Raw genomic sequence first — 72,089 nt, forward strand, 5'->3', positions numbered from 1 at the left:
TGGAGTATCAAACCAACTCTGAATTGCAATCTAAAGTTATAGGGATTTGTATCAGATACCTTGGTTAATTTGATCCCTCAATTGCACCAAAATATAGTGATTAGCACTGCTTAATCACTAATTAGTAAATTAACCCTCTATTTCTCCTGCGTCCCGACAGTTTGCGCTTCTTTCTTGATGGGCTGGATCGTGGAGATGCTGGCTATGTTGGGCTAGAAGGGTTTGGCCTAATGTTGAGTGTGCAAGAAGCTAGAGCTCCTCCATCAGTTGGGGGTACAGAGGTGAGTTGAAAAATAACTAAAAATTTGATTATTTTCTAATTATCTACTAATCCTAATTAACTAGATAATGGGCTCATAAACTTGATGGATTCTAGGCATGGCTCTGATACCATGTTAAAATTACAGCAATGTGATGAGCTATGGTGGATCACATACTTGAATCAACATCATTAACAAAGTGATTAGTAAATAATTAAGACATGATTAGTGAGTAATTAAGACGTGATTAGTGAGTAATTAACAAATAGCTTAATGTAGGCATGGATAATAAAAAACCAACAAATTCTCATTAGGCCAATGCCTCAATTTATAGAGTTTACATCCAAGCATCTAATCCCACTGATTTCTCCTTGATTCACTCCACCTCTTTTGCTTGATTCTCTCCACCTCTCCCAGAATATCTCCACACTTCCTAAATCTTCTCATGCTACCCTTTATTCTCTCCCAGTAGATTCTTCTCATCTTTTCACAGGTTCTCTCACATTTACAGATTCTCTTTAACAGCCTCTTTGCCAAGGGCTTGTTCCCGCACACACCCTATTCACTTGTATATTTCAACACCTACCTCCTCCCCCCTCCTCCCTACTCCCACCTTAGCTCATCCCAACCCAACCCAACCCACCTCCTCCCCCCTCCTCCCACTGCAACCAACTTGATCTCCCACCATACACTCTCCCTTTGCTCTCTCTCTCTCTCTCTCTCTCTCTCTCTCTCTCTCTCTCTCTCTCCATGCCCTCCCTCCCTCTTCCCCTCTCTCTCTTTCTCCCTCTCTCCACCTGTCTTATGCTCATTTCTCGCTTTCTCACAACCTCCTTCCCTCTTCTCCCCATTTACAACCCACTGCAACCAACTCCTTCTCCCTCTCCCTCTCTTTTTCTGTCCCTCTATCTCCCTCACCCTCTCCCTCAACACTCTCTCTCCCTCTACACACACAAACTCTCTCTCTCCCTCTCCCTCTACACACACAAACTCTCTCTCTCCCTCTCCCTCTCCCTCTACACTCTCTCTCCCCCTCCTTCTACACTCTCTCTACCTATCTAGCCTTACACTATAGTAGCTTAAGTAGTTGCACACTAATTCTAGAGATAAAAACACTCATGGATAATGATAAGTAGTGTACACTTAGATAGCTCTCCATGGTACTCTGTGGAAGGCCCAAGCTTGAGTATAAAAAAATATTTGAGCCAACAATATATGCAGAGAGAGAGAGAGAGAGAGAGAGAGAGAGTATAATTAGGTGTGGAAGTGGGAGCAACTAATTTGCATTAAGAGTATCCATTACTGCATGATTGACCAATTAGGTGGAAGTGGGATCAACTAATGTGCATTAAGAGTATCCATTCCCGCATGTAAGATTAACATGCATCTTTCTAAGTCCATGGTCAACACCCAAATATGATGCTTCTTCTCTTCACTAAGCCGCTCAATAGTCCAAACATTATGCTCTAGTATATTGGTGCACTCTTGTGATGATCAATTTACATTTATTCATTCAATTTTTGAACAAAAACAACGTGTAACTCTACCAAAACCCAACCTTTTGAGTTAATCAATTTTTATCTATCTACTAGAGTTTACTGTTCTAGCATCTCAGCTTATCTTTTCTCTAGTTGCTGGTTGGATAATTTAAAAGCCATATTTTCATCCTCTAAGTCCTATATTTGCTTGTTGGACATTTCACAGCCATGTATTCATCCTTTAAGGCTTAGATTTGCTAAAAGTAAATAACTACTTCTTGGCACATAATAAGATACTGTGTGGCATGGATAGCCTTGAGCTTGGAGATGATCTTTTTCTCATTTTCTAGTAAGAAAAACTTTTCCTTTATCTATACTATGGTAACCCCTCAACACAAGGGTGCTACCAACACCACCCAAAACACCATTCAAAGTAGGGGTTATGTCACCACCTATGGATTTGCACCACAACCATCTCCTTCAAATCCTCTAGCTTGGCCTACCATCTAGACCCAATGGGGGAGCGGAAGATTATTGCTTGAAATGAGTTTGCAGAGAGTGTGTTGGACAATGCTACTTAGAAAGGGGGGAGGTTGGTGAATAAAGGCACAAGTTTGGGATCATCGTTGTCCTTACCCAAACAAGTCATGTATGTAGATCTTGGAGAGCATGTTCTAGCAAGGGCAATGAAACACGCAGTGCATGTAGAACTTGGAAGACGTGTTCCGATGGTGGCAAGGGCAATGGAACGCACAGTGCATGTAGAACTTGGAATCCATGTTTTGATGGGAAAAGGCAATGGTAAGCACATTAGCGTTATAGGATAAGGTAAGTGCTTCACGCTATCGCAGAATGTACAGCCAGGAGATTGGCTTAACCCAGAGGTGGTCCACAAGGTTGAGCCTAAAATACAGGCAAGCACAAGTATTCTACAAATTCTTGGAGCTTCCTACTACGAACTCTTGGACTTGGAGATGCATGTGGCATTCTTGCTAGTTCGTAGAAGTGGTCCTTGATGATGGTTAGTTTTTTGTTCCTTTTGTACATTTTGGGAATAAGGTGGTTAATCATTTTATTCTACAGGGATAGAACTTTGCCTATATCTCCTTCTTCAAATACATGATCTATTCACTCAGGGTCAGCTTATGTCTATCATGACCAGCCTTAATATCCTTTGTGGATAGTCTACATCTAAAAATCCATCTTGTCAAGAATTTGCTTGGATACTTCAACCTTAATCATTGGATACTTCAACCTTAATCATTGGATACTTCAACCTTAATCATTGGATACTTCAACCTTGATCATTGAATTTGCTTGGATACTTCAACCTTGATCATTGAATTTGCTTGGATACTTCAACCTTGATCATTGGATCATACCAATTTAAGGGCGCGATACAATTGTATCCATACAGTGCCTTGAATGGAGACATTCCAATGCTCTGATGGTAAGATGCATTCTAGGAGAACTCTACCAAGTGTAAATAGTTCATCCATGTTGGTTCTTGGCTATATTAGGCTATCAAAATTTCTTCAATAACTTAATTCACCCGCTCAATTTGTCCATCTGTGTCTATATGATAGGTACTGCTAAGATCTATGGATGTCCCATGTATATCGAGGAAAGCTATCCAAAAACGAGAGCTGAATCTTGCATCACGGTCACTAATGATCCTCCTAGGTAATCCATTGAAGAAGGCTGTCTAGTAAACGAGAGGTGAATTTTGCATCATGGTCACTAACGACCCTCCTAGTAGGTAATCCATGTAACTCGGATATTTCCTTAAGGAGGATCCTTGCAATGTCCCAGGCCATATGAGCCTTCTTGATTGGAATCAAGTGACTGGGGTTAGCTTATCCACAATTACTAGTATGAAATTGTACCCTGCATTAGGTAACCTATAATGACATCCATACTGATCCATTTCCATTTCATTTGAGGAATGTCTAAAGGTTGTAATTTCCTAGGTAATTTAACTCTCTCGACCCTAATCTTCTAACACACTGTGCATGACATGGTGAAATACATCCTTCGTTAATCCTGGCCAAAAGAAACTTTTCTTGATGCCTATTAGCCTTTATCACTCCAAGATGTCCTGCTACTATAATAATGTCATATGCTTCAACCAAAATCTTCTTCTTCAGCTTATTGTTCGATGGTATACACAAGCAACCATTGTAATAAAAGTACCCATCTTTAAGTATGCAACCTTGCACTATATTTATTTCTTGAGGAGACTTTCACTCTTACAAGAGAAGCGAGACAATTGGTGTCAAGGACGATTTTAACTAGGGGTACCTCTACGTGGCAACAAAGCATCCAGAATTCTCACGAGTCCCAATCGAGCCATTCTATTGAATTTTGGCCGCTCAACAAGTTTGTCAGGCCACTCCAGAAGTTGTGAAATAGCCAACACCTCACTTGCCATAGAATTCAACTGCAACCACTGATTTGAAGGCTTCCATTTAGTGTGTGCCAGCACCTCCTTCCATGAGATCATCAAATGAGAAAGGAGATGTCAAGCCACCGCTCGAACCTATTGAGAACCATTCACTACATCCCACCATGTACCATCAATCCTGGTATTACCATGCACAAGTGCGACCTCCTCTATGAGGGCCTTAGCTATTACCACCCATGGCTCTTGAGATACACACATATCTTGCAATCAAGGCCATCTCCTAGCGACCATATGTAATCTGACATCTAATAGGACTATCCCTCCACTCCTCTTCTCCACAGAATGGCTATGCATCTCCAATACCAAAGAGCAATGATCTGACAAAATATGTTTATATTCCATTTGCATGGACAATATCTATGGCAGAAACAAATCATGCTGGCAAATATACATTCAGTCCAGAGACGAGCTCTTGTACCCACGTACTATTGAGAGGCATATGTAAATCCGCCATGACCACATATCTTGTTTCAAAACTTGATTGACAAACACATTCCAGCTAAGCCTCTCCAACCCATTCATAATAGAGTGAGGTATAGAAGCATGCTCGGGCAATTCGCATACATTAAAATCGCCCACCAACATAAAGCTAGGCTTAGCGTTGCACAAACACAATAAATCATCCCATAACTGACAACGCTGTGCAACACCATTAGGTGCATACAGCCCTACAAGCCATAATGTTTCATCCATAAACTCCACTTCCACAATCTATCCTTTCACATACATCCACATCCATACTTATAACATACACATCCACATCTATCCTTTCACATACATCCACATCCATCCTTTCACATACATACATCCACATCCATCCTTTCACATACATACATCCACATCCATTCTTTCACATACATCCACTTCCATTCTTCACATACATCCACATCCATTCTTTCACATACATCCACATCCATCCCATATTATTCATTTACATCTTGATTCACATGACATCTCATCACATCTATTCACATCACATCCATGCCCTTTCTATGCATAAAATCAGAATTGATGAGAATAACACTTTTGGAATAAAAATAAATTTCTTTATGCATCTTTCTATGCATAAAATCAGAATTGATGAGAATAACACTTTTGGAATAAAAATAAATTCTTTATGCATCTTTCTATGCATAAAATCAGAATTGATGAGAATAACACTTTTGGAATAAAAATAAATTTCTTTATGCATCTTTCATCACATCCATGCTCTTTCTATGCGCATAAAATCAGAATTGATGAGAATAACACTTTTGGAATAAAAATAAATTTCTTTATGCATCTTTCTATGCATAAAATCAGAATTGATGAGAATAACACTTTTGGAATAAAAATAAATTCTTTATGCATCTTTCTATGCATAAAATCAGAATTGATGAGAATAACACTTTTGGAATAAAAATAAATTTCTTTATGCATCTTTCTATGCATAAAATCAGAATTGATGAGAATAACACTTTTGGAATAAAAATAAATTCTTTATGCATCTTTCTATGCATAAAATCAAAATTGATGAGAATAACACTTTTGGAATAAAAATAAATTCCTTTATGCATCTTTCTATGCATAAAATCAGAATCGATGAGAATAACTCTTTTGAAATAAAAATAAATTTCTTTACGCATCTTTCTATGCATAAAATCAAAATTGATGAGAATAACACTTTTGGAATAAAAATAAATTTGTTTATGCATCTTTCTATGCATAAAATCAGAATTGATGAGAATAACTCTTTTGAAATAAAAATAAATTCCTTTATGCATCTTTCTATGCATGAAATCAAAATCAATGAGAATAACTCTTTTGAAATAAAAATAAATTTCTCAAAATCAATGAGAATAACTCTTTTGAAATAAAAATAAATTTCTTTATGCATCTTTCTTTCTATGCATAAAATCAAAATTCTTTATGCATCTTTCTATGCATAAAATCAAAATTGATGAGAATAACACTTTTGGAATAAAAATAAATTTCTTTATGCATCTTTCTATGCATAAAATCAGAATCAATGAGAATAACTCTTTTGAAATAAAAATAAATTCTTTTATGCATCTTTCTATGCATAAAATCAAAATCGATAAGAATAACACTTTTGGAATAAAAATAAATTTCTTTATGCATCTTTCTATACATAAAATCAAAATTGATGAGAATAACACTTTGGAAATAAAAATAAATTTCTTTATGCATCTTTCTATGCATAAAATCAAAATTTGATGAAAGTAACTCTTTTTTAATCAAATATTCCCAATATGCATCTTTCTATGCATAGAAATTAATTCTAATGAAAGTAACACTTTTATAAAAATATTTCTAATATGCATTTTTCTATGCATAGAATAAAAATAACACTTTTAGAATACACAAGCAGTGGGGATTACTCTTTTTGAATAATAAAAAGATAAAACTTATTTCACTAAATTTAAGAAAATTTTGCCATAACCTCCTTTGTATGGGTGGCTGACCATTTTTTAAAATTTAAATTTACTAGAATTTATCCAAGATTTAAATCATTCTAATCTACTCAATTTTCACTTTATTATTAAGAGTAAACAATATGAAAAGTTTAATTCCATCAATTTGATTACACATCTAGGATAAAGAAAGGCTGAATGAAGAGAAGGGAGAAAGCCTTTCCAACAAGGCATAACATCCATTTTCATTTTGAAGAAAGCAAAAATCAGAAAACCATAAAATAGAATAAGAAAAAGTAGAATTTCTAACTTACTAGGACTTTTGTGAGCTTTCCTTTGGCTTGATGGTTTGAGGGATCTACTCTTGTTTGCAACAACAGTGGCCACCAATTCTTTTTAAGAGGAAATGGTCAAAAACAAATGAATTATCAATGAATTCACTGTTTTTGGCTCTGGGGAGGAGCAGAGTAACAGTGCATAAAACACTATTAAACATTTACAAAGGAGGAGGCTTCATCTATAGGAAAAAGTGAGCATCTAACCAAGCAAACTGATTCTAGAATTTTCCAGATCAGTTTGGTTGAATTTTGACCATTTTTAGGTCAGTTTAGCTTACTTTTTGGATCTAGTTGAAGCAAGAGAGAGGAGAGATGAAAATATCTCATTATTTGTGAGTTTAAAACTCAACCACACATGTGAAATAGGTGCCTCCTTCATGAGGGGAATTCCCTACACTGAGGTGTCAAAAATGCATCATTTCTTCTAAATATCTCTTCTTTTTTAACTAATAACCTTGTCCTTAGTACTCTTCATCTTATGTGAGTATTTACTCATTTTTGGGGGGATTTTCTTTATTTCTTCAATTTATCTCTCCTCCCTACATTTGGATTAATCTAATTGGCCCCTCAAAACCTTAATCTAAAATTTTCAAAAAATTTGGACCCTTAGGATAAGGCCTTTTGAACATATTATAATTTATTTCTAATGCACCTTCTGAATTTTTGTTTCAAGGAAATTTATTTTAATAAGAAGAGATATTTTTCCATCCAAAAATATCTAAAAGTTAAATAACCTCTCTCTAGAATATTTTCTCTCTCTAAGCCAAAATAGGTAGAAACAAGATCTGTCTTTTATTTCAGAGAGGGGAATAATTATAAGATCAAAAGGGGAGGTTCTTACACCTACACACCTCAAAAGTCGGAGGGAGGAATCTTACAATCAAGACCTCGGCGACCTCGGCCGACCTTGCTACTACGTGAGACGTCCTCCATTGACTCTCTGTCAGCTGTTACAACTTTATCATATTAGGTCTCCACGACCTCATTCACAAGACGGTCAAAATGCTTCCCTAGCATTCTTGACATAAAACAGTCATTTAAAAACAGGTCATAAACACAGTTTCTATAAATGAACTCTCGTCTTTCCATATTGTTCCACATCAATTCTCATTTATTTCATATGTATTCCCATTCTCATCACATCATTTTCCATTTCATCACATCTTTTCTCATTTATCCGCATCAGATCTCATCCACTTGCATCTACCCATATTCATATCTCATCACATCATATTCGTTCACATCACACATCACATCTATCTCCATTTACATCACACATCACATCTATCTCCATTTACATCACATCACATTCATTCATATCCAGTATCCCACAACATGCAAACCCTATTTTTATTCTTGGACAACATTTTGGCTCCACCAACACCTCCCCAATAGTAAGCATGGCCAACAGTAATAATTACCACATAGTTGATTCAAAATCTATTTAGCATGTGTGACTCGAAAGTAAAAAAACACCTCATGGTTCTCTTCCTGAGGTACATCAAGAAGCAAAGTATCCTAAAGCATCTGACTAGCCTCCTTCCCTCCATATTCACCTCTGATCAATCTATGCCTTTTAGCCTAATCTTCAGTCTCTGGCTTTGGCCCTCCACCCTGAAACTTCTTTGTATCTTCTATTGAGACATGTGCCTCTACAAAATCCATATCCATGGTTCCCTGACTCATTTCCCTTGCTCAACACCAAAAATTAATGCTTCTACCAAAAGAAGGAGAAGAGTTACGTTTTAGACCTGCAAAACAAAGAGGAGAAGATCCACTGCCTAGATGGAAAATCTGTCTGCATAAATGGCTCCAAAAGGGGGGTAAAACCTCAGCACATCTACTGGAACCGCTTCAGGCTCTCCCATAGAGAAATTAGGGCAAACACAAACAATGTGCAAGCTAAAAATCTACGTGCAACGCGATCGTGAATTCTCTACTACCCGGATGGAAAATTTGTCTGCACGAATGGCTCTGAAAGGGAGGTAAAACTTCCCATAGAGAAATTAGGGCAAACACAAACACTGTGCAGGTTGAAACTCTAGGCGCAGCCACACAATCGCGAATTCTCCACTGCCCAAATGGAAAATCAACCCCCCCTCTCTCTCCCAACGTTCCTAAATATCTCCAATAGGAACTCCCATAGAATAAATTAAAATAATAAAATATATATAGCTTACTAATGTCATTTGAACTAGAGGGTTGGCGATGAATAAAGCATAAGAAGGGCAGTTGCGGTTGACCAGTGACCTTTGACAACTCTATTGAAGGCAACAATAAACTTTTGGGGTAGTTCTTGGTCTTTGTGGTTCTTGGCTATAGTTTGTTGGTAATGGTTTGCATTGTATGTTCTCCTAGCTTCTCACATTGATCTCTACCACAGGAGTGGGGTCATGGAACCACATGCCATGCCAGTTTTTGTAAGGTTTGGGAACCATTTAAAATAAGCATCTTGAAGTAGTTTGATTGAGCACCCAAAAGCAAGGTTGCAGATCCTTTTAGGAGGTTCAAATAGGGAAGTCCAAGACTAAATTGATGAGAGAAAAAAAGGGTGTAACCTTCTCTTTCTAGGGCTAGAAGAACAGGGTTTCAACCCCCCTCAATGTTCCTAGATTTATATCATTGGGATGGATTCTTCATAAGAGACCCACAAGGTGGGAATCTTACAAAAGAAGTTGAAAAGAATAATGGCACCCTAAAATCTTCATGTAAGTGAAAAGAGTCTTTGAATAATGTTGAGATGGATATTGAGTTATGGGTCTAGTGAGATTCTAAGGGGTAGGGACCCTACCCCCATGGAATCTCTCTGTACCCCACATTTTTTGTGTAAAACTTGATAGTTGAATTTATGATACTCTCCCTTGTGATCTGATGAGTGTGTGATTGTCCTCCACTTTGGTCAGTGACTTGTGGTGAGAGCTTATTCGTTAAGTTTTATCAATAAAATCTCTGATTTATTGAGGAGAGTGAGAGAAGATAGTTAACAATTAAAGTGGGCAAGAGGTGGAAAAACTTCGTTAAGAATTCAAGTAAAAAGGAAAGTTTGTAAATTTCACACTCCTAGCATCTTTTACTTATCCTTATCCGAACTTCACCACATAAGTGTTAAAAAAGTGTGATTGCCTACTTTTTTAAGGCTAGGGCAGCTCAACTCATGTGTGGAGTAGGACCTTAGCTTGATAGGCAAGACGTGCTTTGTGTTCTCAAAGCGAGAGGGAAATTTTCTTGGAAAAAGTAAGGGGGAATTCTCATTAATAGAAAGAAAACAAGGAAAAGCTTTATTTTATCAAAAAGGGGGAGAGTAAGAGGGCTTCATGTGTGTGGGAGAAGCCAAGAATAGAGGGATTGCTTTCTTTTTCTTAAATTTTGGCAATTTTGGCAAACTTGATATCTTTTCATGTATTTAGAATCAACATTTGGTTAAAACACATAAGTTTTAGCCCACAAAGTTTCTACAACAGTGTGTGAGACAAGCGTACACCGATCCCACATTTTTTGGGAGATATGGTAACTTTAAAACAATTACTTGACTATTTCTGAATATGCATACTGCCTATTCTAGAGGTGCCATATGAGGCCCTAGAACTTCTTTTTGGAGTGTTCTGTAGAGACATGCTTTGTAGAAAACTTGGTTCATTTCTTGTGTGTGGTAAGATATTAACTGAATGAGTTAGACCTTGTGAACGGCTACTAGTGGCTTCCATTGTGACTCTTTAATACTCTTGTGGCACCATAGAGAGGGCTCTATTATGGTTTTTTATATGGCTTGTGTCCATGTTAAACTTATAGAATGTTCATATTTAGGAAGGATGAACAAGAGTGATCTTGGTTAGGTTATATAAGATCCACTCATCGACCCATAACAATATGTTTTTGGGTTCACCTCGATGCTATTGGACATTAGTATCACCATGGATCACTTAGATGGTATTGTAATTGCTTCTTGAGGTTCACCATGGATCGCTTAGATGGTATTGTAATCGCTTTTTGAGGTTTATCATGGTTTAGTTGGATAGTATTTTATAGATTTTTATGTGGATATGCTTTGATCACGAGTATGTGGATATGCTTTGATCACGAGTATGTTTACATGATTAGATGCATATAGATATGATAAGAGCTATTGGTTGTACCTAGGTTGATTCTTATGTCTCTATGTAGCATGAATTTAAGACTATGGGGATGGTGGTAGGCCTTAATGACTGAGCCCACAACCCAGAGTCTTGTACGTGTTAGCCTGACCTTCCCGCTTGGTAGGAGGATCTGATAACTTTCATGGATTGAGCTCTCCATGGCTATGGAGGTGAGTGAAGGTGAAGCTAAGCTATGGTGGAGGTGATATCTAAGTGCACACATCGTGATTAGTGTGTGTGGTTATCTCTCAACACAATTAGCCTCAAGATTTATTAATTTGGAGAATGTTGTGAAGAGTGAGTGATCACAAGCTCTAAGAGTACGTAAGACTCAAATGGAGAACTTGGATGATTTGCATTGCTTTGCAATGAACCTCTTATACATGGCTTCTTGGGCTTGGAATTTCTCTTGCATATGGGATAAATGAGCTAGGTGACATGGCACTCTAGCATCACACTTTCAACATGATCCCTTCTAGGTTCGAGCCTATGGAGAGTGGCAAAGAAGCCACTATGGCTATGAGAAGGTTGTGTCCATGGTGTACGGGCTTGCACTTGACGAAGTCAGATTCCTCTAGTTTGTAGGCTGAAGTGGGATTGGATGGGTGGTCCCAATTAGTTGGGATCTTTGATAGTTTGTTTTCTTTGCTTGATAGGATTGGGAACTTCTTGTCTAGTGTTGAAGTATTTCATAATGTATTTTGTGGTTGTGAATGGCCTAATTTTTGGTTTTTGTATGTTTTTGTTGCACGAGTACCTCTATTTGTATGGCACAAAGTAGTCTGGCATTCGAACAATAGTCCATAGGGGTGGTATGGCTCTCTAGCTAGCCCTGATAGCCACAAAGGGGAACTTACCTTGGATTCTATTGTATATGAGTTGTTTAGTATCAAATTTATGCCCATACCAAGTGCTTCGAAAAGGATGGATGAATTTTTTTGACATTTAACTTTTATGTCCGCTATTATATTCACACAAGAGATAAAGCTAGATTTTTGGATTTGTAAGATAATGTTCAAACATCAATCACTCAATCACTGCATACCCAGCCTCATTATTTGTTTACACATATTCCAACACAACCTTTTCCTTGAATAAAACTTGACCATGCAGATCATACAGGATTAGTCCACCACTAGCTTTCCCTATTTGTCTTCTATATGCACCATAAAAAAATAGTAAATACCATTCTTCAAAGGTTTAAAAGGCTACACCTCTTTAAGTGGCTCCTTGATATTTAGCTTCTTCTCGTATAATCTATGGGTCAACATGTCTACAAGTGTGGCTTTATTACTATCCTCTACTTTGAAAGTATAATCAAACTCTTGCAACTCCGATATCAATTTATCAATTCTATGAGACCTAGTCATATGTTGAACAACTACTCGAAAAAGCTTCTCCATCGTGATCACAATAAAAGATCTACTAAGCAAGTATGCATGAAACTTTCTTACCATAAACATCAAAGCTAAAACAAGTTGCTCCATCTCAAAATAACCCCTTTCTCCAACCATCACATAACTCTGCTGGCAAAATAAACAGGTTGCAAGAGTGAAGTCATTGAATACTTATGTAATAGAATGGTGCCAATGGAATCTTTCCCAACACTTGGATTCACATAAAATTGCCAATGGCATTCCCAACACTTGGATTCACATAAAATTGTTGGTCCCACAGCTAGGTGGCATTAAAGTAGGTAGAGTGCAGAGTGCTCAAAAATTTCTTCACTTTGCCAAAATATCCATCATACTCCTCATTCCAGACAAGAATTGTTTGATTGGATAATAACTCTAAAGGATGCAAAATTTGAGAAAGAAAATGAATAAACTTAGCCATATACCTGACTTTTTGGATAAATGACATGAGCTCCTTGAGACTAGAGAGGGCATGCAACTCTAAGAGCACCTTGATCCTAGTAGGGTCTATTGAAATTCCTTCTGTTGAAACTAGATGTCCAAATAATGATCCCTTACGTGGAAGTAATTACAAGGAGATGATCTTGACCAAAAATCCTAAGAAGAATCTACTTCTTCTTCTCCATCATTAACTAGGCAACAAACACATATGTTGATATCGTTGGGATATAGGTTATCACATCCCACATCAAGAACATGTGAACCTTGCGATCTACACACCCACAAAGATTATAGTAGTGAAGTTGAGCTCCTCTCCTACAAGTTGCATCTAGCTCTATCCTTTTTTCCTCCTTTGTGATGCACATGGTGCCTTTTATAGACTTCTTATATGTAGAAAGCTCGAATTCCACACCGCTCCTTTACTTCTTTTCTTTCTCACTTTGGTTGTTAAAAAAGAGTTGTAGCATGTATTTTTATCTTGCTTTAAAGTGGTGTTTAGCTTGTCCAAGAATAGTTCTCTTTTTTTGCAAAGAAGACTAAAAAAGGCTTCTCTTTTGAGAGGAAAGGATGGATTTTAGAGAGAGGTGAAGGATAGAAACACTCTTTCTTCATGCAACTGGGGGGCATATAAGCGCCCAGATTTAGGCACAGGAGGCTAGATTCAGGTGCCTTCAGATAAGAGCTAGACAACCGACGAGCGTGCGTCGAAGTTGCACAAGAAGGGTCCAACAAAATGGGGGCACCCAAGTGTGAAGCCCATAATAACATGGCGTATCCCCACACAAGGAGGTGCCCAAGTGCTGGGCGGCTGAAGCCCTAACAACAACCACAAGCTCTCATGCCCCCCTTCTGTTATGGGTCACCCCAACCCCCTTGAAACAGCAAGATATTACATGGTGAACAACAACTGTCGTGAGGATCTTTCCAATGGACAAGCTCGTAACCCTTGAGGTCTCCAAGCTATACAACTCCTTGAGAAGCAGTTCCACCGCGTTAAACTACATGTACTCATCCCTTCTCTCACCTCACTTCACTCAGAGTTTTTAAAGAGATATTCACTTATATACATGGCCATAAGTGTTCACACTCACTTAAACTATGGCTGGCCATGCACTTTAGGCTCATAAGAGTCCTAACGCTATTACAATGACTAATCTCATAATATATCCATGAATTACATCACTTGGAACTTCATCCTAACTTACTACCACACGCTCTTAAAGCGGAAATCGCCTAAGTATTCCGTCGGACTATTACGGACGCCCGTCCAAGTTGTAGATTTGGACACCATTGCTTCATATCTTGGATGTATGACCTCTTGGTGTATCTACCTTGACTCCTTGATGTAAGAAAATGGCAGTAGCTCTTGTTAACCCTAAGAATGGGTTAACATTCCCTTGATGCCAATCGCATCCTCGTGATCACATTGAAAACCTTTGTGTGGGGAGAATTGATTGGGTGACGTTCAATGGTCAGTGTTCCACCGGAAGGAATAAGAAAGAGTAGTTAGTTTAGATATTAGTGGAAATTCCTAATAGGGTGGGGGGTGGGGTTTTTGCGAGTGATTGCATTTTTTATATTTTTATAAGAATTTTTTTTCTGTGAATATATTTTTTGCTCACTTTGTTTTTGGCAATCATAAACATGGTTACATGTTATTAGTGTTACTTGGGAAACTAAGAGATGTTAATGATGGGAAAGAAGAGAAGGAAGGCTCCGGAGGACGTAGACAAAATCATCAGAACGAGATTGTGACTCTCAATTCCTCATTTGATTAATTGAAGTGACATTCATCATTGAAGAATTTGGCTGTCGATGATATCCCTTTGTGTAGCAGGATGTCAAATGTTGTTGAATAGGACCAGTTCATGCATGTGTTGAATAGGACCAGTTCATGCATGTGTCTTCCATGTGCTTTTTAATGCTTTTATGTATATTTAAGTGCTCTATGAAGCAGGATACATGATGTACATTAAATGAGTCAAATGGACTCTTATTGAGCTGCTGTTTGTTAAAGTAGCCAGTTGTTAGCGAGGCATGAAAGAATTACGTCACCTTGTGAGGCTAATATAGACATCTTTACTAAAAGGATTGGAGATCAATGTTTTCTGAAGATGCTACCTTCTTTTGGAGAGGTTTGCAATTTGAAGGAAAATTCTAGGTGATGGGTTGTACCATTGACTTTCGCTCACCATGCCCCCCCCCATCTAGAGATGTACCTGGAAAGTTGTCGATGATAAGGGTTTGGTGCAAATGTCCTCCAATGCATAAGTATGGATATGTACTTATGGAGTTGCTGCTATAGTAACTTAGCCAAAAGAATAGTAAGCTGTAGGCTTAACAAAAAGGTATTGGCTTCTATTGTGACGATCGTTGGGTGTTTTTTGTGATATTCTACCATTTGTAGGTAGGTCATTTGTGTGACTCTCTTGTGTTTTTGTTCTTTTTTTTTGTTACCACCTTGTGAGCAACAGGTACTTGTGGCTACTCTCCAATTTTCTTCTATTGTCTTCTCTTATCTACAACCATATAACTAAAAAGATAAGAGTACATACTATAAGGGAAAGTACTCTCCTATAATAACATATAATGGTTGGTCCATAGTGTGAACTCGACTATATGAGCTGGCACTATAACTATGCCATAGCTCTAGTACTCCAAAGTGGTTGTCATCATACAACCTATCATCCACTGGCAGCGTATCAACCACCATAATCTCACCAACCATGTTAGAGAGTTGACTAGAGCAAGGGGAAGGATGGTCCCAAGGTAGTATGAACCCAAAGGAATACTTCTTTTCTAGACTCCAAAATTGGGTAACCAACTACTGTGTGATAATTGATGTTTTAGGTGCCAGGAAATCAAGGACCCTCCGATCTGGAACAACCTACGGGGCATAGCTCGAGTTTAGAAAACCACTACTAAAGCTGTTACAATTGGTGATGATGAGGTGGAAGTTGAAAGAGGCCACATTCGTGCCACTGTTGAGCTCCAAGGGCCGAATCTGCAATTTTTGGTTATCTAAGCTCCAACGAACTACCACGGTAAAGATTTCAAGTTATTGGTTGGTTCAGGAAGCACTCATTATTTTCTATCATGCTTGGTTACATGTGGAATCTAGTCTTAGATCAGAGGCAAGGTAAATCGATGCAAGTAGAATTGGCCAGTGGGAAGCTCCTTTTCACTGGCAATAAAACCGATAAAATCTAATTCTTCCTTGATGGTGTGTCAATTTAAGGCTCTACACTTAGATGAGATAGAATTGATACGAAGAGTCCAACCAACCACCAAGTGAGCTTATAAAATTTCTAACCCTGAAGCTATTGAGCTCAAGGAGAAATTAAGGCAACTTTTGGCTCATTGAACCCAGTGTTTCACCTTGGGGACCACCTCTCCTATTCCAAAATAAAAAGGATGAAACTTTTTGTTTATGTATTGATTTATAGGCTTCTCATAAATGCATGGACTTTAACCTTATTAAAAAGCTTCATGTGATTCTTTTACTAACCCATATGGTTTCTCACACATAGTAGCATGACTCCTTACATGGGTTTTACTCTTTTTTAAGGTGCATAAAGTACCTATGCTAATTTTCCACATGCTTAATAGCCCTAAGGTTTAGACCATACAAACCTTTTTAATTCTAAACCTGATTTATTTCCAAACCTATGCTTATTTGCCACTTGCTTAATAGACCTAAGGTTTAAACCATAGGTTCAAACCATACGAACCTTTTTAATATAACGGTACAAATACCTTCATTTTTTAGAGTTTATTGATCATCATTTTCTCAATTGTTTTTTCAAACCTTCCACACGGACATGGTCCTACCAAGAGCCCAACCAACCACTAAGCGAGCTTATAAAATGTTTATCCCTGAAGCTATCGAGCTCAAGAAGAAATTAAGGCAACTTTTGGACCAAGGATTCATTGGACCTAGTGTTTCACCTTTGGAGAGCACCTATCCCATTCCAAAAGAAAAAGGATGAAACTTTTTATTTATGTATTGATTATCAAGGATTGACTATTAAAAATAAGTATCCCATACCCCAAATCAATGAGCTTATTGACCGCTTGCATGGTGCCTAGATATTTACGTAGATAGACTTAAAGTTGGGCCTAGATATTTACGAAGATAGACTTAAAGTCGGGCTATTACAGATCAAGATCAAGGAGTAAGAAATCCCCAAGACGGTTTCAACACTTGATATGGTCATTATGAATGCACTATGATGTCCTTTGGGTTAATGCCTAGCTGCATTCAACAGATTGATGCAATAGATTTTTTGGGTTGACTAATGCCTGAGCTACATTCAACTGGCTAATGCAAGAAATCCCCAAGATGGTTTCAACACTTGACATGGTCATTATGAATGCACTATGATGTCATCTTCTCATGCTACCCTTTATTCTCTCCCAGTAGATTCTTCTCACCTTTTCACAGGTTCTCTCATATTTACAGATTCTCTTTTACAACCTCTTGCCCAAGGGCTTGTTCCCGCACACACCCTATTCACTTGTATATTTCAACACCTACCTCCTCCCCCCTCCTCCCACTGCAACCAACTTGATCTCCCACCATACACTTTCCCTTTGCTCTCTCTCTCTCTCTCTCCATGCCCTCCCTTCCCTCTCGCTCTTTCCCTTTGCTCTCTCTCTCTCTCTCTCTCCATGCCCTCCCTTCCCTCTCACTCTTTCCCTCTTTATCTCTATCCCTCTCTTTCTCTCTCATTTGCCACCATACGCTCTCCCTCTGCTATTTCTCTCTCTCTCTCTCTCTCTCTCTCTCTCTCTCTCTCTCTCTCTCTCCATGTCCTCCCTCCCTCTTCCCCTCTCTCTCTTTCTCCCTCTCTCCACCTGTCTTATGCTCATTTCTCACTTTCTCACAACCTCCTTCCCTCTTCTCCCCATTTACAACCCACTGCAACAACCAACTCCTTCTCCCTCTCCGTCTCCCTCTCTTTTTCTGTCCCTCTCTCTCCCTCACCCTCTCCCTCAACACTCTCTCTCCCTCTACACACACAAACTCTCTCTCTCCCTCTCCCTCTCCCTCTACTACCTCTCCCTCTACACACACAAACTCTCTCTCTCCCTCTCTCTCTCCCTCTCCCTCTCTCTTTCCCTCTCCCTCTACTCTCTCTCCCCCTCCTTCTACACTCTCTCTACCTCTTTCAATCCACACCCTCATGCATGCTCTCTCCACCTCTATCTATCCTTCTCCCTCTCTCTTTCTCCACCTGTCTTATGCTCATTTCTTTGTTGTCCTACTCTAATGTCTCTTCTCCTCTACAATGCCTCTCTTGCCTACTCTCATGTCTCTCTCTCTCTCTCTCTCTCTCTCTCTCTCTCTCTCTCTCTCCATACACACACTCTCTCTACCTCCTTCTACATGCACTCTCATGCATGCCCCCTCCACCTATGTCTATCCTTCTCCCTGTCTCTCCCTCATTGACACCTTTGCTATCTATTCCTCATTGACACCTTTGCTATCTATCCCTCTCCCTCTCTCTGTCCATGCCCTCCCTCCCTTTGTCCCTTTAACTCAATTCCCCCCCTTCGCATTCTCCCCTGCAATCTCTCTCTCTCTCTCTCTCTCTCTCTCTCTCTCTCTCTCTCTCTCTCTCTCTCTCTCTCTCTCTCTCTCTCTCTCTCTCTCTCTCTCTCTCTCTCTCTCTCTGTGCAGTTGGGCATTAGTGAATCCAAAGGGCATTAGTCAATTAGTCCAGTTGAATGCAATTGGGCATTAGTCAATCAATCGGTTGAATGCAGCTGGGCATTAGTCAATCCAAAGGGCATTAGTCAATCGGTCGGTTAAATGCAGCTGGAATCCAAAGGGCATTAGTCAATCAGTCGGTTGACTAATGCAGCTGGGCATTAGTCAATCAGTCGGTTGACTAATGCAGCTAGGCATTAGTCAATCCAAAGGGCATTAGTCAATCAGTCGGTTGAATGCAGCTGGGCATTACTCAATCCAAAGGGCTGAATGCAGCTGGGCATTAGTCAATCCAAAGGGCATTAGTCAATCCAAAGGGCATTAGTCAATCCAAAGGGCTGAATGCAGCTGGGCATTAGTCAATCCAAAGGGCATTAGTCAATCCAAAGGGCTGAATGCAGCTGGGCATTAGTCAATCCAAAGGGTATTAGTCAATCCAAAGGGTATTAGTCAATCTAAAGGGCATTAGTCAATCCAAAGGGCTGTGAATGCAGCTGGGCATTAGTCAATCCAAAGGGCTGAATGCAGCTGGGCATTAGTCAATCCAAAGGGCATTAGTCAATCAGTTGGTTGAATGCAGCTGGGAGTCAATCAGTCGGTTGAATGCAGCTGGGCATTAGTCAATCCAAAGGGCATTAGTCAATCAGTCGGTTGAATGCAGCTGGGCATTAGTCAATCCAAAGGGCATTAGTCAATCAGTCGGTTGAATGCAGCTGGGCATTAGTCAATCCGTCGATTGAATGCAGCTGGGCATTAGTCAATCAGTCGATTGAATGCAGCTGGGCATTAGTCAATCAGTCGATTGAATGCAGCTGGGCATTAGTCAATCCGTCGATTGAATGCAGCTGGGCATTAGTCAATGCGTCGATTGAATGCAGCTGGGCATTAGTCAATCAGTCGGCTGAATTCAATCAGTCGATTGAATGCAGCTGGGCATTAGTCAATCAGTCGGTTGAATGCAGCTGGGCATTAGTCAATCCAAAGGGCATTAGTCAATCAGTCGGTTGAATGCAGCTGGGCATTAGTCAATCCAAAGAGCATTAGTCAATCCAAAAAATTTCTTGCATCAATGCAGCTGGGCATTAGTCAATCCAAAGGGCATCATAGTGAATTAGTAATGACCATATCAAGTGTTGAAACCATCTTGGGGATGTCTTACTACTTGATCTTGATCTGGTAATAGCTCAACTTTAAGTCTATCTTCGTAAATATCTAGGCACCATGCAAGCAGTCAAGAAGCTTATCGATTCGGGGTATGGGTACTTATTTTTAATAGTCAATTAGTTAAATCCTTGATAATCAATACATAAAACAAAAAGTTTCATCCTTTTTCTTTTGGAATAGGAAAGGTGCTCCCGAAAAGGTGAAACATTGGGTTGAATGAATCCTTGGTCCAAAAGTTGCCTTAATTGCTCCTTGAGCTCAATAGCTTTAAGGATAGATATTTTATAAGCTCGCTTGGTGGTTGGTTGGGTGCTTGGTATCAATTCTATCTCGTGATCCATGTCAGGGACTAGTGGCATCTCCATAAGCCTGTCAGAAAAGATGTTAGCTTATTCTCTCAACCATTTACGCTCCTTAGCATCGGAATCCTTCCTTGTCAGAGTAATTTTGATTAAGTAGATGGCTTGTTTCGTCTCGAGTCCTTTTAATATTTTACTCACCTTTACTGATTAAATCTACAAGTGGCTCATTTTCCATTTCTTTGACTTAATTTTTATTGAGATCTAAAAAGGATAAGGTTCCATTATGGCAGTGAATGTCAGCTTGTTGGTTTTGGACTAGCCAATCTATACACCAAGTATCCCATCATAAATTCCTAAGGGTAGAACCTTAAATTGACAATCGAAAGTCTGATATTCAACAAGCAATCCTTAAATCGGTGACCAGCTTGATGGACCTAAAACCTCAATTATTACATATATATAGTAGTTGGTTACCCAAGTTTGGAGTCTCGAAAGGAAGTTTTCCTTTGGGTTTATATTGTCTTGGGGCCATCCTTCTACCTTCTTTAGTCCGCATTCTATCCCTCTCTTGCTCTTGATATTGAATCTTGTTTCTCTTTTGGTTGGGGTAATTTGTCTTGTCAACATCACCCACTTTATTCTACTTTCCAAATTTGGCTGGCCTTCTATCCTTTATCTTTTTTTCTTTAGGAAAAACTTTAGAGAATCTTCTGCCCCATCACCATTATCTTAGATACGGAAGCCGATTTGGCATTCCTTACCAAGTGATCCCATAGTCACTTGAGGTTTTGAATGAACCAATTCAAAAGGGCTTCTTTCACAAGTCTGGCAAAAGATTGGTGATATTCTTTTAATGTTCTGTCTTCTTGCTCCAACTCCCAAAATTCATTCATCTTTGTCCCTTTGAATCTTTGAATCTCGATAAACAAAACCTCTCTTGAAGATCTTCCTTCATATCCCATGATAGGTCACTGTGGTCTAGGTGGTTGGCATGTCAATAACTCTTCCAGATTGTCCTTGCATTGTCACCACTCTTCCTCGAGCTTGTTATACCAATGAGAAAATTATCATGAGGAGTACTTCACAACATCCCACTTAATGTAATGTCATATGTTTGAAATATACAAGGGTATTCAAATCACCTAGTAATTTTTCTATATAGTTAGTCATGGTGACTTCAAGAGGGTGTTATGCTAAAGGAGGGGGCTAGCTTGCCATGAATATGTGTATCTTAAGCTTTTTCATTTTGCTTTTCTCCTTCTTGCTTCCGTCTTTGCTTTCTTTCTTTTTGCCCTTGCTTTCCCCATCTCTGTCTTCTACATCCTTTAACTTCATAGTGCTAAAAGAGATATGTAGCATTCTTTAAAACTTGTTTGCTATGTCCTTTGATTTCATAGTGCTAAAGAGATATGTAGCATTCTTCATGTCCTTAACATCATATTCTTCATGTCCTCAATATCATATACTTCATTTGTTAAGCACCATGGTTATTGTAGAACTCATATTGTGAGAAGCTTGAGCTTATAGTTGTGTTTATGCTCTTACATACAAAAGGACGATGATCTTTGGGCTTGCCTTGTGCACCTCCTTGTTTTATCAATGGCAAATAGGTCCTTTATGTTAAGCTCCACCCTATTCAAGATGTTATGAGTAATAATTCTTGTAATCTATCAAGTTCGAAGGTTTATGCGACGGTCAAGAAACTTCTCTACAAAATTGAGCATTCAACACCAAGCCTAGAAATGTAGCATGATTGTGATTGAGAGGCAATACTGATGGATAAGTGTTGTAATGATCTTCCCTTTAATTATATAGAAAGGATTACTCCTCGGTTGACAACATCCATGATGCGCCTACTTGATGGACCAGGCAGCACACACGGACAGTCCATGTGCAATGGCATGACCTGCCGCCTCCCAGATGTCTCTCTAGACAAGGTGATCCAGATGAAAAAACCTAGATCCCTAAGACCCACTAGTCCAAGGAGATGCTCCACCCAACAATTTCAGATCTGAGAGATCCTCCAAAGACACGGGAGTACCACACAGAAGTGCCCCTCCACATCCAGTGGACCTAGAGAGCCTCTACACAGTCGTAGATGTCAAGGACCCACTTTGATCCCTCACATTGTATCATTGGAGCATTGTACCAGTAGCACTCACATGGCTGTATTTTCTTTCAGCTCTATATGCTTTTTCCATGATTCAATCACTTCATGGACAATTGTGACACTTTTTATGTTTTTTTCCATGATTCATTTACTTCATGGACACATTATAACACTTCCGGTCTCATAGACCCTTTGGTCTTTTGTAGACGTTACCAGAACTTTCTTTCCTTCTTTTTCAAGCTCGTGGAAGAGCTACAGAAAGTACTATACAAGATCAGCTTCTAACAGTGATGACATATGGGTTAATCCACACGCCAGGTTACCTAAAAATTCACACATCCAAAGCACTAAGGATATCCATGGGCCAGCTCTAGGTGTCATCATATAGACTCCACATTAAGGTAGAGACAGGTGTCATCCACACATGAGAACCCACAGTTCTGCTATGCATAAGTATGATGCCCAGCATACTATGCAATTAGAGGCCACTTTCACTGCCTGTTCACAGAGAGATTTGTTCCTCTTCGGTGTGTCATAGAGTATAAGGATCATCGGTGTGTGACACTCTTTCTACATGAGAGATGAGACAAGGAGACTAACTCATGAGAGGACAGAGGAGGCGAGAAGAACAGAGCCAATGTCAGGCACTTCTCCCATTTTCTTCCAGAACAGGTAGATAGCATCAAGCTCAAGATCTAGATGAGGAGGAGGCGACGCAATAACACCGGTTACACATAGAGAGATTTCAGCCACCCAGAGTTTCCATCCTAACCTCTAGATGCCTAGCTGCATGCTGGGAACCCTTGCATGACAGCACATAGAACAGATCAAAGGCCAAAAGCTCAACAACTGGTGGCTTTGTGAACATGGTAAAAGATTCGTATGAGTTAAGGTGTCCATATAGAATGGTTTTGTAGTACTAAGCCGCCACACGCATTAATACTTAGGTAATGGCACTCTTACTAAAGCACATAAAGCAATTCAAAAGCCAAGATAATGAACGCAATATAGAGGAAAGGTACAAACATACTTTATAGCAAGTAAGCAATCTCACTCGCAAGTCACACATGTATTGCTGACTAGCACAAGATAACATTAGGGCTCAAAATGTGATATTACAAAGACTTTTTTAGGGTTGAAAATGTGAGATTTATTTTATTTAATCCAATGAGTTAACATGCTCCCCTTTTTTTATTAAATCTTCCCTTTAATTATATAGAAAGGCTGAATTACTCCTTGGTCAACAATGTCCATCTCTAGCTATTTTATAAACTATTCATCAACAAAAAATGTGGTTTTCTTGGCCTCATGGAGATGGTAAAGTGTTAATCTAGGTGCCTTTGAGTATGATTTCAGTATAGCCAATTGTAGCACTAATACCTTCTACAACATTGGCTATGGCCAATCCTATCATATTCTTTGACACTCGTCAAGCCTCTCCATTCTTCATTTATCGAGACATGGTAAAAGTGGGCTTCACTAAGACCACCTTCATGCACACTAATGTTGGTGGCTTTATCGACATTGGTGTAAGTTTCGTGCCAATTACAGTGTCCATATAGAATGGTTGTGTAGTTCTAGCCACACGTAATGATATTTAGGTACTAGCACTCTTACTAAAGCACACAATGATTTAAAAGCCATAAAGAAGGATAAAAACAAGTAAGAAATTCCACTCTCGACTCACACAATACTGATGACTAGCACAAGATAACATTAGGGCTCAAAAGGTGATATTACACAGAGTTTGGTAATGAGAATGTGATATTTAGGCTATTTTAACGAATGAGTTAACATGCTCCCCTTTTTATTATGATTCCATCTTCAAATTGGTCATATGAGTGTATAAAAATATCTAGTACAAAGGGTATAATGAATAATAATGTTGTGTGGCTCTTTACTTGAAGTAGAGCATAGGTGCCCACATAAGTGTGTTTGTATCATATCTTCAAAGAGTATTATAAGCAGTGCCATCATGCCACGAATCTCGAGCTTATGGAAATATGCTATTACTTGTCTCAGGAGTTGGCCCTTTATTCAAGTGAAACATTGTACAATTCAAGTTGGGGCTGTTTTTAGATAGGTTGCAATCCCATATTTGCTTTTGTAATTACATCACGGGTCTTGTTAGGCATGCGATAGTGTCCTCTTGAATCTTCCACGTGCCGATACCTCCATATGGAGAGAAGAACCCTGTGATTGCTTTAGCTCTGCCATTTTGACTTGTAGCACCTTATAGTAGCCAATGTTTTAAACTCTCTCTCTCTCTCTCTCTCTCTCTCTCTCTCTCTCTCTCTCTCTCTCTCTCTCTCTCTCTCTCTCCTCGATCACAAAAGTAAGGAGTTCAATGGGTCGTATCACTCTGAATCAACGAATTGTGGAGGATCAACTTCTTCATCTTCGTGTACGGTTATAAGTTTAGGGCATAGCTATATCTACATGCAATGAGAAGGTGTGTTTGTGAACTCGTGCCCTTCCTTGGGCTTGTTTATAACAACGGGAGGATTGTCTTGAGGAGCATCCTAGTCATCATCAATGGTAATGTCATCTCATTAGCACGCTATATGGTGGGCCGATTGTAGCACCAATACCTTCTACAAGACTTGAGGAGGAGGTATAGCTCTCTCGGTATGCCGATAACACATCATGCTCTTTGACAGTCGGGGGCAAACGCCTCTCCATTCTTCATTTATCTAGACGTAGCGGTGGTGGGAAGCACACTAACGTTGGTGGCTTTATCGGAGATTCATGGGTGTCCACATATAGTACGCAATTAATAGTTAGGTATTGGCACCCTTACTATAATAGCGATGCAAAAGCCATGATAATGAGCGCATCCCTATCCTTCAAGTCTCTAGTGGATGGTTATGAAAAGTGCATGATCATTCTAATTTCTCGAGTCACTCGGAGGTGGTTGCTCGATGACTTTATGTCTGTGGCCTTACACAGCATATGCATGGAATAGCAGGTGAGGGATCCGCCTTTTTATCCCATAGGGCGGGCAGGACTGCGAGGGCTGGTATAAAATCCATAGGGGTGAGCCGTGGTGTCTCATACCTTTCTCGGCCTTTTGGCTAAGATCAAGTGTAGTATCTGTTCTTATCAGTTTAATATCTGATACGTGGCCCATCGGGCCACATGATATTAACCTAATTTCTTTCATGGGGGCAGCCCCCTCCCGGCAGCTTGCTGCCCGGGGGCTGCGCGCATCGCCTCTGTATTGCACTGCCTCAGAGGCCCGGCGCACCCCCCTACCAAAATAAAATCCCAAAGTGGAAAGAAAGCGCGCGAGGGTTCTTGGTGTTTCTGATTATATTTTTTATTTTGGCCCCCACAGCCGGTGCAGAAGAACGAGGGAACGCCGGAGGAGCATATGTGAGATTCAACAACAGTTGCAGAGAGGTCCTGAACAGAGTTTCAACTACAGCAATGGACGGACGGGTACACACCCAGTTTTCCTGTATTTCTTTATCTCTCATTCTCTAGGCTGAAGACAATTGATACCAATGAGAATGCGTTGCCATGCTTCATCGATTTTTTAAAAGCATCCTTCATAGCTCAAGTCAACCATCTATGAGAAAACATCGAGTATGATGGCAAGCTAGACTCCAACACTTGGCATTCTAGGTGTATCAGTTTGAAGCATGGGAGAAGATCACAAGATAAGGCCCGATAGCATAAGGAACTGATTATGATTGCCAGTGTGCCAAATTTGAGGGAACCAAGATAGGGCCCGTAGTAGCACAAGGAACCGATTATGATTGCCAGTGTGGCAAATTTGAGGGACCCCATCACTTCAGAATCTTGACCGCGTCGAGGGTTTTACAACAAAACTCATAATGAAAAACTCACCTTTGCTAATAAGGTCACCCATTGCTTTGTACTTGCTGAAGTTTGAAAGGGACAAGATGGGTACTTTCATAGATTGGACGTTTGTCAAGGTCATGAATATGACATAACGTGGAGTTGACATACAATTGTGGAAGACTTGAAATTCCAATGTGTCAAACTTGTTTAACAAGGGGTACCCCCAAGGGTCTTCTCGGACGCCAAGTCCTTGGTGTCACCTACATCACGCAAGTGAGTACCACATGAACATGCTTCCTACTTGCAGTCACTTTCTAGGCAAGTAGGTGAAACATTATGGCTTATTCAGGGCTGTTTTGACAGCCCAATAGGTGCCCAGAGGTGCCCATGACATGCACCAATAATTGGGACAAAAGTTGAGCACAATAGGAATTGACCTTTTCGATGACTTTTTGGGGTCATGAAAGGATGGCTGGCTAGCTTCAACAAACACTATGAAAGTGTAGTTTAAAGTTCATTGTAGGCATCTCATATCATTAGTTATTGCACGCATATAGGGTCATACAATTGTTTGTTTGCAGCATTTAGCCTTGAATGCAAGTAGCATTTGGAAATACGTATGCATAATGAGGATCTCTATGTTTTGTATTATACTTTAGCTTAAGTCGATTTCCAATGTTGTCTTTTGTGTGTTTGTAAGATAAGTTTGATTAGCATTGATCTCGTGCACTTAGCATTAATCTCATGGGACACTTGGCACAAAGAGTTCCTCCAGGTTTGTTATAATAATTAAAATCCTCTAGTTAATTTGCATAGGGAGCTACTCCAAGTTTGTTGTAGTAACGAAGTCTCCAGTATCCAGTGCAGTAACTAAGCTCTCCATGGCCACAAACATCATGTTTCTTCTACCACGTAGTCACGCATAGTTAATGCAAATGCACCGCCGCTAACTCTAGCCCCACTTTTTCTACAATCGTATATTCGATCGTCCCAATTGATGCTTCCGTCTGATGCCAAGGTGGAGGGAAACTCCACTAAGATAAGAGAAAAGATGGTTTCACACGGGAAGGTTCGAGAAGGTCTTACAGAAGACGCGTAAGCCATAGTCAAGTGTAACTTCAACATCACAATGGATGTCGTCTTTGAGTGAGTTTCCTAGTGAGCTCGTGTACTCTTTAGTAGACAAGTCATAATGGTTTTTCCTTGCGTATGAATCCTCTGATTAAATCGGTACAATGTAGCTCCAAGTTAATGATGAACTTGTTAGTTCTCATTTACCTATGGTTAGATCACATCAATAAGTTTTTGGATGATATTTTTAAGTTTGTACCAGGCACAAGAAGAAAAGAGCATAGAAATTTTAGAAGACCATCAAGCACAAGCAATATAATATGCATAATAGGAACACAACAAATGACCTTTTGGATGACTTTTTGAGGTGGCCAAGTTGAACCCAACCAGTAGCAACAAACCCTATAAGAGGGTAGCTTAGAGTTCATTTTAGGCATCTCATATCATCTTCTCATACAGGGTAAAAAAAATTTGGAGATAATTACAAAGCTATGAACTAACAAGTTATTTATGTATGAATAACAAAAATCTCATCCAAGATCTAAGTTCATGATCGTAAATACTTGTGTTTTGTATTATATAGACCATTAAATCTATTTCTCATTGTCTCATGTGCAAGGTAATTTTGATTAGCATTAATCTCTCACATGCACCACTTATCAACATTTTAATTCTTTTTGTTGCTTCTCTCATGGGACACTTGGCACAATGAGCTACTCTCAAGTTTGCTATAGAAACTAAGCCCTCTGCCAAGATCAACTCTAGGTCTTGTTTTATGCATTTTAATTGAATGGAAAGCATGAAAATCTTGTTACCCACCGGTCTTAGGTGAACGAAACATGTGCTTTGATACCACATGTGAGGTCCCCCCACATGGGCTAAACAAGAAAGCAACTAAAAGTCCACATATGGGGTCCTTACGTCTATTGAGGGTTGACTAGAATGTCATACCACCTCAATTGATTGACGTAATGGACATCCGACTACCTCGTACCGCCCACATCAAGTGACTAACAGAGTACAATAACGACACGCAAATATATAAAAAAACATCAAAAATTTCTTTAAATATAGCATCACAATAAAAGTACAGACATCTAACTAGCGTCAAAAGCAAGACAGCACTTCACTAGACTTGACCAAGATGACACTTGACCAAACTTGACCAAGATAATTAGCTTGAGTAGACCATGACAACTCACACAAAGAAGCTCGATATAGCATCACAATAAAAAAACAGCCATCTAACTAGTGTCAACCAAGATGACACTTGACCAAACTTGACCAAGATAATTAGCTTGAGTAGGCCATAACAACTGACACAAAGAAGCTCGAGACTAATCAAGGACACCCTTCCATTTGCTTCTCCCATAGACTAGGTGGCCATCTACTTCTCACAGGTGCGAGTTGCCACTCATAGGGTTAGCCGATAATTAATTACCCATCACCAAAGTCCCCGCAACTGCTTGAGTCCACCCATCCACCACAGACCCTATCCTCGGGACGCATCGTACTCCCCCCCTCACTAACCAACCGGGTGAATCAATCGATGGAGTATACAATCAATTCGGGGACTAAAGTTGCATGACCCCCTTGTTCTATAACCATTGACCCCGTATCATCATTGATAGATTCATCATTGTAAAGGTTTGTTGTAAAAATCAACATTGATGAGTACTAATAGTTCATCATCATGAAACAATCACATAATATCGACATAGGTATCAATCATGTGCATAGAATCTCGAACATATTCTCACGCATCAAAAAGCATAAAAGCAATGTATAGTAACATCCAGATCTCAACATCCTTATACCATCATCCACTTTCCTAATGTATCAACATACCTTCATGTACCCTTATATTTCTAGTAGCATCTATAAGAAGTCATGACCTAACATAACACAATACTACACAACATTGAAAATCCAAAAACTACTTAATGTGTACATTTATTTTCTATGTATTATTTATATAAAAGTATTATATATACCCACACAAACATCCCTCAAGATATCCTCATAAACATCCATAAATGAAAAAAAAACATCCATAAATGAAAAAAATACATCCACCACGTATCCATACCAAGCAGCAATATCAAGCATCTCTCTCTCTCTCTCTCTCTCTCTCTCTCTCTCTCTCTCTCTCTCTCTCTCTCTCTCTCTCACACACACACACACACACACACACACACGCCTGAATAACTCCACAATAGGAACTCCCCAAAAGACCATAGAATAAATTAAAACAATAAAATATATATAGCTTACCAGCAGCATCTGAGCTAGAGGTTGGCGAAGAATAAAGCATGAGAAGGGAAGTTGCGGTTGACCAGAGACCTTTGACTCAAGTGAAGGCAACACCTTCTTGGTCCTTTTAATTCTTGGCTATAGCTTGGTAATGGTCTCTATTGTATGTCCTCCTAGCTTCTCACATTGATCTACCACAAGAGTGGGGTCATGGAACCACAGGCCCCTGCCAGCTTTTGTAAGGTTTGGGGGACCATTTAAAATAAGCATCTTGAAGCAGTTTAATTGAGCACCCAAAACCTTCTTTTTTACATTAGTGAAAATTTTCCACAAAATGCATAATTCTCAATGGAAACAAGTCTCTCTCTCTCTCTCTCTCTCTCTCTCTCTCTCTCTCTCTCTCTCTCTCTCTCTCTCTCTTCCCCTCTCTTTTTTTTCGTAATTGAAGATATATTACCAAAAATACTTTACAAATGCCCACATGGCTACCATATGATGTACTAGCTTTCCCTCACTTACTCTGAACCACAAGTGTAGCTCGGAGTGCCCTCATCCAATATATAGCCATGTTGTGATGCCTCCGCTATACGGCTGCGTCTTCCTCAAGCCACCATAGCCTAGGCGTGGAGAAGAAGAGAGGGTGGAAGTCGGTTCACCTCCCAACCATATAATGACGAGTTAGGGTTTCTCGTTGGGTTTTATACCAAAACCCTGGCCTGTGTCCACACCTCCTAGCCCGGCCGCCCATCTTACTTAAGAGCCGTGCTAACTTAGATGTGTACACACATCGACCAAACCCTAACGCCCATTAACCCCTAAACCCCGCTAGCACTAATAATACTCTCGAGACTCCGAAAGCTATTAACTTATGCTAGGGCTCGACTTCCGTAGGACCATAGTCCTGACATTACTCCCCCCTTAGAAAGGAGTTTTCGTCCTTGAAAACAAAAGTGGGGAAACGTTTCCTCATCACACTAATGTTTTCCGAAGTGGAGCCTTCCTCTGGACGGTCCTTCCACTTGATAAGAGCTTGTTTCCGAACTTGGTGGCGAGTACGTAACATGTGGTAATCCAATACTCTTTCTGGTTCATGAGGCAGTATTGGGGGTTCCACATATTCTACCAAAAAAGAATCATCCACCGGCCTTTCATGACCCATAAGGCGTTTCCTCAAACGGCTTACGTGAAAGATGGGATGAACCTTGGAATGTGCTGGTAACTTAAATTTATAGGCTACTGGGCCCACCTTCTTGAGTATCTTAAACGGTCCACAAAATCGGGGCGACAATTTTGGTACGGGACCCGTTTTTAAACTGGTGGAGTTTTTTGGTACCTTTAGAAACACCCAATCACCTTCTTAAAAGTGAAGTGGCCTACGTTTCTGGTCCGCAAACTTCTTGTAACGATCTTGCGCTTGACGAACATTTAATCGTGCAAGGCGCAACATATCCATATGGTCTTGGATAAAATCCTTAACCTGACTGATTTTCTCATTCGCCAGTCCCACCGACACTGGTGAGAACGTGGCTGAAAACCATACATCAACATGAAAGGGCTAAAGCCTGTCGAGACATGCTTTGCACTATTGTAAGCAAACTCGAGAATAGGCAAATAAGACTCCCAATCAGATTGTTTTTTGCTGATATATGCCCTAAGCATATCTTCCAGCACTTGATTAACCCGTTCAGTCTGACCATCTGTCTGCGGATGATCAGCTGTACTAAGGTTCAACATAGTACCCAGCTTACTGAATACTGCTCGCCAAAAATGGCTGTTAAACTTACGATCGCGATCACTGACAATATTGGACGGTAAGCCATAAAGTCGGTAAACATTCTCCACGAAAAGGCGTCCCAATTCTGGTAGGCACGAACCTACAAAGCTTGGTTAATCGATCCACGATTACCCAAATGGCATCATGTCCACGATTACCCAAATGGCATCATGTCCACGATTTGTTGTGGGCAAGCCCATTATAAAATCCATAGAGATACTTTCCCACTTTCCGTCGGGAATCTCTAATGGATGCAGTAACCCGCCAGCTTTAAGATGTTCTGCTTTGTTCACTTGACACTTCTGACACTGCAGAACATAGTCAGTAACATCCTTGTGAAGTCCAGGCCAATAGAAATGCTTTCTTACGAGAGCATACGTTTTGCGAATGCCCGCATGACCTGCACTTGGACTATCATGACACTCAAAAAGAATTTGGCGCCTAGTGTCAATGGAACACAAACTCTCCCCTTATGGAATAAGTATCCATCATCGATGGAAAAGTTTTTCCATCGCTGTAGTTCATCTTGTGATAAAGAAGAACCATGTGTGGAAGAACTGGGAACACTAGCGTGTGAGTGAGAGGGACCCCTTATTTGAACATGATTCCACACCTTTGAGTATGTTGAATCCTGCTTGCATTTGTCTCGTAATTCTAACAATTCGCTTTTCAACTCTGTGAATAACAGCGAATTCTCTGGCATACGACTCAAAGCATCAGCTACAATATTGTAACGTCCTTTGCGATAGCATAGCTTGCAATCATACTCCTGAAGGATCTCAGCCCATCTGGCCTTTCGACCCTGCAAATCTATTTGGTTCATAAACCACTTTATGCTTTCGTGATCAAAAACAATCTCGAATTGCGCACCATATAAGTAATGTCGCCATTTTCGTAAGGCATATATGATGGCAAAGAGCTCACGCTCGTAAGCTGAGTAGTTTTGTTGAGCACGATTGAGCTTCTTGCTCTCATAGGCAACAGGATGACCATCTTGAATGAGAACCGCACCCACTGCCTTTGCACTGGCATCCGTTTCAATCACAAATGGTTTTTGAGGATCCACAATTGCCAAGATGGGAGCTGTAGCCAAAGCAACTTTAAGCTTATCAAAGCTACGTTGTTGCTCCTCACGCCATTGAAAGGTAATTGCCGCACCTTTCAATTGATCAGTCATGGGAGCGGCAATCTTTGCATAACCGTTCACATATTTGCGATAAAATCCTGCCATTCCCAAGAAGATTTGAAGTTCTTCCATACTTCAAGGTGTTGGCCATCGCATAATAGCATCAACCTTACTAGCATCCATAGCAATTCCGTCTGCAGAAATTACATGTCCTAGGTATTGTATGCTATCCTTGAGAAATTCGCATTTACTTTCTTTCGCGTAAAGTGCATTCTCGCGTAGTAACTGAAAAACTTTTTGTAAGTGTTCCAAATGCTCTTCTAAAGTCGAACTATAGACCAAAATGTCGTCAAGAAAGACAATGACAAATTTGCCTAAGTACGGCCTTAGTACGCTATCCATAAGCGTCATAAACGTTACCGGGGCATTAGTAAGCCCAAACGGCATAACCAAAAACTCATAGTGTCCAAAGCGACGAGTCCGGAACGCAGTCTTGGTTATATCATCAGCGTTAATACGCACTTGATGATATCCTAAACGTAAATAAATTTTAGAAAAATACTTCGCACCTTTGAGTTGATCAAACAACTCATCTATCCTAGGTAGCGGGTATTTGTTCTTAATTGTTACCGCATTCAAGGAGCGATAATCTACACACATGCGCATGGATCCATCCTTTTTCTTCACCAAAAGAATGGGCGATGCCCATGGTGAAGCACTATGGCGAATGAAGCCCTTACTAAGGTAGTCAGCAAGCTGACGTTCCACCTCAGCTGCTTCAGTCGCACTAAGCCTGTACGATGGCTTACTAATTGGTTTGGTGCCCGGAACGACATCAATGCGATGAGGCAAAGCTCGTTCGGGTGGCAAACCCTCAGGCAAATCATTAGGAAAAATATCTTAAAATTCTTGTAACAGTTGTTGCAAAGACAAAGCATTAACTGGTTGCTTAAGATTATTTAAAGAGATTTTAGAAGAAGGTAAAGAGAAAGAAGGCATCGCTGAGGAAGATTCATTTGAAGAAGAAACATCATGCACATCAAACCCACTAGTTTGCGACACACAATAACAAAAATAGACTTCTTCTATTTGATTACTATGCTCCAAAAAGAGAGTTCGGCATTACATATGAGTGGTGTTGGGGGTACATCACGTTCCCCAATAAGTAAAACATGCTTACCATTGGCCTCAAACGTAAACGTATTATGTTCATAACTCCTTTTGAGTGATGACCCTAACCCATACAACCACTCCCGTCCTAAGATGACATCCGCACGAGACATATTCATCACTTGGAAGTCAAGAACCATAGTGTGTTCTTGCACAAACACAGGCACTTGCCGTACTAGAGTATCCCACACATCGTGATCATCCCCTTGAATGGTGGACACCACATAACGATGAGAACTCTTTGTCTCCGGCAACTTTAATTTCTTAACTAATGCATAGTTTAAGAAATTGTGCGTGGCACCATCATCAATGAGAAACGTACTCGATGGCCATAAATGGAGCCATGCATACGGACCAAATCATGTGGTCCAACTGTCTCTTGCCACATAGATGCAGTGAGATTACACTCATGCATCTCGGCGGCAGTGTGCGAAACCTCTACCGCAGAATACTTAGGATCAGCATCCAAGGGAAGCGTTTGCACCATGTGTACAGCCTTCTCCTTGACCTTATCCTTATTCTTGCGAGGCAACTGTGGACAATTTTTCTTCTCATGATCACTACCTAAGCAATGATAACATAGTTTCTCCTTCTTGGCCCCCGTTCATAGTCTTGTGGAGACAACGGACCACTTGAGCCTTTAGACTTCTTTGTGGTTTCAGTAGAATTGCTGGCAAGTTTACGCTTATTAGCATTAAATTGCGAGCCATTGAATTTGGCCGGTCTATCCATGCCCTTCTTATCCATGGTGTCATCAAAGATAAGGGCACTTTGGATAGCCACTTCCAAAGTTTTAGGATACTGGGTTTTAACCTTTGCCTGATATTCTTTATCAAGGCCTCTAACAAACCCACGAACCTTTTGAAAGTTGTCCAAACCGTCTAGCTTGAGAATGACTTCACGGTATTTGGACACATACTGATTAAGTGTAAGACCTTCCATCTTGCACTTGTCCCAGGCTGTCCAACTCCGATCTTTCTCGTTTTGCGGTAAGAACTCCTTTTTAAAAGCTACCGCAAACTCCTCCCAAGTTTTAGGGCGAGTTTCAATAGGTAGACTCATCCACCACTTGTAGGCTTTACCTTCAAGTGTGAGACTCGTCTCAGTGGCCATAACAGCAGCGGGAGTGCGGCGTAAGCGATGCAAGTCCGTTCACTTGTGTAAAAATGTATGGACCGCATCCTTGTTACGATCGCGCTCCTCTCCCTTAAACACGGGTGGCTTCACGTTTTTCAACATAGGCCCTTCCTGCATTGCAGAGGGTGCAATAGATTCTACTGTAGGATTTGGAACAAGAGGAGGCATAACTATCGGAATAGGCCCTCCACTTGCCGCCGATCCACTTGCAAAACGTGCCATAAATTCAGTAAAAAGCATGCTCATGTTTGTGAGATTGGTAATTACATTTGTTATAGTATGCCCAAGGCGGCGACCAAGGCAGTCCGGCAGTCCTAGAAGGCGATCGGTGAGCGATCGTTGGCGCGCCGTTGGTGGGCGAGCGTGCAAGAATTCTCCCTTACTTGAGTGGCACAAGGGGGAGGCTTCACCATCCAAGGAGTGGGGTTTTGAACCCACCACCTCAAGCTCCAAGGCAAGTGTGCTAGCCACTTCACCTTTTCACTTGTGTTGTTCTTCTCTTCAAAAGAACTCTACTTATTCTTTCAAGGGAGGACACAAACTACAAGGAAAGTGACACAAACTACAAGGAAAGTGACCTTTTCACCTTCAACTTTCCTTCTTTCAATTTGTGAGAGGAGTTTTCTATGCTCCAAGTTTGGAAGTTTTTGGTGGACGGATCTTCAACGACATGCTACATGCAACACACTTTTTTGCATGCATGTGTTGATTGACGACTCAAGTGGTGATTTCTTCTCGATTTTCGTGCGCATGCAAGAGGAATTCTTCTACGACGCTTCAATTGGAGTTCGCTTTTGAAGGTAATCCGTTCTCTATTTGTAAGCACGTGCATACCATGGCCTCAGCGGAACCGTCTCATGTTCACTTCGATTTTGAGAATGATATGCATGATGTTAGTGAGGCACACCCTTTGGGTGCTGGTGTGGGTGATTCGCGATCAGGCCGTTGCGCCTGATCGGCATGACAACATAACCGATGCCGAAGGGGGTGCGAGTCCAATAGACGATTATGGTTTGGGTAGACACGTTAGAGTTTGGGCGTCTCACTTCAAGGGTAGTTGCACTTGAGCGCACTATAACAAATGTCAATACCAATCTCACAAACATGAGCACACTTTTTACTGAATTTATGGCACGTTTTGCAAGTGGATCGGCGGCAAGTGGAGGGCCTATTCCGATAGTTATGCCTCCTCTTGTTCCAAATCCTACAGTAGAATCTATTTCACCATCTGCAACGCAGGAAGGGGCTATGTTGAAAAACGTGAAGCCGCCTGTGTTTAAGGGAGAGGAGAGCGATCGTAACAAGGATGCGGTCCATACATTTTTACACAAGTGGACGGACTTGCATCGCTTACGCCGCACTCCCGCTGCTGTTATGGTCACTGAGACGAGTCTCACACTTGAAGGTAAAGCCTACAAGTGGTGGACGAGTCTACCTATTGAAACTCGCCCTAAGACTTGGGAGGAGTTTGCGGTAGCTTTTAAAAAGGAGTTCTTACCACAAAACGAGAAAGATCGGAGTTGGACAGCCTGGGACAAGTGCAAGATGGAAGGTCTTACACCTAATCAGTATGTGTCCAAATACCGTGAAGTCATTCTCAAGCTAGACGGTTTGGACGACTTTCAAAAGGTTCGTGGGTTTGTTAGAGGCCTTGATAAAGAATATCAAGCAAAGGTTAAAACCCAGTATCCTAAAACTTTGGAAGCGGCTATCCAAAGTGCCCTTATCTTTGATGAGACCATGGATAAGAAGGGCATGGATAGACCGGCCAAATTCAATGGCTCGCAATTTAATGCTAATAAGCGTAAACTTGCCAGCAATTCTACTGAAACCACAAAGAAGTCTAAAGGCTCAAGTGGTCCGTTGTCTCCACAAGACTATGAACGGGCCAAGAAGGAGAAACTATGTTATCATTGCTTAGGTAGTGATCATGAGAAGAAAAATTGTCCACAGTTGCCTCGCAAGAATAAGGATAAGGTCAAGGAGAAGGCTGTACACATGGTGCAAACGCTTCCCTTGGATGATGATCCTAAGTATTCTGCGGCGGTAGAGGTTTCGCACACTGCCGCCGAGATGCATGAGTGTAATCTCACTGCATCTATGTGGCAAGAGACAGTTGGACCACATGATTTGGTCCGTATGCATGGCTCCATTTATGGCCATCGAGTACGTTTCTCATTGATGATGGTGCCACGCACAATTTCTTAAACTATACATTAGTTAAGAAATTAAAGTTGCCGGAGACAAAGAGTTCTCATCGTTATGTGGTGTCCACCATTCAAGGGGATGATCACGATGTGTGGGATACTCTAGTACGGCAAGTGCTTGTGTTTGTGCAAGAACACACTATGGTTCTTGACTTCCAAGTGATGAATATGTCTCGTGCGGATGTCATCTTAGGACGGGAGTGGTTGTATGGGTTAGGGTCATCACTCAAAAGGAGTTATGAACATAATACGTTTACGTTTGAGGCCAATGGTAAGCATGTTTTACTTATTGGGGAATGTGATGTACCCCCAACACCACTCATATGTAATGCCGAACTCTCTTTTTGGAGCATAGTAATCAAATAGAAGAAGTCTATTTTTGTTATTGTGTGTCGCAAACTAGTGGGTTTGATGTGCATGATGTTTCTTCTTCAAATGAATCTTCCTCAGCGATGCCTTCTTTCTCTTTACCTTCTTCTAAAATCTCTTTAAATAATCTTAAGCAACCAGTTAATGCTTTGTCTTTGCAACAACTGTTACAAGAATTTAAAGATATTTTTCCTAATGATTTGCCTGAGGGTTTGCCACCTGAACGAGCTTTGCCTCATCGCATTGATGTCGTTCCGGGCACCAAACGAATTAGTAAGCCGTCGTACAGGCTTAGTGTGACTGAAGCAGCTGAGGTGGAACGTCAACTTGCTGATTACCTTAGTAAGGGCTTCATTCGCCATAGTGCTTCACCATGGGCATCGCCCATTCTTTTGGTGAAGAAAAAGGATGGATCCATGCGCATGTATGTGGATTATCGCTCCTTGAATGCGGTAACCATTAAGAACAAATACCCGCTACCTAAGATAGATGAGTTGTTTGATCAACTCAAAGGTGCGAAGTATTTTTCTAAAATTGATTTACGTTCAGGATATCATCAAGTGCGTATTAACACTGATGATATAACCAAGACTGCATTCTGGACTCGCTTTGGACACTATGAGTTTTTGGTTATGCCGTTTGGGTCTTACTAATGCCCCGGCAACGTTTATGACGCTTATGGATAGCGTAAGCCATTTGAGGAAACGCCTTATGGGTCATGAAAGGCCGGTGGATGATTCTTTCTTGGTAGAATATGTGGAACCCCCAATACTACCTCATGAACCAGAAAGAGTATTGGATAACCACATGTTACGTACTCGCCACCAAGTTCGAAAACAAGCTCTTATCAAGTGGAAGGACCGTCTAGAGGAAGGCTCCACTTGGGAAAACATTAGTGTGATGAGGAAACGTTTCCCCACTTTTGTTTTCGAGGACGAAAACTCTTTTCGAAGGGGGGAGTAATGTCAGGACTATGGTCCTACGGAAGTCGAACCCTAGCATAAGTTAATAGCTTTCGGAGTCTCGAGAGTATTATTAGTGCTAGAGCGGGGTTCAGGGGTTAATGGGCGTTAGGGTTTGGTCGATGTGTGTACACATCTAAGTTAGCACGGCTCTTAAGTAAGATGGGCGGCCGGGCTAGGAGGTGTGGACACAGGCCAGGGTTTTGGTATAAAACCCAACGAGAAACCCTAACTCGTCATTATATGGTTGGGAGGTGAACCGACTTCCACCCTCTCTTCTTCTCCACGCCTAGGCTATGGCGGCTTGAGGAAGACGCAGCCGTAGCGGAGGCGTCACACGGGTGTTATGAGTAATAATTCTTGTAATCTATCAACTTCGAAGGTTTATGCGACGGTCAAGAAACTTCTCTACAAAATTGAGCATTCAACACCAAGCCTAGAAGTGTAGCATGCTTGTGATTGAGAGGCAATACTGATAAGTGTTGTGATGATCTTCCCTTTAACTATATAGAAAGGATTACTCCTCGGTTGATAATATCCAAGCGTCCGCTGTGGTGGCCGTACGGGTCGGCGGCGCTCGCTATATGGGCTGTTCACGCAGGCGGCGGGTGTTATGAGTAATAATTCTTGTAATCTATCAACTTCGAAGGTTTATGCGACGGTCAAGAAACTTCTCTACAAAATTGAGCATTCAACACCAAGCCTAGAAGTGTAGCATGCTTGTGATTGAGAGGCAATACTGATAAGTGTTGTAATGATCTTCCTTTTAACTATATAGAAAGGATTACTCCTCGGTTGACAATATCCATCTCTAATTATTTTACAAACTATTCACCCAAACATGTGGTTTTCCCAAGGTCATTGAGATGGTAAAGTGTTAATCTAGGTCCCTTTGAGTAAGATTTTGTTAGCACGCTAGTGGGGTGATTGTAGCACTAATAACTATACTTCAGGTATTGCTTTTGGTACGTCGAGAACACATTATGGGCTAGCCCTTTCATGTTATTAGACACTTGTCAAGCCCCTCCATTGTTCATTTATCTAGACGTGGTGAAAGTGGGCTTCTTTAGGACCACCTTGAAGCACACTCATATTGGTGGCTTTGTGAACATGGTAAAAGATTCGTATGAGTTAAGGTGTCCATATAGAATGGTTTTGTAGTACTAAGCCGCCACACGCATTAATACTTAGGTAATGGCACTCTTACTAAAGCACATAAAGCAATTCAAAAGCCAAGATAATGAACACAATATAGAGGAAAGGTACAAACATACTTTACAGCAAGTAAGCAATCTCACTCGCAAGTCACACATGTATTGCTGACTAGCACAAGATAACATTAGGGCTCAAAATGTGATATTACAAAGACTTTTTTAGGGTTGAAAATGTGAGATTTATTTTATTTAATCCAATGATTTAACATGCTCCCCTTTTTTTAATTAAATCTTCCCTTTAATTATATAGAAAGGCTGAATTACTCCTTGGTCAACAATGTCCATCTCTAGCTATTTTATAAACTATTCATCAACAAAAAATGTGGTTTTCTTGGCCTCATGGAGATGGTAAAGTGTTAATCTAGGTGCCTTTGAGTATGATTTCAGTATAGCCAATTGTAGCACTAATACCTTCTACAACATTGGCTATGGCCAATCCTATCATATTCTTTGACACTCGTCAAGCCTCTCCATTCTTCATTTATCGAGACATGGTAAAAGTGGGCTTCACTAAGACCACCTTCATGCACACTAATGTTGGTGGCTTTATCGACATTGGTGTAAGTTTCGTGCCAATTACAGTGTCCATATAGAATGGTTGTGTAGTTCTAGCCACACGTAATGATATTTAGGTACTAGCACTCTTACTAAAGCACACAATGATTTAAAAGCCATAAAGAAGGATAAAAACAAGTAAGAAATTCCACTCTCGACTCACACAATACTGATGACTAGCACAAGATAACATTAGGGCTCAAAAGGTGATATTACACAGAGTTTGGTAATGAGAATGTGATATTTAGGCTATTTTAACGAATGAGTTAACATGCTCCCCTTTTTATTATGATTCCATCTTCAAATTGGTCATATGAGTGTATAAAAATATCTAGTACAAAGGGTATAATGAATAATAATGTTGTGTGGCTCTTTACTTGAAGTAGAGCATAGGTGCCCACATAAGTGTGTTTGTATCATATCTTCAAAGAGTATTATAAGCAGTGCCATCATGCCACGAATCTCGAGCTTATGGAAATATGCTATTACTTGTCTCAGGAGTTGGCCCTTTATTCAAGTGAAACATTGTACAATTCAAGTTGGGGCTGTTTTTAGATAGGTTGCAATCCCATATTTGCTTTTGTAATTACATCACGGGTCTTGTTAGGCATGCGATAGTGTCCTCTTGAATCTTCCACGTGCCGATACCTCCATATGGAGTGGAGAGAAGAACCCTGTGATTGCTTTAGCTCTGCCATTTTGGCTTGTAGCACCTTATAGTAGCCAATGTTTAAAACTCTCTCTCTCTCTCTCTCTCTCTCTCTCTCTCTCCTCGATCACAAAAGTAAGGAGTTCAATGGGTCGTATCACTCCGAATCAACGAATTGTGGAGGATCAACTTCTTCATCTTCGTGTACGGTTATAAGTTTAGGGCATAGCTATATCTACATGCAATGAGAAGGTGTGTTTGTGAACTCGTGCCCTTCCTTGGGCTTGTTTATAACAACGGGAGGATTGTCTTGAGGAGTGCTATACAGTCATCATCAATGGTAATGTCATCTCATTAGCACGCTATATGGTGGGCCGATTGTAGCACCAATACCTTCTACAAGACTTGAGGAGGAGGTATAGCTCTCTCGGTATGCCGATAACACATCATGCTCTTTGACAGTCGGGGGCAAACGCCTCTCCATTCTTCATTTATCTAGACGTAGCGGTGGTGGGAAGCACACTAACGTTGGTGGCTTCATGGGTGTCCACATATAGTACGCAATTAATAGTTAGGTATTGGCACCCTTACTATAATAGCGATGCAAAAGCCATGATAATGAGCGCATCCCTATCCTTCAAGTCTCTAGTGGTGGATGGTTATGAAAAGTGCATGATCATTCTAATTTCTCGAGTCACTCGGAGGTGGTTGCTCGATGACTTTATGTCTGTGGCCTTACAAAGCATATGCATGGAATAGCAGGTGAGGGATCCGCCTTTTTATCCCATAGGGCGGGCTGGAGTGCGAGGGCTGGTATAAAATCCATAGGGGTGAGCCGTGGTGTCTCATACCTTTCTCGGCCTTTTGGCTAAGATCAAGTGTAGTATCTGTTCTTATCAGTTTAATATCTGATACGTGGCCCATCGGGCCACATGATATTAACCTAATTTCTTTCATGGGGGCAGCCCCCTCCCGGCAGCTTGCTGCCCGGGGGCTGCGCGCGTCGCCTCTGTATTGCACTGCCTCAGAGGCCCGGCGCACCCCCCTACCAAAATAAAATCCCAAAGTGGAAAGAAAGCGCGTTCTTGGTGTTTCTGATTTTATTTTTTATTTTGGCCCCCACAGCCGGTGCAGAACAACGAGGGAACGCCGGAGGAGCATATGTGAGATTCAACAACAGTTGCAGAGAGGTCCTGAACAGAGTTTCAACTACAGCAATGAACGGACGGGTACACACCCAGTTTTCCTGTATTTCTTCATCTCTCATTCTCTATGCTGCGTTGCAAAACCATAATAATCTCTTTTTCATCTTGCAGTCAGTCAGTGCATCATCATCATCATCATCATGTATCAGAGCTTCGATTCAGTTTGTTTGTGTTTTGTGTGTGTGCGTGTGGGGGTGGGTTGTGGTGGATGATTTATTGCTGAGCAACCATCAGCAATAGAGATTCGTGATGAGGAGAGCAGCCGGGTTTCTTTTCACCAAAAACAAATTGACTGTGGTGGTAAGAAGGTAAATACCTGTCTAAAGCTCAAGTGCTCTCTCGCTATAGTAGTCCTACTAAAATGAACTGCCAGTTTCATACAAAACAGGCATCATATATACAGTCAGCTTTCAATACAAGAGGTGCAATATTTGGACTCTGTGCTTCATGTTCATGGCAAAAGCTATGCCTCCTCAGACTCCTCTTAGTGTCTGATATGCCGGTAATCATGTGTGCCAGTAATCCTCCTCATACATGACACGATTGACTCTCAACTCTCAGCTATGCTTCTGCTCTTGCTACCCCTCCAGGTTCCTGACCCCAAGTGATAAAAGTACTTAACAACAGTGGCTACTACCAGCAAGGCGATTCTAGTGATGTGATTGTTGTTAGCCGTATACATGATGAAGCCAATGGAAGAACAGCTGGGCGGAGAGCAAACAACACGGAACCAGAGCTGTTGTGCTTGCCATTTGAGGCCGATCTACGCTTGCCAAGGAGGCCTCTCGATCTACTATTGTCACAATGGTTTTGCCTCCTTGATTAAATCGGTACAAGGTAGCTCCAAGCTAATGTTTCAATAGGTCGAAATCGATATTCAAGCTAAGGTTTCTTGTGCTTAGTTTTGTCCTCCAATGCAACCACTCTAGGTTATTATTCTGGTTTCAATTGCTAGTTCTCTTTTACCTATGGCTAGATCGCATCATGAATAAGTTTTTGCATGACATTTTGAAGCTTGTACCAAGTAAAAGAAACAAAGAGCATAGAAATTTCAGAAGACCATCAAGCACAAGCTACATGGTATGCACACTAGGAACGCAATAAATGACCTTTTGGATGGCTTTTTGGCAAGCTACCCCTCTAGGTTCCTTACCCCAAGTGACACTTAACAGTGGCTACTACCAGCACCCTTGTTGGAAGGCGATGCTATGATGTGATTCCTAGTCGAATACATGAAACCAATGGAAGAACAACTGGGCAAAGAGCAACACGGCACTACAGTTGTGCTCCATTGAGGTAGATCATGGATAGGCCGAAGACAATTGATACCAATGAGAATGCGTTGCCATGCTTCATCGATTTTTTAAAAGCATCCTTCATAGCTCAAGTCAACCATCTATGAGAAAACATCGAGTATGATGGCAAGCTAGACTCCAACACTTGGCATTCTAGGTGTATCAGTTTGAAGCATGGGAGAAGATCACAAGATAGGGCCCGATAGCATAAGGAACTGATTATGATTGCCAGTGTGCCAAATTTGTTGAGGGAACCAAGATAGGGCCCCTAGTAGCACAAGGAACCGATTATGATTGCCAGTGTGGCAAATTTGAGGGACCCCATCACTTCAGAATCTTGACCGCGTCGAGGGTTTTACAACAAAACTCATAATGAAAAACTCACCTTTGCTAATAAGGTCACCCATTGCTTTGTACTTGCTGAAGTTTGAAAGGGACAAGATGGGTACTTTCATAGATTGGACGTTTGTCAAGGTCATGAATATGACATAACGTGGAGTTGACATACAATTGTGGAAGACTTGAAATTCCAATGTGTCAAACTTGTTTAACAAGGGGTACCCCCAAGGGTCTTCTCGGACGCCAAGTCCTTGGTGTCACCTACATCACGCAAGTGAGTACCACATGAACATGCTTCCTACTTGCAGTCACTTTCTAGGCAAAGTAGGTGAAACATTATGGCTTATTCAGGGCTGTTTTGACAGCCCAATAGGTGCCCAGAGGTGCCCATGACATGCACCAATAATTGGGACAAAAGTTGAGCACAATAGGAATTGACCTTTTCGATGACTTTTTGGGGTCATGAAAGGATGGCTGGCTAGCTTCAACAAACACTATGAAAGTGTAGTTTAAAGTTCATTGTAGGCATCTCATATCATTAGTTATTGCACGCATATAGGGTCATACAATTGTTTGTTTGCAGCATTTAGCCTTGAATGCAAGTAGCATTTGGAAATACGTATGCATAATGAGGATCTCTATGTTTTGTATTATACTTTAGATTAAGTCGATTTCCAATGTTGTCTTTTGTGTGTTTGTAAGATAAGTTTGATTAGCATTGATCTCGTGCACTTAGCATTAATCTCATGGGACACTTGGCACAAAGAGTTCCTCCAGGTTTGTTATAATAATTAAAATCCTCTAGTTAATTTGCATAGGGAGCTACTCCAAGTTTGTTGTAGTAACGAAGTCTCCAGTACCCAGTGCAGTAACTAAGCTCTCCATGGCCACAAACATCATGTTTCTTCTACCACGTAGTCACGCATAGTTAATGCAAATGCACCGCCGCTAACTCTAGCCCCACTTTTTCTACAATCGTATATTCGATCGTCCCAATTGATGCTTCCGTCTGATGCCAAGGTGGAGGGAAACTCCACTAAGATAAGAGAAAAGATGGTTTCACACGGGAAGGTTCGAGAAGGTCTTACAGAAGACGCGTAAGCCATAGTCAAGTGTAACTTCAACATCACAAAGGATGTCGTCTTTGAGTGAGTTTCCTAGTGAGCTCGTGTACTCTTTAGTAGACAAGTCATAATGGTTTTTCCTTGCGTATGAATCCTCTGATTAAATCGGTACAATGTAGCTCCAAGTTAATGATGAACTTGTGTGGAAATCAAGTTAATGTTTCAATAGGTGGAAATTGTGTGGAAATCGATATTCAAGCTAAGGTTTCTTGTGCTTAGTTTTTTCCTCCAATGCAACCACTATAGGTTATTATTCTTGACATTGTGGTTTCAATTGCTAGTTCTCATTTACCTATGATTAGATCACATCAATAAGTTTTTGGATGATATTTTTAAGTTTGTACCAGGCACAAGAAGAAAAGAGCATAGAAATTTCAGAAGACCATCAAGCACAAGCAATATAGTATGCATAATAGGAACACAACAAATGACCTTTTGGAGGACTTTTTGAGGTGGCCAAGTTGAACCCAACCAGTAGCAACAAACCCTATAAGAGGGTAGCTTAGAGTTCATTTTAGGCATCTCATATCATCTTCTCATACAGGGTGAAAACAAGTATATGTTGTAGCCTTAAGCCTTAAAGCAAGTAGCATTTGGAGATAGGTATGTGTAATGAGAATCTCATTTGGAGATAATTACAAAGCTATGAACTAACAAGTTATTTATGTATGCATAACAAAAATCTCATCCAAGATCTAAGTTCATGATCGTAAATACTTGTGTTTTGTATTATATAGACCATTAAATCTATTTCTCATTGTCTCATGTGCAAGGTAATTTTGATTAGCATGAATCTCACATGCACCACTAATCAACATTTTAATTCTTTTTGTTGCTTCTCTCATGGGACACTTGGCACAATGAGCTACTCTCAAGTTTGCTATAGAAACTAAGCCCTCTGCCAAGATCAACTCTAGGTCTTGTTTTACGCATTTTAATTGAATGGAAAGCATGAAAATCTTGTTACCCACCGGTCTTAGGTGAACGAAACATGTGCTTTGATACCACATGTGAGGTCCCCCCACATGGGCTAAACAAGAAAGTAACTAAAAGTCCACATATGGGGTTCTTACGTCTATTGAGGGCTGACTAGAATGTCATACCACCTCAATCGATTGACGTAATGGACATCCGACTACCTCGTACCGCCCACATCAAGTGACTAACAGAGTACAATAACGACACGCAAATATATAAAAAAATATCAAAAATTTCTTTAAATATAGCATCACAATAAAAGTACATACATCTAACTAGCGTCAAAAGCAAGACAGCACTTCACTAGACTTGACCAAGATGACACTTGACCAAACTTGACCAAGATAATTAGCTTGAGTAGACCATGACAACTCACACAAAGAAGCTCGATATAGCATCACAATAAAAGTACAGCCATCTAACTAGTGTCAACCAAGACAGCAACCAAGATGATACTTGACCAAACTTGACCAAGATAATTAGCTTGAGTAGACCATAACAACTCACACAAAGAAGCTCGAGACTAATCAAGGCCACCCTTCCATTTGCTTCTCCCATAGACGAGGTGGCCATCTACTTCTCACAGGTGCGAGTTGCCACTCATAGGGTTAGCCGATAATTAATTACCCATCACCAAAGTCCCCGCAACTGCTCGAGTCCACCCATCCACAAACCCTATCCTCGGGACGCACCGTACTCCCCCCCTCACTAACCAACCGGTGAATCAATCGAGGGAGTATACAATCAATTCGGGGACTAAAGTTGCATGACCCCCTTGTTCTGTAACCATTGACCCCGTATCATCATTGATAGATTCATCATTGTAAAGGTTTGTTGTAAAAATCAACAAGATACTAATAGTTCATCATGAAACAATCACATAATATCGACATAGGTATCAATCATGTGCATAGAATCTCGAACATATTCTCACGCATCAAAAAGCATAAAAGCAATGTATAGTAACATCCAGATCTCAACATCCTTATACCATCATCCACTTTCCTAATGCATCAACATACCTTCATGTACCCTTATATTTCTAGTAGCATCTATAAGAAGTCATGACCTAACATAACATAATACTACACAACATTGAAAATCCAAAAACTACTTAATGTGTACATTTATTTTCTATGTATTATTTATATAAAAGTATTATATATACCCACACAAACATCCCTCAAGATATCCTCATAAACATCCATAAATGAAAAAAAAACATCCATAAATGAAAAAAATACATCCACCACGTATACATGCCAAGCAGCAATATCAAGCCTCTCTCTCTCTCTCTCTCTCTCTCTCTCTCTCTCCCAACACGCCTGAATAACTCCACAATAGGAACTCCCCAAAAGACCATAGAATAAATTAAAACAATAAAATATATATAGCTTACCAGCAGCATCTGAGCTAGAGGTTGGCGAAGAATAAAGCATGAGAAGGGAAGTTGCGGCGGTTAACCAGTGACCTTTGGCAACTCCAGTGAAGGCAACACCTTTGTGTAGTTCTTGGTCCTTTTGGTTCTTGGCTATAGCTTGGTAATGGTCTCCATTGTATGTCCTCCTAGCTTCTCACATTGATCTACCACAAGAGTGGGGTCATGGAACCACAGGCCCCTGCCAGCTTTTGTAAGGTTTGGGGGACCATTTAAAATAAGCATCTTGAAGCAGTTTGATTGAGCACCCAAAACATTTTTTACATCAGTGAAAATTTTCCAAAATGCATAATTCTCAATGGAAACAAGTTTCTCTCTCTCTCTCTCTCTCTCTCTCTCTCTCTCTCTCTCTCTCTCTCTCTGCTCTCGTTTTTTTTCGTAATTGAAGATATATTACCAAAAATACTTTACAAATGCTCACATGGCTACCATATGATGTACTAGCTTTCCCTCACTTACTCTGAACCACAAGTGTAGCTCGGAGTACCCTCATCCAATATATAGCCATGTCATTCTCCACCAAATAAGCTGATCGCGAAGAGACTTGCCACAATAGTAGCCCTTTTATACGACCTATGTGAGCTATAATACCAACTTTTGCATCAAATATGAAGGCATTCTTAGTTAACCAGATATGCCACAAACCTGTCCACTTGAAAAAGGAAAGAAAACTGAATGTTCAGGGTTATTTGGCCCATTCGGAATCTTACCAAAAATCCAATGTTTAACCTTTACGGGCCTATTTGTCAATGGAGTCCATACACAAGAAAGGAAATCCCATACCTTCTTTGCCACACCGGACATGAAATGAAAAGATGCGGGTATGTTTACAAAACACACAATTACCAAAAGCAATCCACCGCTTTTGTGACTGGTCCCTGGTAGACCTCCAACTAGCATGCACCATAGGAACACCTTCTCTTGATATGGAATCTTAGACCACTAGCCTTGCAAGATTACTTCCTTCCACTAGGCCCTACTCTTCCTGATGTTCCATACCCTATTAGCCTTCTCAATGATGTAACTCTTGTCTTCTACCACCATCATATGGTACACTTGATTTGTTGTATGCTGAAAAATGTCATGAGGCTTTCTAAATGCCCAATATAACCAAGGTTGTTGATCCTCCAACTAAGGAATATCACCAAACGATGTAAGTGCTGCCCTCACCTTCTCCCATAACTGTAAATATCCACGTGGAACACGAAAATATTGATGGATTTTTCGAAAAGACAATAAGTGGCCTCTACGTGGCAACAAAGCATCCAGAATCCTCACGAGTCCCAATCGAGCCATTCTATTGAATTTTGGCCGCTCAACAAGTTTGTCAGGCCACTCCAAAAGTTGTGAAATACCCAACACCTCACTTGCCATAGAATTCAACTGCAACCGCTGATTTGAAGGCTTCCATTTAGTGTGTGCCAGCACCTCCTTCCATGAGATCATCAAATGAGAAAGGAGATGTCAAGCCACCGCTCGAACCTATTGAGAACCATTCACTACATCCCACCATGTACCATCAATCCTGGTATTACCATGCACAAGTGCGACCTCCTCTATGAGGGCCTTAGCTATTACCACCCATGGCTCTTGAGATACACACATATCTTGCAATCAAGGCCATCTCCTAGTGACCATATGTAATCTAACATCTAATAGGACTATCCGGATCTCCACTCCTCTTCGGAGTAGTAACATGTTCCCAAGAAATCCACGTCTGCCTTGGTTTATTTCCGGCTCTTTTCCATAGCATAAATCAAATTGGATGTTGTATTTGATGTAAAGCTTTTGCCCGTCCATGGAAATAAAGGTAAGAAAAAAGATATCATGCTAATCATAATGGATTGTGCCACTTTGAGCCGAACATGCATAGGCCAACCTTGAGATTTCCAATACACACAAACTTATCATTTATCCTTGCATAAATCCATGCCAACAAAGCCTGTGAAATCAACATCAACTCCAATCAGATAACCCAAGTGGTGTGTGATGCATCCCCTTTGTATGACCTGTCCATTCCATCCCAAATCAAGCAAATCCCTCTCAGTGTACTACTTATTAGAGCAGATTTCTGCATAATAATGCAGAACCCTGAAGCAAGACCAAAAGTATCCCAAACAGCCATAGCCTTTTGAACATTATCTCTTTGAGCCTTAAGGAACATGAAAGAATCATCTGCCAATGCCTGGCCAACCATCTGCTCTCCGCTTGGAAGTGTAAGCCCTACAACTTCACGGTCCTCTGCTAGCTTATCTAGTTAAGATAAGATTGGATGTGTAACAATTGAAAACAAGAGAGGGCTAAGTGGGCATCCTTGCCTAACCAATCTCGTCAAATGACTGGCTCAATCACCCACCATTAATCATAAGCCTAGCCACTGCATGTTGGCTAATAGTATAAATCAAAGAAGACATGAGAGGGCCAAATCCCATAGCCTGCATAAGCTGCATAAGCTGCAAAAGAAAAGATCAACTAACGTTATCATAAGCCTTTTCAATATTTAGTTGAATCATAATCGCCTCTTTCCTCGAAGCCCTTGCATAATCAATTCCAATTTGTACATTCAGTATATTATGCAAAATATTTAGACATTTAATAAATCCATATTGCCTTGGATGAATCAAAGTAGGAAGAAACACTGCAACCTGTTGGCCAAAACCTTTACAAATATCTTATACATGGCCCCCATCAATGTGATTAGTCTCCATTGATGTAGAATAATTGGGGATAGAACTTTAGGCAGTAAATGTACAAGCCCAACCTTCCAACTCATAGGCATGATACCTGTATTCCACACCTCCTGGAAAATAGAAGCAAGAGGGGCCTTTAACTCATCAAGATACTTCGTGAAAAGCTCATTGGGGAGCCCATCCCATCCTAGACTTTTCCCTTTAGGCAAATGCTTCAACACAGCTTTGATCTCATCCTCAGAAATATCTCTTTCTGATTCATTTGCAGAGAAACATCTGATACCTGGTGGTGACGAACCAAGTGAAACAAAGACTCTCTAGCTGCAATGACATAAGGAGATATGACCTCCTGCGGACCCAACAAATGGTGATAAAAGTCCATACACACATCTAGAACACAAGCAGGATCAGTAAATCAATACTCCTTGCTTATCTTGAGTCTTGATAATATTCTCATGTGCATGCTTTTTTTGCAAACGATCTCAAAGAACATATGTGACTGCTGAGAATTAGAATCCATTAGGGCATCCATTCGAGCCATAAGCTTATATCGCACATATTTGATTCTCATACAAAACCTGATGGGACAACCAATCAATAGCTATCTTAATGTCAGGGCAAGAACCGTCCTCTTGAATCACCTAGTTTAAATGAACCAATAACGATTCTAGGTTTTGCAACTTCTCCCTAAAATATAATGCAATATGAATCCCATACTGGCGAGCAAGATTTTGAACATACAACACTCCCAAGATGACACCCTAATAGAGATTACATGGCCTCGAAAGTTTTGTAACACCTGCAACATAAACTAATGGAAAAAAGTATGCTCCAAGAAAGCCTGGTTAACCTTAAGAGGAGCCTTTTCCAATAATGGCCTATAAGCATCCACAAAATGGCTATGCATCTCCAATACCAAAGAGCAATGATCTGACAAAATATGTTTATATTCCATCTGCATGGACAATATCTATGGCAAAAACAAATCATGTTGGCAAATATACATTCAGTCCAGAGACGAGCTCTTGTACCCATGTACTATTGAGAGGCATATGTAAATCCTCTCTCTTGCGGGTGTAGTCATGACCACATATCTTGTTTCAAAACTTGATTGACAAACACATTCCAGCTGAGCCTCTCCAACCCATTTATAATAGATTGAGGTATAGAAGCATGCTCCGGAAATTCACATACATTAAAATCGCCCAACATAAAGCTAGGCTTAGCGTTGCACAAACACAATAAATCATCCCATAACTGACAACGCTGTGCAACAACATTAGGCACATACAACCCTACAAGCCATAATGTTTCATCCATAAAATCCATTTCCACAATAATGAACTTCCCTCGGACATCCTACATAACCAATGATGGCTTAAACTGAAATTTCACTGCAATCATGACCCCTGATTGTGTAGTGAGGTGACCACTATGAGGTGACCACTGTGAGGTGACCACTATGAGGTGACCACTGATTGTGTAGTGAGGTGACCACTATGAAACACACAAAATTCCTTGTAATCATATACTTGTCCAACCATGGAATGTTGTTTATGCTCCACAGCACAAAACATATCCCATCGACCTTGAAACATAGTATGCCACATGCGATACTTCTTCGACGGCGGTGAACACACCTTTTACATTCCAAAGAGCAATCTTCAGAATCCATCAAAATAGAAAGCCAATCAATGACACAGGTACAACCATTGCCTCTCTTTCCTTAAAATATTGCATAGGATCCTCAATGCCTTCTCTCTCCATATTGAAAGATCCCTGTCCCCACCGCGCAACGAATTCAGGGGTGCTAGTAGTGGAAGTAGCACTTCTTGCGCGGGGCAGGGTTCCTCACTCAAGGCCTTGCCCATGGATATCTGGACAAGAGACTAATCCATCGGTTCTTCCAAAACCGAACCCGGAAAAACTTCACTTGCCTGAAAAGCACGGGCGATTCCTCCTGGATAATTTTACTCTAACGTAGTCAAAAGCCTTAACTAACTGAACTGATCTGACCGAACCCGTAAGTCCCATAGTCACATCAAGGAAAAAATTACACTTGGATCATAGAGACCAACGCTTTTTTCCTCATTGAGAGGCACAGCCGTTGATTCTTTTCCATAGAACAGTTTTTATCCGGGATTTACTTCATCTATCGTACCATAATAGAATTGAGTCTCAATTTAGGGATCCATCAGTCCAGCCTAACCCCATCCAAATAACCCCATCCAGATAACCCCATCCAGTCCTGTGGGTTAGCCAACCGCCCAAGCCAACCGCCCAACCATTGTTGTGATGGGATCCATTTAAGAATTTGGTTAGGTTTTGTGCTGGATACCAGGGAAAAGAGTTCCCAGGCTCCCTAGCCAGATATTCATGCAAACTTAAAACTAGTCACACCACTTACACACCCAATATGAAATTGTCTTTTCATAGAATCAGCTATCTTTAAAACAAGCATTTAATGAAACCATAATGTCACTGATCATAATCCTCCAAAATATCCGGTTGAATCCTAATTTCCAATATTTCCTTCATCGGTGTACCTATGGCATCATTGGCAACAACCACAACGCTCACCACCTGTCCACTCAGGGGCCTTTTCGATAGTTCCTAGCTCGTAATCGGCAATATTTTCACTTATAAAAATCAAAATGGAATCTCCGTTGAAGATCAGCAAGATCAACCAACAGATACATATAAAAGAGCCATGGACTCATTTGTTGAGGACCAGCAAGGTCAATCAACTAGATCCACGCCCGAATTCAGAAAACAACTCTTACTCCTTGTTCCAATATCTTCCCCGACGCACGTGTGGGTATCTTCGGCGAGCTAGAGCCTGAGCAGCGTATGGTCAGCACCCTCTAGGATCCTTCGCAGGTCACCTAGCGCTTCACTCATAGGCCGCTTCCTTGGTCCCTCATCCACCGTACCGGAAGCTCACCATTTAATCGAACCAAGGCTGGTCAAGACCTCAGCTGCGACCTTGCTACGCGAGACGTCCTCCATTGACTCTCCGTCAAACAGCTGTTGCAACTTTATCAGATTAGGTCTCCATGACCTCATTCACAAGACGGTCAAAATGCTTCCCCAACATTCTTGACATAAAACAATCATTTAAAAACAGGTCATAAATACAGTTTCTATAACAAACTCTCGTCTTTCCATATTGTTTCACATCAATTCTCATTTATTTCATATGTATTCCCATTCTCATCACATCGTTTTCCATTTCATCACATCTTTTCTCATTTATCCGCATCAGATCTCATCCACTCACATCTACCCATATCCACATCTCATAACATCATATTCGTTCACATCACACATCACATCTATCTCCATTTACATCACATCTATCTCCGTTTACATCACATCACATTAATTCATATCCATCACATTCATTCGTTCATATCCACCACATACATTCTCATAACCATCCCATCACATACATTCTATCCACATTATATTACATCACTTCTATCCACATCATATCTCATTCATACACATATCATCTCATTCATCCACATCCATCCAATCGTTCACATCACACATCACATCTATCTCCATTTACATCACATCTATCTCCATTTACATCACATCACATTAATTCATATCCATCACATTCATTCGTTCATATCCACCACATACATTCTCATAACCATCCCATCACATACATTCTATCCACATTATATTACATCACTTCTATCCACATCATATCTCATTCATACACATATCATCTCATTCATCCACATCCATCCAATCGTTCACATGTACGACTTGTCACATCATCCATACATTCATATCTATCACTTCACATCCACATATATTCATGTCACATCACATCTCTTTACATCACATCACATTCTTTCACATACACATCCACATCCATTCTTTCACATACATATCCACATCCATTCTTTCACATACATCCACATCCATTCTTCACATACATAACCACATCCATTCCTTCACATACACATTCGCATCCATTCTTCACATATACATTCACATCCATTCTTCACATACAAAACCACATCTATTCTTTCACATATACATTCGCATCCATTCTTCACATACATTCACATCAATTCTTCACATATACATTCACATCCATTCTTCACTTATACATATCCACATCCATTCTTTCACATACATATCCACATCCATTCTTTCACATACATTCACATCCATTCTTCACATACATAACCACATCCATTCTTTCACATACACATTCGCATCCATTCTTCACATATACATTCACATCCATTCTTCACATACATAACCACATCCATTCTTTCACATACACATTCGCATCCATTCTTCACATATACATTCACATCAACTCTTCACATATACATTCACATCCATTCTTCACTTATACATTCACATCCATTCTTTCACATACATATCCACATCCATTCTTTCACATACTTCCACATCCATTCTTCACATACATAACCACATCCATTCTTTCACATACACATTCGCATCCATTCTTCACATACATAACCACATCCATTCTTTCACATACACATTCGCATCCATTCTTCACATATACATTCACATCCATTCTTCACATACATAACCACATCCATTCTTTCACATACACATTCGTATCCATTCTTCACATATACATTCACATCAATTCTTCACATATACATTCACATCCATTCTTCACTTATACATTCACATCCATTCTTTCACATACATATCCACATCCCGTCTTTCACGTACATATCCACATCCATTCTTTCACGTACATATCCACATCCACATCCATTCTTTCACATACATCCACATTCATTCTTTCACATACATATCCACATCCATTCTTTCACATACAGCCACATCCATCCATCCATTCATTCACACCTATCTGATTCTCATCACATCTCATTACATCTATTCACCTCACATCTCATCACCTCTATTCACTTCACATCCATCTATCCATTCATTCACACCTATCTGATTCTCATCACATCTATTCACCTCACATCTCATCACCTCTATTCACATCCATCCATCCATCCATTCATTCACACCTATCTGATTCTCATCACATCTCATTACATCTATTCACCTCACATCTCATCACCTCTATTCACATCACATCCATCCATCCATTCATTCACACCTATCTGACTCTCATCACATCTCATTACATCTATTCATAGAATTTAAACATAGAATTTAAGAGAATTCTAATTTTGATATAAAGATTCTTTACGTATCTATTTATGCATAAAAAACAACTTCAATGGGAATAACAGTTTTATAAAAATCCTTTCATGCATAAAAATCAACTTTAATGAGAATAACACTTGAAATAAAAATAAATCCTTGATGCATCTTTCTATGCATAAAATCAAATTTAATGAGAATAACACTTTTGAAATAAAAATAAATCTTTTATGCATCTTGCTATGCATAAAATCAATTTTAATGAGAATAACATTTTTGAAATAAAAATAAATCCTTCATGCATCTTTCTATGCAAAAAATCAATTTTAAGAGTAACACTTTTGAAATAAAAAAATTTCCATTATTCATCTTTCTATGCATAAAATCAATTTTAATGAGAATAACATTTTTGAAATAAAAATAAATCCTTCATGCATCTTTCTATGCAAAATTTTTTTTAATGAGAATAACACTTTTGAAATAAAATAAATCCTTTATGCATCTTTCTATGCATAAAATCAATTTTAATGAGATTAACACTTTTGAAATAAAAAAAATTCCATTATGCATCTTTCTATGCATAAAATCAATTTTAATGAAAATAACACTTTTATAATAAAAAAATTTCCATTATGCATCTTTTTATGCAAAGAAATTAAATTTAATGAAAATAACAGTTTTATAACAAAATAATTTTCATTATGCATCTTTCTATGCATAGAAATCAATTTTAATAATTAATATCAGTGATATCCATGCATATTCATAGGTGAATATGTACATGGAGTAATTAGAATATTTCTTCTAGAATGCACAAACGGTGGGAATTACTCTTTTGGAATAACATAAAAACAACTTTATTTTCCACAAAATTCTGGAAAATTTTACCATAACCTCCTTTGTATGACTGAGCATTTCTCATTCTTATCATTCTAATTTCAACTTAAATTAACCCAATCTAGATGTATAGGACTCCAATCTACTCAATTTTCAGAATTCAAGAGAGTAAACAATAAGAAAAGTTTAATTAATCTTTCTAGGATTAAGAAAGGCTGAATTGTAAAGAAGAGAAGGGGGTGGCCTTTTCCTCAAAGGCATAGCATTTGAATTTAATTCAAGCAACTGTAAAACAAGAAAATCAAGAAAACCGTAGATTTAAAATTAAAAAAGTAAGAAAATTTAGTTTACATGGAGTTATAAGCTTTACTTTGGCTTGAGGGATTGAGGGTTCTACTCTTGTTTGAAGCAAGAGTGGCTACCAATTCACTTTGGAGAGGATTAGGCCAAAAACAATTGAATTATTAATAAAATTCAATATAAATGGCTCAGGACAGGAGAGCAGAGTAACAGTGCATAAAAACCATTAGGCTTTACAAAGAGGGAGGCTCTTATTTACACGAAAAAGTGAGCCTCTAACCAAGAAAAATGATTCTAGAATTTTCCAAATCAGTTTGGTCAATTTTTGACCATTTTTGGGTCAGTTTAGCTTACTTTTTGGATCTAGTTGAAATAGGAGAGAGGAGAGATGAAAATATCTCATTATTTTTTAGTTTACAACTCCTCCACACATGCAAAATAGGCGCCTCCTTCATGAGGTGTCAAAAATGTATCATTTTCTCTAAATATCTCTTAATTTTTAACTAATAAACGTTGTACTCAGTCAACTCTTCATCTTATGTGAGCATTTACTCATTTTTGGGAGTTTTTTTTTTATTCTTCAATTTATCTCCTCCCTACATTTGGATTAATCTTATTGGTCCATAGGAACCTTAATTGGACCATATTCCAAAAATTTCTGAAAATCTGGATCCTTAGGCTAAGGTCCTTTTTACCTATTTTCAATTTATTTCAATTGCACATTGGAAGGTTCTTTTTGAATTTATGTTTCAGGGGAAACCGTTTTAGACACTAGCAAGATTTTCATATCCAAAAAATATCTCAATTTTAAATTACCTCCCTCTAGACATTTTCTCTCTCCAGGCCAAAACAGGGTAAAATAGGATCTTTCTTTGATTTCAAAGAGGGGAATAATTATAAGATAAGAAGGGGAGGTTCTTATACCCGCACACCTCAAAAGCTGGAGGGAGGAATCTTACATCCTACCCCACTTAAAAAACGCGAGATGTCCTTATCTTGCAAAACTAGAGGACAACTCTTTTCCTTAAGATCCAACTGATTCTGGGGTCCCTTATAGAGTGGTGAACCCAACAGAATCCTGGGATAAAGATCCCCTATATAGAACTCATCATCAGATAACAATTCACTCAGATCATATCATTCAAATCCTTATCACAATAATGGTCCTATAGACCGAAATTTCCATCATCTGAACAGTCCTCCATGGGAATTTCAATTATATAGATTTTTAATTTGTCATCCCTTAACTTGATCCACTGGGTCAAGTGTTGACAGTAGCAATCTGTCACTCACCAGCACAATCCACTAATCTCATAGTGATTTCTGAAGTCATTATCGTCATTCCAGTTACGCACATCATCACAGGGACTCGTCCCATTCATCCTCATTGTGGTTTTGCTCAGCTTATCACTTTTCAACCAAACTTCAGGAATCGTCATTTTTCAATTAGAATCCAAATGAACTTTCTCAACCAGAATTTAAAACTCATATCAACCACATTCAAATTCATCATCTGGATAGCATTTATGCTTATAATTTCAAGGTCTTAGATTTACTCGTATATACTGTCAGTAAAGAGTTGTAGTTATACCCTCGGTATATACTGTTAGTAAAGAGTTGTAGTTATACCCTCGGTATATACGGGTAGTCACGGTCTTTGGAATTTTAAGGTAAATATCATCATGTCTAGGCCTCAAGCAAGTCAGGGATTCCATACAATTGCGGTACTTCCAATTGAAGACCCAATTACCTATTTATGAATCTTCATTCTGAATATCAATTTGTATGAATTTCATCACACAATTACAACCTTTCATTGCTACTTTATAAGTTTTTGACATTTGGCTTCTCGATTGATCTGATATCACCTGAAAGATCCATGTCCCCACACTGCGCAACAAATTCAGGGGTGCTAGCAGCAGCGGAAGTAGCACTTCTTGCACAGGGCTGGGTGAGTCACTCGAGGCCCTCGCCCACGGATATCCGGACAAGAGACTAATCCATCGGTTCTTCCAAAACCGAACCCGGAAAAACTTCCCTTGCCCGGAAAGCACGTGCGATTCCTCCAGGATAATTTTACTCTAACGTAGTCAAAAGCCTTAACTAACTGAATTGATCTGACCGAACCCGTAAGTCCCATAGTCAAATCAAGGGAAAAATTACACTTGGATCATAGAGACCAACGCTTTTTTCCTCATTGAGAGGCACAGCCGTTGATTCTTTTCCATAGAATAATTCTTATCTGGGATTTACTTCATCTATCGTACCATAACAGAATTGAGTCTCAATTTAGGGATCCATCAGTCCAGCCTAACCCCATCTAGTCTCGTGGGTTAGCCAACTGCCCACACCACCAACCACTGTAGTGATGGGATCCATTTAAGAATTTGGTTAGGTTTTGTCCCGGGTACCAGGGAAAAGAGTTCCCAGACCCCCTAGCCAGATATTCACATAAACTTAAAACTAGTCACACCACTTACACACCCAATATGAAATTGCCTTTTCACAGAATCAGCTGACTTTAAAACAATCATTTAATGAAACCATAGTGTCACTGATCATAATCCTCCAAAATATCCGGTTGAATCCTAATTTCCAATTTTTCCTTCATCGGTGTACCTTTGGCATAATTGGCAACTAGAACGCTCACCACCTGTCCACTCAGGGGCCTTTTCGATAGTTCCTAGCTCATAGTAACCGGAAATATTTTCACTTATAAAAATCAAAATGGAATCTCCGTTGAAGATCAGCAAGATCAACCAATAGATCCATATAAAAGAGCCATGGACTCATCCGTTGAGGATCAGCAAGGTCAATCAACTAGATCCATGCCCGAATTCAGAAAACAACTATTATTCCTTATTCCAATATCTTCCCGTGACACACGTGTGGGTATCTTCGGTGACCCAGAGCCCGAGCACTGTATGGTCAGCACCCTTTAGGATCCTTCGCAGGTCACCAAGCACTTCACTCATAGGCCGCTTCCTTGGTCCTTCATCCACCGTACCGAAAGCTCACCATTTAGGCTAGTCAAGACCTCGGCCGACCTTGCTACGCGAGACGTCCTGCATTGACTCTCTGTCAGCTGTTGTAACTTTATCAGATTAGGTCTCCCCACGACCTCATTCAGAAGACGGTCAAAATGCTTCCCCAACATTCTTGACATAAAACAATCATTTAAAAACAGGCCATAAATACAGTTTCTATAACGAACTCTCGTCTTTCCATATTGTTCCACATCAATTCTCATTTATTTCATATGTATTCCCATTCTCATCACATCATTTTTCATTTCATCACATCTTTTCTCATTTATCCGCATTAGATCTCATCCACTCGCATCTACCCATATCCACATCTCATCACATCATATTCGTTCTTCACATCACACATCACATCAATCTCCATTTACATCACATCACATCACATTCATTCATATCCATCACATTCATTCGTTCATATCCACCACATACATTCTCATAACCATCCCATCACATACATTCTATCCACATTATATCACATCACTTCTATCCACATCATATCTCATTTATACACATCTCATCTCATTCATCCACATCCATCTAATCGTTCACATGTACGACTTCTCACATCTATCCATACATTCATATCTATCACTTCACATCCACATATATTCATGTCACATCACATCTCTTTACATCACATCACATTCTTTCACATCCACATCACATTCTTTCACATACACATCCACATCCATTCTTTCACTATAGAAAGAGTATGTCTGTTAGACTTTGAGTTTCCCTTATGGACACAAGAGTTAAAGACATGCAAAAGTATATAATTACTACTTGGCACTCCCCTCTCTAAACTTGGCACCCCTTCTCTAAAGGACCATTTTCCATAGTCTATCCAAACTATCTTCTATCTCTTAAAGATTCTTATTATCTCTTAAAGATTCTTATTATCTTGAAGTCCTTGCAATTAGGTAACCCTCAACATAGAAGACTTCATAAACTTCACAAAAACTCTGTCTGTGCAATGGCAAATGTGTAATAGGTACATAAATACCAGCATGCCTCTGCTAAAGCATATAGTAGAGAACAACAAGAAGAAGATTGGTCGATACAAAGCATAAACATGTTTGTAAAGCTCGATGAAAGTTCTAGCAGTATAATGCCCATGGTCACAAGGTGGTTAAATTTAAAGATCCCAAAAATGGACATTTGACATAGAGCAGTTACCCAAAGAACTCCCTGCTCCAGTGAAATTGCAAATTAGAGAAGAAGCTTTTGAAGCTTCAACAAGTAAGTCTATTTGTATATTTACAAATGTAAAACCAAGGCGAGAGAAGACAAGCTAAAGTAGCCTGAAGATCTATCCCAAAAGTTGGGGACAATGAAGCTTGATCTTTGTGATCACACTCAAACCATGACTGATGGAGATACAAAGCTTTTGGATAGCTTATGGATGCATGGTGGTTAGAGCAAGAAGTAGAGTATCAATGATGGGTACACTACTGGCAGACAGTAAAGTGACACTGAAAATCTATTCCCCATCCTACGAGATGTCACCATAATCACCGACCAAGAAGGCATAAAGCAAGGATACCTATGGGTATATGCACCATATGGAGCCCAACCACTTGACCAAGCACTAAATACTGGTCTCTCTATTTCAAATGGACACTCCAAGGCTCTCTTTGCCAATTAATAAAAGAGAAATACAAAATATGCAAGCTATTATGTAAGCAAATGATAGACTCAACCAAACCAAGTCTAGGATGCTTTTGAATCACATTGAAATAAAGAATTTGCTTGAAAAAATTTGGTAAGGATGCTTAAAGAAAAATATCCTCAGCCAATATACAGTCATCTTCAAACTATAAACCCTCTCCCATTGATAAATGGTGGTGCCAATACAACCTTACAAGGAAGATGACATTCGAAAAACAGAAGGCCATCATCAAAGCTATAGAAGAAAAATGGGAGGATGTTATGTGGAAATGCTCCAAAAGATGAAGCTTCCCAAAAAGACTAGTGAAGCCCAAAAAGACTAGTGAAGCCCAAAAAGCCAATGAAGCCAAAGTATCAGGTTTAAACCCAAAGCTTAATTTTAAAATAGTTGAAGAATTGATTGTAGATTCAGAGGATGAAGAAGCCCCAGAATGTATGGAAGCATACACAATAAGGTAGAGCCCTCTATGCATACATAGAGCTTATAGATGCAATAGAGCATGGATATAGCTCTCTATGCATGCATAGGGCCCTCTATGAGGTCTATACATGCATAGAGGGTTCTACCTTATGGTGGATAGAGATTTTTATGATTTTTATGCTACATGCATATAGTTCTTTTATGATCTCTATGTATGGATATATGCATAAAGCTCTCTATAAGGTCTATACATGCATAAAGGGCTCTACCTTATGGATAGAGCTTTTTATCATATAGATATTTTATGATCTTTATGTATGGATATAGCTCTATATGCATCCATAAGGCTCTCTATGTGCTCTATGCATGCATAAAGGGCTCTACCTTATGGTGGATAGAGTGCTCTCTATGCATGCATAGGGCTCTATGCATGCGTAAAGTTCACTATTCTATGCATGCATAGGGATCTCTCTGAGATCTACATAAGGGTCTTACCTTATGCATCTCTTTAGGCTCTATGTATAAGGTAGAGCCTTATACAAATGCATTGAGCTCTATACATGCATAGTAGGGCTCTCTATGAACTTTATACATGCATAGGGCATTCTATGAGCTTTATGCATGCATAGGTATACATGCATAGGGCTCTACCTTAAGAATAGAGCTCTCTATGCATGGATATAGCTCTTGATGTGTATATAGGGTTCTCTATGGGCTCTATACATGTATAGAGAGCTCTACCTTATGGATAGAGCTCTCTATGCACAGGGCTCTATAATCTCTATGCATGCATAGAGTGCTCTATTCATGTATAGGACTCTTTATAAGCTATACAGGCATAGAGTGCCCTCTATGCATAGAGTGCCCTCTATGCATACAACATAGGGATGTCTATGCATGCATAGGGTTCTCTATGATTCCTATGCAAGAATAGATTGCTCTTTATGCATGCATAGAGCTCTCTATGAGTTATCTTTGCATTTTCATAAGGTCTGTCACCTTATTGCATAGAGCTCTCTTTGATCTCTATACATAAGGTAGCACCCTTACGCAAATGCATTGAGTTTTATACATGCATAAAGTGCTCATAGGCATTGTCTATGCATGCATAGGGATCTCTATGAGTTCTATGCATGTATAGAGAGTGCTTTTCTTTACCTTATGCCTTGTTGTAGATGGGGCGAAGCTCTTCTTCTCTTTACCTTATGCCTTGTTGTAGATGGGGCGAAGCTCTTCTTCTCTTTACCTTATGCCTTGTTGTAGATGGGGCGAAGCTCTTCTTCTCTTGAAATTCACAAGGATCTCATGTGATGATCCAGAGGCATATGAGTGATACTTTCAAAGATATGGGATGGAATTCATATCGTAAGTTGGTTACAATCTAACCCTCCTATATATACCACATTTTGTTCTAACCTACAATCACTCCATTCATTCTTTCCATTTACATTCATATCTCTCCATGCCACCTCTTTTCCATTGGCACCTCCATTCATGCCTCCTTCCTCAACCCTACCATCTCTTGTGGGATGCGACGGTAGAATTCCTTCCAATCTCCAATCACCCCATTCATACTTTCCATTTATTCATATCATAAGTTGGTTAAAATTAAAAAAAACCCCATATATACCATCTCCTTCCAACCTCCAATCACCCCATTCATTTGTTCCATCTACATTCCCATCTACCCATGCCACCCCTTTTCCATTGGCACCTCCATTCATGGCTCCATCCTTGCTCGCCCTCAACCCTACCATCTCCCCAAAGTCTTGTGGGATGCAATGATACTTCAACATCCACTCACCATCATGCCCACTCAAGAGAGTCTAGGGCTTCTCAAGAACAAATGGGCTCTTAAAGTTGTTTTTCTCGAGGATACTTTAGTGCATGCCTTGGTGGAGATGCTAGCTCACCATCTATGGAGGATGAGAAGGATGATTCATGTGCAATGGAGAGATTATATTACACAATGGTGGATGTTGATGGGAGTGTTCTCATGGATACCCAAGGCAACCGTTTTTAAGAAATCGCCTATAAACCTTGGGCAACCAAACTTTTAAGAACTCATTTATCAAGTAGACCAAATAAAAGAACAACCAAAATTTTAAGAACTCATTTATCAACACAAGTAAAGCAAGCAAAACTTTTAAGAACGCATTAAGTAGACCAAGCAAAAGACTAGGGACAAGCAATACATAATAGATGTACTAAATATAGAGTTTCCAAATCCCATAGATCCCATAGGCTAACACTTTGATGAAGGTTGGGCCAAAGAGCAAATAAAACTACATCTTTCCAATATGAGGTCTACGATACACCAACAAACAGGTAGAGCATGGTGGTCCCTATCCTAGCCATTGCTCAAATAAGTAGTGGAGAATTGCAGAGAAACAGTTTAAAGAGAATCCACAAGGCCATGCATAACCAAGGTCAGTAGCTCAATGCAAATTGGTTACGATGAGCCCCTCACACTATAGTTCGGGTGGGAAAACCACCTTATATTATCATATTTTTTTCGATTCATCTTTTCAACTTATACATAGATTTATTAAGATGATTAATTAAAATTTTTAGAAAGCACAAAAGAAGAATACGGTTATTGCCAAAAAAATAATGAGAAAGAAACATGGGCAATGACTTCTTGAAAAGGGGGCAATAGTTCAAGCCCCATTGAGGTAAATTTAATATTCTTTAATATTCACTTTTATCTTTTCTAACAACATTGTAGTTATCTATGTAATTTCATTCTTTTCTATTCCGTATATTTCTTTAATATCCTCTTTTATCTTTTCTAACAACACTATAGTTCTCTCTATAATTTCTTTCTTTTCTATTTTGTATAGCAAAATGATGATGAAGATAAGCTTGAGGATGAAGATGAATAGGGCACTCTAGGATAGTTTTTTTGTTTAAAACATATGGATGAGGATATGATTCCTCTTTTTGTATATATCATGAATGTACTTTTGGTATTTTGGATATTAAATGTCACATTTTTTATATGCTCTTACATGTTATGAGACCTTTATCTTCTTAATGTGTTCTTGCTCTTAATAATGTGTATTTAAACTTAATTTTAAAAAATAGGACAAAATGGCATAAATTTTTCTCCCCCATTTTGCTCTAATTTTTTGTTTTTTATTTTTTTGTTTCACAGTAGTTATAAAGGTAACCTAGTCACGAATCCGTAGCCACATTATCAACCGAGTTTATAAACATAAAACATGTTTTTTCACTCGCTAGATCCTTTGGTTTCTTTGCAAATATACCTACCTATTTCTTATAATGGTGTGGATTCTTTTGTGTTGTGTGGGAAAAACCTCTTACTCTTTGGAGGTGACAACTAGGGACACTTGGTATCATCATGGTTTGACATGTGGCATATGTGGGTGCCCCATGCCCCATATGTATATACCTTGTAAAGGGTTCTCTCTCCTATAAAAGAACCGTTATTATAATCTTATGTGTATGTCTAATCTTTCAAGTTAATCTTGTTGCCCTCTTGCTTAATAACTCTTGTTAAACCCATATGATTAACTCTTAATCCTAATATCTTATATTAGAGCTATCCTGCCATCTCTCCCCTTCTCCAATCTGCCTCTACCTACACGCCTACCGCCCTTTGTTTATGCCACCATTAGTGGCGGATCTTCAAAGCCGCCGACAACCACAGGGGCATTGGAGGCCATCAAAGCCAACCAACACTTAGCCATAAGGTGGCTTCACCAAAGGCACTCCAAAACTCAATGCAAATCTAGGCACTCTTACATCAGTGCAATTATTTATATGACGTTCTCTAAAGTGATGTATCATATCTCATATCTGATATTGCAACTCATGGTAGGTCCTTGAAGCCATGTTTCAAACCTACAATGATGAAGCTAGGGTCATGTACCTGATGTGAAGCCATGGATAACCTTAATATGCAAGAAGGAGATTTTATGGAAGAGCATATATCCATGGTAAAGAACTTGAAAAAGTACATACGTTGAACATCAATGAGATAGTAGGAGACATAAAGCTAGTCTCACCACTACTCTTAATTCCTTACCTCTTTCTTATTAAAACTTTCACACTTCTTTAAATGTTTCCATGAGAGGTGGAGATAACCCTATTTCTTGTGAAGAGCTGGTCAGGCTACTCCTTCATGAAGAGTAGACAAGAAAGAATAGATCGTAAGGAGATGTTGGTAGAGAAGCCCAACCCTACTTCTCTAGATAGTAAAGGCAAAGTGGATTCAGGGTGACACCAAGAAGAAAGGAAAATGTCATTACTGCCACAAGCCTAAGCACTACATCAATGTGAGTGCAGTAAATGACTTGCCAAGTTGAAGGCTGCAGAGATAAATTGATAAACCGTGCTACCTCTACCCTCCTCTGACCACCACGACAAGAAGTAGCAAGAAGATGCAGAAGACCTAGTCCAAGACGAATTGGCTTTCTAGCCACATTATCACAATGGGGGGAATGTTAAATATTAATAGTAGTGATGAATGTGGGAATGAACATGAGAGAATGGTTGAAGGCAACAACCGAAAGTAGAGGAGAGACTTGAAGCAGCCCAACAATGATCCATACTTGAGCAAAATGATGAATGATTTAAATGGCAAAAAGCATGTTCTTATATACAACACAAATAGCCAAGTTGGAGTAGAAGAAACCCATGGCTGATGAAAATACTTATGACTAGGAGAAATGCCTAAAAATGTGGAAAAAGATATCCATGACTTAGTAAAATATATCAAATAAATATGCTACATAAATGGTGCAATGAATGGGATAAATGCTAGAGATGAACACAGTCCCACACCTCCTCTTAACTCCCAACATGGTGGAGCGACTCCCATATGGGTCAGGAGCTGATCACCTGCCCAATCTCAGCATGATAGGTCACTGTGGTCTAGGTGGTTGGCATGTCAATAACTCTTCCGGATTGTCCTTGCATTGTCACCACTCTTCCTCGAGCTTGTTATACCAATGAGAAAATTATCATGAGGAGTACTTCACAACATCCCACTTAATGTAATGTCATATGTTTGAAATATACAAGGGTATTCAAATCACCTGGTAATTTTTCTATATAGTTAGTCATGGTGACTTCAAGAGGGTGTTATGCTAAAGGAGGGGGCTAGCTTGCCATGAATATGTGTATCTTAAGCTTTTTCATTTTGCTTTTCTCCTTCTTGCTTCCGTCTTTGCTTTCTTTCTTCTTGCCCTTGCTTTCCCCATCTCTGTCTTCTACATCCTTTAACTTCATAGTGCTAAAAGAGATATGTAGCATTCTTTAAAACTTGTTTGCTACGTCCTTTGATTTCATAGTGCTAAAGAGATATGTAGCATTCTTCATGTCCTTAACATCATATTCTTCATGTCCTCAATATCATATACTTCATTTGTTAAGCACCATGGTTATTGTAGAACTCATATTGTGAGAAGCTTGAGCTTATAGTTGTGTTTATGCTCTTACATACAAAAGGACGATGATCTTTGGGCTTGCCTTGTGCACCTCCTTGTTTTATCAATGGCAAATAGGTCCTTTATGTTACTATCCAAACCTCCACCCTATTCAAGATGTTATGAGTAATAATTCTTGTAATCTATCAAGTTCGAAGGTTTATGCGACGGTCAAGAAACTTCTCTACAAAATTGAGCATTCAACACCAAGCCTAGAAGTGTAGCATGATTGTGATTGAGAGGCAATACTGATGGATAAGTGTTGTAATGATCTTCCCTTTAACTATATAGAAAGGATTACTCCTCGGTTGACAATATCCATGATGCGCCTACTTGATGGACCAGGCAGCACACACGAACAGTCCATGTGCAATGGCATGACCTGCCGCCTCCCAGATGTCTCTCTAGACAAGGTGATCCAGATGAAAAAACCTAGATCCCTAAGACCCACTAGTCCAAGGAGATGCTCCACCCAACAATTTCAGATCTGAGAGATCCTCCAAAGACACGGGAGTACCACAGAAGTGCCCCTCCACATCCAGTGGACCTAGAGAGCCTCTATACAGTCGTAGATGTCAAGGACCCACTTTGATCCCTCACATTGTATCATTGGAGCATTGTACCAGTAGCACTCACATGGCTGTATTTTCTTTCAGCTCTATATGCTTTTTCCATGATTCAATCACTTCATGGACAATTGTGACACTTTTTATGTTTTTTTCCATGATTCATTTACTTCATGGACACATTATAACACTTCCGGTCTCATAGACCCTTTTGTCTTTTGTAGACGTTACCAGAACTTTCTTTCCTTCTTTTTCAAGCTCGTGGAAGAGCTACAGAAAGTACTATACAAGATCAGCTTCTAACAGTGATGACATATGGGTTAATCCACACGCCATGTTACCTAAAAATTCACACATCCAAAGCACTAAGGATATTATCCATGGGCCAGCTCTAGGTGTCATCATATAGACTCCACATTAAGGTAGAGACAGGTGTCATCCACACATGAGAACCCACAGTTCTGCTATGCATAAGTATGATGCCCAGCATACTATGCAATTAGAGGCCACTTTCACTGCCTGTTCACAGAGAGATTTGTTCCTCTTCGGTGTGTCATAGAGTATAAGGATCATCGGTGTGTGACACTCTTTCTACATGAGAGATGAGACAAGGAGACTAACTCATGAGAGGAGAGAGGAGGCGAGAAGAACAGAGCCAATGTCAGGCACTTCTCCCATTTTCTTCCAGAACAGGTAGATAGCATCAAGCTCAAGATCCAGATGAGGAGGAGGCGACGCAAGAACACCGGTTGCACATAGAGAGATTTTAGGCACCCAGAGTTTCCATCCTAACCTCTAGATGCCTAGCTGCATGCTGGGAACCCTTGAATGACAGCACATAGAACAGATCAAAGGCCAAAAGCTCAACAACTGGTGGCTTTGTGAACATGGTAAAAGATTCGTATGAGTTAAGGTGTCCATATAGAATGGTTTTGTAGTACTAAGCCGCCACACGCATTAATACTTAGGTAATGGCACTCTTACTAAAGCACATAAAGCAATTCAAAAGCTAAGATAATGAACGCAATATAGAGGAAAGGTACAAACATACTTTATAGCAAGTAAGCAATCTCACTCGCAAGTCACACATGTATTGCTGACTAGCACAAGATAACATTAGGGCTCAAAATGTGATATTACAAAGACTTTTTTAGGGTTGAAAATGTGAGATTTATTTTATTTAATCCAATGAGTTAACATGCTCCCCTTTTTTTATTAAATCTTCCCTTTAATTATATAGAAAGGCTGAATTACTCCTTGGTCAACAATGTCCATCTCTAGCTATTTTATAAACTATTCATCAACAAAAAATGTGGTTTTCTTGGCCTCATGGAGATGGTAAAGTGTTAATCTAGGTGCCTTTGAGTATGATTTCAGTATAGCTAATTGTAGCACTCATACCTTCTACAACATTGGCTATGGCCAATCCTATCATATTCTTTGACACTCGTCGAGCCTCTCCATTCTTCATTTATCGAGACATGGTAAAAGTGGGCTTCACTAAGACCACCTTCATGCACACTAATGTTGGTGGCTTTATCGACATTGGTGTAAGTTTCGTGCCAATTACAGTGTCCATATAGAATGGTTGTGTAGTTCTAGCCACACGTAATGATATTTAGGTACTAGCACTCTTACTAAAGCACACAATGATTTAAAAGCCATAAAGAAGGATAAAAACAAGTAAGAAATTCCACTCTCGACTCACACAATACTGATGACTAGCACAAGATAACATTAGGGCTCAAAAGGTGATATTACACAGAGTTTGGTAATGAGAATGTGATATTTAGGCTATTTTAACGAATGAGTTAACATGCTCCCCTTTTTATTATGATTCCATCTTCAAATTGGTCATATGAGTGTATAAAAATATCTAGTACAAAGGGTATAATGAATAATAATGTTGTGTGGCTCTTACTTGAAGTAGAGCATAGGTGCCCACATAAGTGTGTTTGTATCATATCTTTAAAGAGTATTATAAGCAGTGCCATCATGCCACGAATCTCGAGCTTATGGAAATATGCTATTACTTGTCTCAGGAGTTGGCCCTTTATTCAAGTGAAACATTGTACAATTCAAGTTGGGGCTGTTTTTAGATAGGTTGCAATCCCATATTTGCTTTTGTAATTACATCACGGGTCTTGTTAGGCATGCGATAGTGTCCTCTTGAATCTTCCACGTGCCGATACCTCCATATGGAGTGGAGAGAAGAACCCTGTGATTGCTTTAGCTCTGCCATTTTGGCTTGTAGCACCTTATAGTAGCCAATGTTTAAAACTCTCTCTCTCTCTCTCTCTCTCTCTCTCTCTCTCTCTCTCTCCTCGATCACAAAAGTAAGGAGTTCAATGGGTCGTATCACTCCGAATCAACGAATTGTGGAGGATCAACTTCTTCATCTTCGTGTACGGTTATAAGTTTAGGGCATAGCTATATCTACATGCAATGAGAAGGTGTGTTTGTGAACTCGTGCCCTTCCTTGGGCTTGTTTATAACAACGGGAGGATTGTCTTGAGGAGTGCTATACAGTCATCATCAATGGTAATGTCATCTCATTAGCACGCTATATGGTGGGCCGATTGTAGCACCAATACCTTCTACAAGACTTGAGGAGGAGGTATAGCTCTCTCGGTATGCCGATAACACATCATGCTCTTTGATAGTCGGGGGCAAACGCCTCTCCATTCTTCATTTATCTAGACGTAGCGGTGGTGGGAAGCACACTAACGTTGGTGGCTTCATGGGTGTCCACATATAGTACGCAATTAATAGTTAGGTATTGGCACCCTTACTATAATAGCGATGCAAAAGCCATGATAATGAGCGCATCCCTATCCTTCAAGTCTCTAGTGGTGGATGGTTATGAAAAGTGCATGATCATTCTAATTTCTCGAGTCACTCGGAGGTGGTTGCTCGATGACTTTATGTCTGTGGCCTTACAAAGCATATGCATGGAATAGCAGGTGAGGGATCCGCCTTTTTATCCCATAGGGCGGGCTGGAGTGCGAGGGCTGGTATAAAATCCATAGGGGTGAGCCGTGGTGTCTCATACCTTTCTCGGCCTTTTGGCTAAGATCAAGTGTAGTATCTGTTCTTATCAGTTTAATATCTGATACGTGGCCCATCGGGCCACATGATATTAACCTAATTTCTTTCATGGGGGCAGCCCCCTCCCGGCAGCTTGCTGCCCGGGGGCTGCGCGCGTCGCCTCTGTATTGCACTGCCTCAGAGGCCCGGCGCACCCCCCTACCAAAATAAAATCCCAAAGTGGAAAGAAAGCGCGTTCTTGGTGTTTCTGATTTTATTTTTTATTTTGGCCCCCACAGCCGGTGCAGAACAACGAGGGAACGCCGGAGGAGCATATGTGAGATTCAACAACAGTTGCAGAGAGGTCCTGAACAGAGTTTCAACTACAGCAATGAACGGACGGGTACACACCCAGTTTTCCTGTATTTCTTCATCTCTCATTCTCTATGCTGCGTTGCAAAACCATAATAATCTCTTTTTCATCTTGCAGTCAGTCAGTGCATCATCATCATCATCATCATGTATCAGAGCTTCGATTCAGTTTGTTTGTGTTTTGTGTGTGTGCGTGTGGGGGTGGGTTGTGGTGGATGATTTATTGCTGAGCAACCATCAGCAATAGAGATTCGTGATGAGGAGAGCAGCCGGGTTTCTTTTCACCAAAAACAAATTGACTGTGGTGGTAAGAAGGTAAATACCTGTCTAAAGCTCAAGTGCTCTCTCGCTATAGTAGTCCTACTAAAATGAACTGCCAGTTTCATACAAAACAGGCATCATATATACAGTCAGCTTTCAATACAAGAGGTGCAATATTTGGACTCTGTGCTTCATGTTCATGGCAAAAGCTATGCCTCCTCAGACTCCTCTTAGTGTCTGATATGCCGGTAATCATGTGTGCCAGTAATCCTCCTCATACATGACACGATTGACTCTCAACTCTCAGCTATGCTTCTGCTCTTGCTACCCCTCCAGGTTCCTGACCCCAAGTGATAAAAGTACTTAACAACAGTGGCTACTACCAGCAAGGCGATTCTAGTGATGTGATTGTTGTTAGCCGTATACATGATGAAGCCAATGGAAGAACAGCTGGGCGGAGAGCAAACAACACGGAACCAGAGCTGTTGTGCTTGCCATTTGAGGCCGATCTACGCTTGCCAAGGAGGCCTCTCGATCTACTATTGTCACAATGGTTTTGCCTCCTTGATTAAATCGGTACAAGGTAGCTCCAAGCTAATGTTTCAATAGGTCGAAATCGATATTCAAGCTAAGGTTTCTTGTGCTTAGTTTTGTCCTCCAATGCAACCACTCTAGGTTATTATTCTGGTTTCAATTGCTAGTTCTCTTTTACCTATGGCTAGATCGCATCATGAATAAGTTTTTGCATGACATTTTGAAGCTTGTACCAAGTAAAAGAAACAAAGAGCATAGAAATTTCAGAAGACCATCAAGCACAAGCTACATGGTATGCACACTAGGAACGCAATAAATGACCTTTTGGATGGCTTTTTGGCAAGCTACCCCTCTAGGTTCCTTACCCCAAGTGACACTTAACAGTGGCTACTACCAGCACCCTTGTTGGAAGGCGATGCTATGATGTGATTCCTAGTCGAATACATGAAACCAATGGAAGAACAACTGGGCAAAGAGCAACACGGCACTACAGTTGTGCTCCATTGAGGTAGATCATGGATAGGCCGAAGACAATTGATACCAATGAGAATGCGTTGCCATGCTTCATCGATTTTTTAAAAGCATCCTTCATAGCTCAAGTCAACCATCTATGAGAAAACATCGAGTATGATGGCAAGCTAGACTCCAACACTTGGCATTCTAGGTGTATCAGTTTGAAGCATGGGAGAAGATCACAAGATAGGGCCCGATAGCATAAGGAACTGATTATGATTGCCAGTGTGCCAAATTTGTTGAGGGAACCAAGATAGGGCCCCTAGTAGCACAAGGAACCGATTATGATTGCCAGTGTGGCAAATTTGAGG

The 72,089-nt window shown here is 40.0% G+C and overlaps 2 long non-coding RNA genes and 3 other non-coding genes across 8 annotated transcripts; all 5 read left to right on the forward strand.

Annotated features, from left to right (window-relative positions):
* Positions 1-25,285: 25,285 nt before the first annotated feature.
* Positions 25,286-25,484, forward strand: LOC147612016 (U2 spliceosomal RNA). Its single transcript, XR_015263712.1, has one exon. It is a non-coding gene; the product is annotated as a U2 spliceosomal RNA (small nuclear RNA).
* Positions 25,485-41,302: 15,818 nt separating this feature from the next.
* On the forward strand, positions 41,303-42,924 carry LOC147612017 (uncharacterized). Of its 3 annotated transcripts, none has more exons than XR_015263625.1 (3): positions 41,303-41,755; positions 41,843-42,028; positions 42,105-42,924. It is a non-coding gene; the product is annotated as an uncharacterized LOC147612017 (long non-coding RNA). The 3 variants fall into 3 exon arrangements; XR_015263624.1 differs by having other exon boundaries at positions 41,304-41,755; positions 42,120-42,923; XR_015263623.1 differs by having other exon boundaries at positions 41,304-41,755; positions 41,843-42,039; positions 42,120-42,922.
* Positions 41,374-41,572, forward strand: LOC147612018 (U2 spliceosomal RNA). The gene has a single exon (XR_015263720.1). It is a non-coding gene; the product is annotated as a U2 spliceosomal RNA (small nuclear RNA).
* A 27,125-nt stretch (positions 42,925-70,049) lies between the features above and the next one.
* LOC147612019 (uncharacterized) lies at positions 70,050-71,669 on the forward strand. Of its 2 annotated transcripts, none has more exons than XR_015263629.1 (3): positions 70,050-70,501; positions 70,589-70,774; positions 70,866-71,669. It is a non-coding gene; the product is annotated as an uncharacterized LOC147612019 (long non-coding RNA). The 2 variants fall into 2 exon arrangements; XR_015263628.1 differs by having other exon boundaries at positions 70,589-70,785; positions 70,866-71,668.
* LOC147612020 (U2 spliceosomal RNA) lies at positions 70,120-70,318 on the forward strand. The gene has a single exon (XR_015263709.1). It is a non-coding gene; the product is annotated as a U2 spliceosomal RNA (small nuclear RNA).
* Positions 71,670-72,089: the final 420 nt, after the last annotated feature.

Source organism: Cibotium barometz, chromosome 46, assembly GCF_041138505.1.
Source record: "Cibotium barometz isolate CiBa-2024 chromosome 46, ASM4113850v1, whole genome shotgun sequence".
In the NCBI taxonomy this organism is placed as follows: domain Eukaryota; kingdom Viridiplantae; phylum Streptophyta; class Polypodiopsida; order Cyatheales; family Cibotiaceae; genus Cibotium; species Cibotium barometz.